The sequence below is a fragment of the Saccostrea echinata genome, unplaced genomic scaffold (genome assembly GCF_033153115.1).
Source record: "Saccostrea echinata isolate AGI-Se365-2 ecotype Australia unplaced genomic scaffold, CSIRO_AGI_Sech_v1 ptg000001l, whole genome shotgun sequence".
Lineage (NCBI taxonomy): Eukaryota > Metazoa > Mollusca > Bivalvia > Ostreida > Ostreidae > Saccostrea > Saccostrea echinata.
Window position 1 is genome coordinate 47213708 of NW_026889750.1, and position 60948 is coordinate 47274655.

At 32.9% G+C, this 60948-nt stretch overlaps 2 protein-coding genes and 1 pseudogene across 4 annotated transcripts; all 3 read right to left on the reverse strand.

The window, feature by feature from the left end:
- Positions 1–7845: 7845 nt before the first annotated feature.
- Positions 7846–14890, reverse strand: LOC133197958 (uncharacterized; annotated as a pseudogene).
- Positions 14891–27583: 12693 nt separating this feature from the next.
- LOC133193078 (uncharacterized) lies at positions 27584–39687 on the reverse strand. 3 transcript variants are annotated; one of them, XM_061329062.1, is made up of 4 exons: positions 39626–39687; positions 30458–31343; positions 29728–29895; positions 27584–28888 (listed from the first exon to the last, which is right to left on the reverse strand). In XM_061329062.1, the coding sequence occupies exons 2-4, from the start codon at positions 31297–31299 to the stop codon at positions 28729–28731; spliced, it is 1170 nt and encodes a 389-aa protein (XP_061185046.1). In that variant the 5' UTR covers positions 31300–31343; positions 39626–39687; the 3' UTR covers positions 27584–28728. The 3 variants fall into 3 exon arrangements, with proteins under 3 accessions (XP_061185046.1, XP_061185050.1, XP_061185042.1); XM_061329066.1 differs by lacking the exon at positions 39626–39687 and adding an exon at positions 33596–33619; XM_061329058.1 differs by lacking the exon at positions 39626–39687 and adding an exon at positions 33137–33234.
- A 12978-nt stretch (positions 39688–52665) lies between these two features.
- Positions 52666–58083, reverse strand: LOC133197968 (uncharacterized). Its single transcript, XM_061334131.1, has 3 exons — positions 57904–58083; positions 55973–56123; positions 52666–55708 (listed from the first exon to the last, which is right to left on the reverse strand). Exons 1-3 carry the CDS (start codon positions 58081–58083, stop codon positions 53670–53672), a joined length of 2370 nt encoding a protein of 789 aa, XP_061190115.1. The 3' UTR covers positions 52666–53669.
- Between the last annotated feature and the right edge of the window lie 2865 nt (positions 58084–60948).

The window sequence follows — 60948 nt, forward strand, 5'->3', positions numbered from 1 at the left end:
CTTATGTAAATAAGGTCTCTATCACATTCGCACCAAACTTTGATCTGTCCCTTTGAAAGTTCTATATAGTTTATTTGAAAAAGTCAAGAAAATTCCATACTTGGATTTTTCAACACCAGAATACAGGCTTGGATCTGTGATTATGGATATTGCAAATCATAGGCTTTTTAAACCGCCACGTTTTACGGAATAATGCTGCTCAAACAACCCGTTTGTTCCTTAAATTTCAATTTGCAAACAAAAGAATCGACGCAGTTAATATTAGTAATATTCTTAATCACAAAAGGGTCCAGTCTTATATTCCACCATATTTCAAGTTGAAGTCCACACCTTGTATTTCTTATAAATATACATCGACTATTGCTTCCAAACTTTTTAATTACTAAAGAATTTTACAGTGCCTAGATATCGAACATCTGATACATAATCCTCCTACGTGTTCATGTTTTTCTTCAGCCTAAAACTATATTCCTGCTGGACACGTCATTACTGGTGATGTAAACATAGTTAATAATGAAAACCTTAAATCCCTTTTAAAAGGGCCAAAATTTAGGGAACCCCGTTCTTTCAACTGGCGTCATAATTTTATAAATATTATGAATTCTGTGGAAGATTACGCCATGCGATGCGCCAAACACGAAAAAGAAGACATTGACACTTTGTCAGAATGGATCAAGAACATCAGATGGATGTTGAAATCTTGCATTAAGCGATTGAGGGGCTGTATGAAAACTATTTATTCTTCTGTCTTTAATAATTCAGAAGTGAAAAAGGAATTAGATAGATTACACTATCAGTATGTACTGCTTCTAGCTGACAAAGCTGGTATCAACATGATCTTTGTTTGTAAGGCTCAAATTTTGAATTGTATTTTAGAGGAACTAGGATTTAATTCTACTTGTGGAAATCCAACTTACACCCATACCTCCCTTTCTAAGGAGGAAATTCTTCAAAATCATATGTCCGCTTTAGATATTTTTAATATTCCCAACAATCAAAATGAATTTAAATTACCATACCTTTACTGGATTCCTAAACTTCATAAAAATCCTTACAAACAAAGATACATGGCGGGTTCCAGAAAATGTTCCACCAAGCCTCTTTCTTTACTCCTCACTAAAATATTTACTGCAATGAAGGAGAAACTTCAGGAGTACTGTACAACAGTGTACTCAAGAAGTGGTGTAAATCAGATGTGGATACTCAAAAACTCCAAAGAACTTTTAAAGAATTTGAGATCATAAAATTTTACTAAATCAATAGTATCAAAACGTACGACTTTTTAACACCTATACAACCATTCCACACGGCAAATTGAAGTCCAGACTTTTTGACATCATAGACAGCTGCTTTTTTCAATAAAAATGGAACTCGTTAATATACTTACCTTGTCACTGGTCATTTACAAAACTATTTTGTTAAAAAGCACTCTGATTGTACACACAAGTACTCTGAAGTTGAGAAGAAGAAAACACTTGCTGTGGCATTTCGATATATCAATGACGTATTATCAATTAACAATAGTTACTTTCATTCATATGTCGACTCAATATATCCCAGTGAGCTTGAAATAAAAGATTCCACAGATTCTGACACACCTGTTTCATATTTAGATCTTTTACTAGAAAAAGACGTTAATGGTAACGTAACAACAAATTTATGATAAACGTGATGACTTCAACTCTTCAATCATCAACCCTTACTTATGTTTGTTTGTACGTTGTTTAACGTCCCTCTCGAGAATTTTTCACTCATATGGAGACGCCACCACTAGCCGATGGAGAGCTGCAAATTTTGTCCTATACTTGGCACTTACGGCCATTGAGCAGTGAGGGATCTTTTTCGTGCCAGCACCTACTGCGACACGGGACCTCGGTTTATACGGTCTCATCCGGCCCTTACTTATGTAGCAATATACCCTTATCACCTGCATATGGGGTTTATGTCTCTCAGTTGATTCAATACACAAGAGCATGCTCTACGAGTGAACAATTTCTAAAACGAGGCAAGCTACTGACAAACAGGTTGATGAAACAAGGATATCAACAGTCTCATTTGAAATTATCTTTTCGCAAGTTTTAAGGTCGATACAATGACTTTGTCAGCACATACAACCTATCATTGAGTCATATGCTAACTGACGTTTTTCATACTAATTGTTAGGCCATCATTTATACACTGAACTGTCTACAGATTTTTCCGTTATTACCCGATCATGACAAGGAGCACACGGCGGGTGTGACCGGTCGGCAGGGGATGCTCACTCCTCCATGGCACCTGATCTCACCTCTGATGTTTTGGAGGTCCGTGTTTGCTCTGCTCCAAATCTGTACCGTTTCATTGGACTTTAGAGATTGAATACTGTTCGTTATCTTCATGTTTCATTTCATGATCATGTACATTTTCCTGTCAAAATACGTGAAATGTATATAATCATAAATTACTAAAACTTGCAATTAAGCAGTATATCTTTAGTACTAAATAACGAAAGAATCTCTTTTGACTGCAAAGTTCTGAAGCAAATATTCTCGAAATAACTTTTCATATAAAAAGCTCCTTTTGGATTATAAATACATAAGGATAATAAATACGCAGACCTAGAAAAGTGTTGACAACAAAAGTGTGACAAACAATCCCAGTCACTCATTATCATCTCCTCTGAAGGAATACACATATTTGTACTGCCTATTTTACCATTGTTTCCATTTCTGTTTTTTAATTTTATTTTTTATTCATATTTATTGTATAATTCTGTTAAAGATAACATATTTCTGAAGGTAAATTTGTCATACACGATATAAGTGCATCTCAAATATATTTTCCAGGAATAAAAAAATATGTTGATTAATGCTGGTATGAAAAATATTGTTGCATTCCGATTTACATCTGTTGAACACTTTGAATGTTTATATTCCTGTTTTAATATATGTACGCTGATCAACAAAAGAATTATATATATATATATATATATATATATATATATATATATATATATATATATATATATATATATATATATATATATATATATATATATATATATATATATATATATAACAAAAAAAAAAAACAACCCAGAAATAATATCAATTTTTCAAAATTATCAAAAGCCATTATTTTAATTTGTCCAATCATATATTTCTTATGCAAGTTGTATTTGATATATCAGACATATGATGTGTACGTGTTGTGATAGAAAAAATTGTTGTAAAGTTTTCTTTTTTATGCTTGTCTCCATGTAGATTTCGTCGATAAGTGTCTGTGGAATACTTGGACTCTCTGCTGATATCACAACAATTACCATGTCCACGGCAAATTTTTCCTTTTTGTTCCGACCCTTTAATTATTTTCCTGCTCTAAGCTTTTTACCCACATCCAGTAGATCACAATTCTCTGGTAGTTTCCCGTTTATGATTAGGTTCATCAACATACTGTTAACGGTTTCCTCGTCCTCATCAGATGTTGAGCTCCAGTCCGATTATATCGATGAATGTTGGGAGACAGAGCATTTTATCTGCCTCACCTGCGGGGTCCCAATATTCATCTCGACTGCTTCTGTACAAATTATTCATGATTCATACAGCAATGTTACTTAAAAATGATTTCTTAAAAGCATACTTTATTTTCATTTCATTGTAAAGTTTCGGATGTCTCCTAGCACCACAACAACATTGTCTATTTAGATTATTTCTCATCGGTTTAGGCGGATTTGTATGTATCATATCGGTAAATAGTCTGTCAACTATTTCAATTTCTATTCATTTCGGTGGCAATAGTTCTAAGATAAGATTACCAAGTTGTACAGTAGGTTTTAGAAAATGTAGATATATACACCTGCAAAACGTGGTAGTGATGTGCTTGCTACCACTGCCAATATCTGCATAATAGTCGTATTTCCCCGTTAAAGATGTTATGGTGGTATTTATGAATGATGATTTCCTACTCCAAGTGATCCCACTAAGAGAACATTCTTTGGTTCATTCAGAGCTCTCAGATTCTTTTTCAGTTGCTCCCAGATTCTCTCCTTTTCATTGAGTCTTTTTGTTATCTCATCTTTTAAGTAAAAAAGTGAGCATTTTTTATTTAATAAGAAAAGTATAACACAAACACTAAGAAGTTTAATAAAAGTCATATCTCCTACTGTGATTTCTGCCTTTATAATTTCTAAGAAAGATTTTGATTAGGTTAAACCGATTTTTCTTTATTTAGGCAAAAAAAAAAAACCCAATTAATTGTATTATCTTTTTTTTTTCTTTTTCCATAATTTAGGTGGAAAATGTACACTAGTATTTTTGCTTTCAATCAAACGATATATGAGTGTAGAATATTAATTTGAGAAAGAAATAGTGAAGTAAATGTGAAGTGAAATGATACAGTTTGTAAAATATCAAACCGCTCCTCTCTCTCTCTCTCTCTCTCTCTCTCTCTCTCTGTGATGGAATCACTCCAAAAGGCTTTTTTTTTCAAAATAAAGGAACCTCTAATAAATGGCAGGACTAAACCTTCTCTCTTATTGTGTAATTGTCACATTTTTACTAACTACGATGTAATACAAAAGAGAATTTAGAACACTTTTAATCAAAAAATAAATTTAATTTACATTTCATGAATTAATAACCAATCTCTTCACTGGAACCAATGAAGCTCTGGATGTTTCTTTAAGAAAGGAGTCAATATAGAACTCAACTCTTTGAAATGAGGAGACTTAATCTTGACATGCAATTTATAATACATATGATTCCGTTCATTATCAGGATCCAGGTAAGTGTGGTACCACAAGTCTGGTTGTTTCTTGCTTAGTATCACTGAATAACATGGAGAAAAATGAGAACCTTAGGTTGACAAAGATATGTACATTCAAAGAAGGTATCATGCAGGTAAAAAGGAATAAAGTAATATAAAAGTTGCCATTTTAATTAGAAATATAGCGAGTCAATAATATCCTTTTGTAATGAAGTAATATTTGCTCGATAGAGGATAGCTCAAACCAGAAAAAGTCAAATACTAGTATGTGATTGTCTTTCATAGGCTTGATAGGATTAATGGCATGATGTCACATTAAAACGGGAGAAATATGTAGTGTAAGGCTCACTAGTTTTCCTAACTAGAATACGTCCAGTCGCAAACATGATGTACAATTCAAAGGAAGTATTTAGAAAAAACATCCAACTGAAAGTTTGACAAATTAGGTAACAGTATTTTTATTAGGCGGAAAAAGCTTACCCCGGCCAGTCCTTCTATTGAGTCACTAAAAGGTAAAAAAAAAAAGTCTTCAACGCATATTAAGTCTGCAACAGGGTTGGCAAAAAAACGGGAAATGCTCATATTTCCCAGAACAGTGAGAAATATTGCTAATTCCCGGGAATTACTGGTATTTCCCGGGAAAATACTGGGAAATAAGAAATAGCTACATATATACCTACATAATTATTAATTTTAATCATATTTTGGGGGTAAAGGCATTTAGAACACCTTATTGGCTAAGAAATCTACCTGTTATCACTGTCTCTGATTTAAAAATTTCTAGTTTCTTAGTAATTCATTCTAAATAATCATAACACAGTATATCATTATACCAGTCATGAGTGTCATCTGTTTCATGCTTGAGTCAGATGTAGTCTATAAAGGTCCATGAAATGAACCCAAAGATCCCATTTGGGTGTATTTATGTAATTTAAGAAGGATATAAGAAAATCGTTAAATGTCCAGTGAGGTAGAAATATCAAACCTGAGAAGAAGCCTTTCAGTTCTACTCAAGGTCATTATCTATAAAACTAGACCTCAAAACTGTTCAGAGCAATTTGTTAAAACAAAATGATTAATTGTAATAGCTACAATGTTTATAGAAGGATTAAAACAAGTTTATTTTGTTCTTGGGATTATAATTTGAAATTAACTTAATAATTTTACAAAACTGAAAAAAAGCTTGAATTAGAAAAACTTCAGTTTTGTTCTTAAAATACAGTCAGGGAAACATGTATGCTACAAAATGCATATGGGTAGGGGACCTGGAAAAGTGATACACTCTCAACATATTTAAATGCAGCTTGAGACATATTCACTATTATACAATTATGGACTCTTTCGATGGTGAATACGGTTTGTTATTCACCAGAAATATATCAATATTGACCGAGGCGAAGCCGGAAAATCCCTGGTATTATACCCGGAAAATCCTGGTCTGCAATGGTCAAAGTGAAACATTCCATCATGTATTGTTTCAGGATTTGAATATCAATATCCCATTAAGAGTTACACAAGTGCACATTGTGTACCAAGGACAGTCCTTGACTTGCAACCAATTTAACATTTAATTAGGACAATGTCATTGTGAACGTTAGACTTGTACATAGGACTTAATCATGGTTTCTTCAGTATATAAAAATAGAGTTAGACAGCATCCAATTCTTGTGTCAGACGAAACATGTGCACAGGCTATTTCGGTGGAGTTAGGCTACTCAAACATAGTGTGAGTCATGCTTATATTTGTAGTTATTTAAAGCATTTTTCACTAGACTGTTACATGAAATACTTCTGGATTATCTGTTCCTCACTATTTATTTAACCCTTGACTAAACTTAAGCGCCTAATTCCGTCGATGTATAGTTTTGTTTACTAAATATAATATTTAACTCACGCACCTTTACAGATGTTGAAGTCACCCAACATGATAATTTCGCTGTCAGTGCGGAATTTATAGAGATCTTCTTCCCAGTGGTCGACAAAAGACATTTGGTTGGGAGGACAATAGCAAACTCCAATATAATATGTACAGTTTTTGTTAAATAGAGTTCAAACCATAGTGACTCCAAATTGTCGTCGTCTATGTCATTTTTTCTGGCAAAATTAGTTTGCATATTGATATACTATAGTATGCCCTTGTTAATCTTGAAAAAGATTTGTTCCTACATATTTCCTTGTAGTATTTCCTGAGGTTGATATTAAAAAGATGAAACCCTCCGTATTGATCGGGCCTTTAATTATGGTCTTTCATCGTAAGTTTATTTAAAACACATGTAAACTATAAGAGAGTAATGAAACTATTAAAAACGTTGTTGTAAATAACCATTATTAGAACATTTGAAGGACATTAGAATAAAATTAATATTCATTACGAATGTGTAAAATAAAAGACAGGAGATTTTTAAAGATTTGATATAATCCAATAAAACGTAGTATAATTAATAAAATTTCCTCCAATTGAAAGGTAATATCAGGCCATTTCATGAGAAAACTTTTATATTTCCAATTCATGTAAACAATAAATAATGAGTCAAAAAATATTTATAATGATCTTTAATGGTAAAGTTGATATAAACAACATCGATTATAGCTATAGCTAATACTAGTAAGAAGTAAATACATTTATTACATTCTGAACAGTGAAATACTGAATAAAAGTGATATCTGTCACAGTGTGAAATAATATTGCAGTAATATTCTGTCACAGTATGAAAGAATATTAGAAGTGCGGCAAAACTCTTGATTTTCCTTCCCTTCATGATGATTGTTGTAAAAAATACTACATAGCCTGTTATACGATAGAGAGGGAGTAAATAAACCATCATGACAGGGACTAAAACTGCCAACGTTTCTCCAAATATGGCGTTGAAATTATTGTACACAATGTTATCAATCTCACAGCTGCTCAACTATGTTGTCACAGCCTATAACAATGTGTTACGAAAAGACAGAGGAAAAGAGAAAATCAAAGAATATGTAATAAACAAAAAATTCAATATTCTGTAGTTGAATATGGAATTTATTTCACTCGTAAGACATGATTTTTTTTTATATCTTCACGAGTGCAAAGCAAGAGTGAAAATAAAAAAAAAACATGTCCAACTCGTGAAATAAATTCCATATCCAACTAAAGTACATTGAATATCCTATATGTACACGTCAATCGAAAACATTTTTTGATTAACTTAATATAAATATCCGTTTCCTTTTCAATAATTTACAATTGATACTTAGTATATAAAGTAATCCATTTCTTAGACAAAGCATTCATATCATTGAATAAAAAATACATTCAAATGAATGATGGAGCGTGGAAAAAAGTAACATTTCTAAAGAATTTAGGAATCTCTTCTATTTGACACTTTTAGCAACACGAATGAAACCTGAACCTAACAAATATAATTCTTTCACAGAGGACAGTTTGTATTGGAATACGATGTGAATCGAAGTTAAAAAATATCACTATGGAAACATTAACAAAACTCTTCTTACATACACATATTGCCAATAAATGCATAATTTATTTTACAGCAACATCAGACAACTCATGTGTTTCTCTGATTCATTGTGCTTTGTACATATCTATTATCTTTGGACAAAATCTGTTGTATTAGATACGAGAAGAAAGCAACGACAGCCGCCACAAAAGCCCACTGTAATGCAGTTTTCCAGGAAAAATCTCTTTCTGGGGGAGGAGGAGGAGGAACTGGTGTCGGTTGTGGGGGTGGAGGGTCGGGTTCCTCAAATACAACTTTCTCCATAGTGACTGCCTTAAAACGCGGGTTACACAGCTGAAATGATGCAAAAGAACTCTAGAAGCTTCAAAAGGCATTGTAATAAAACAAAAATAATATCAAATAAGATTAACTTTAAAAAGCACTTACGCTTAACGTCAAAGCACCATACATTTATACACTAGTTTTTTATTAAATACATACTAGTATGCATTCAAATGTGATTATGTAAACACAACTAAATTAAAGACTAGGTGTATCAACTTTTTTATATAAAAATTTACTTCAAAATAGAAGAAAGGGAGTGTGGGAAAATAGAGGATCACGTTATACCTCAATTGTTTTGCAAAATTATCATTTTTTATATAAAGCGTTAATTCATAATTAAGTCATACAGTCATGTATTTTAAGTTATTAAGCGCAATAAACACTTATGTAAGCCTTTCACCACCACCAATCACCATCTCTCTGCTTCTACATCCAAATGCTTTTAAAGAGAGCTTCGCAATGTTCTGTAGCAATTATAATGGAGACAATGTGGTTTATTTGATTCGGGCAAATCAGTCACTGTAAGGATAGAGGCAAAAAACCAAAATATATTTCAATAGGATATTGCTCTACTCATCCCTTACCCCCCCCCCCCCCCCCCAAATCATCATCAACAAACACTAACTGTTGATTAAGTATTACACAGAACATGTTAAAAACATGTATATATTTTAGAAAATCAGTTCAACCTTCGTAAGTTTTAAGCATTTAAACACGTGTTTTAAAGTCTAAGACATCTGGATGTGTTTAAAAATTAAAAATGTTTGTTTATTATTGATTGCAATTTTGTGCTGATTTGTTAAATCTTATTTTTTACAGTGGTAAATGTGAAAAGTATCGATAATGTTTTATCAATTTATAATATTAATTTTCATTCATACGTTGATCTGATATATTCCATTGAATTCGAAATAAAACAAAAACACATCAATGTCTGACACAACTGCTTCGTATTTGGATATTTGACTAGAAAAGACTTTGTCAGATGGCAAACTAACAACTAACCTTTATGATAAACGTGATGACTTGAACTTCGTCAACTTCTCTTACTTATGTAGTAATATATCATTATCCCCTGCATATGGTGTTTATGTCTCATATTTGATTCGATAGTCAAGAATATTTCAACATACAAACATTTTCTTAAACGAGACAGGCTACTGGAAAAACAAGTTGACGATACAAGGATATCTACAATCTCGTTTGAAGTCACCATTTTGCAAATTCTATAGTCGACACAATGGCTTGTTTGTAGACACAAATCTGTCTTTAGGTGGAATATTAACTGACACCTTTCATACAAATTGTCACGTCATTTCTTTTCATACTGAACTGACTATGGATTTCTCAGTTTCCCCGATCATGACAAAAACACACGGCTGGTGTTATCAGTCAACAGAAGATGCTTATTCCTCCATGGCACATGATCCCACCTCTGACGTTTTGAAAGGTCTATTTCTGTTCTGTTCACAATTTGTATTTTTTCAATGGACTTTTGAGCATGATGACTGCTTGTTACATTTATATATCATTTAAGAATCTAAGTTGCACATTATGACATACCGTTATCATAAACTCCAGTATTCTGATGTCAGTCTCAATGTTTGGTGCGTCTCCGGGTTGATAATTTCTACACAGCAGCAGCTTGTCTGGAGTAATACCAATGCCTTCACAAATTTCAGTTTTCTTATCCTCTAGTTCCTGTTCAGACATACTACAATTGTCCACTTTTGTCATCACAGCAAACACAGGTATTTCTGGGGGGAAAAAACTATAAGGTTTTTTTAATGTCATCACACGTACTAATTCAAAACTTATAGATAGGATAAAACTTAGAATATATTAATTTAACTCATAGATTAAGTACACTTGCAGTTAAGCAGCATTTCTGTGCTATTAAATTGCAAAATAATCATTTTCTAACTTTAAAGATTTGAAGCAAATAGTCAGAGAAATTTTTCATTAAAAATGCTCATTACGGACAATCGAAGACTATAAAGGGCAATGACATCAAATTTGTGACAAATAATCCCAACCATTTGTTATCATCTCCTCTGATGGAATACATTGTACTGTCTACATAGTCAGTGCTTCCTTTCCTGTCTTTTGTTTAAATCTTAATTTTATTTCACATCAAATGTATAATTTTGTTATAGATAACATATTTATGAAAGTAAATTTGTCAGATACGACATGTTGCATCTAAAATAAACTTTCTAGGAATATAAATATTAATTAATGCTAGTAGGAGAGAAAAAATTGCATAATGATTTTTATCTGTTTAACATTTGGAACATTTATAGTTGTGTATTAATGTGAAAACGCTGATCAACAAAAGAATTATAAAAAAAATATATCTTTTTCTTTCAAAAAGATCAGCAAGAACTATGCTTTTACTTTGTACAATTATATATGTTCATTTATCATGCACGTTGTATTTGAGATTTTATCGGACCTTGGGTGTGCGTGGTAATAAATAAAATTGTTGTTAACTTTACTTTTCTTTTTTATATTTGCCTCCGTGTAAATTTCGTCAATAAGTGTCTGTGGAATACTTGGACTCTCTGCTGATATCACAACAATTAACATGTCCACGGCAAAGTTTTCCTTTTCGTTCCGATCCTTTAATTCTTTTCCTGCTTTAAGCTTTTTACTCACATCCAGTAGATCACAATTCTCCGGTAGTATCCCGTGTATGATTAGATTCATCAACATACTATTAACCGTGTCCTCGTCCTCATCAGATGTCGACAGTTGAGCGTCCAGTCCGATGATATCAATGAATGTAGGGAGGCACAGGAATTTATCTTCCTCATCTACGGGGTCCCAATAATCATCTCGACTGATCCTGTACAAATTATTTCTTATTCATATATCAATTTTAATCTAAAATGATTTCTTTGAAAAAAAAAAGAGTTTTTATTTAATTGCAAAAATTTGGTTGTCGACTTGCACAATGAATAGTCAATCTTAAATGCTAGTGTCTATATTATTTCTCTTCTTTTTAAGCTCATTGGTATTTATACCGTTCACGGTAGCTCAGTCGGTAGAGCGTTCGCTCCGTGATCGGGAGGTCGTGAGTTCGAATCTCGGCCGCGACTGACCTAAGTCGATAAAAAATGGGTAGCAACTGTTCCTTCGCCATGTGCTCGGCACCTTGAAGTGAAAGTTGCGGGCCTTCGAATGAGACCTTAAAAACCGAAGCCCCGTGTCACGGCTGGCGTTGGCACGATAAAGATCCCTCACTGCTCAATGGCCCTGAGTGCCGAGTAAAGGTCAAACTTTGAAGCCCTTCACCTGTATATGGTGACGTCTCTATATGAGTGAAAAATTCTCGGATGGGACGTCAAACAACATACAATCAATCAATCATTGGTATTTATCAGTAAATAGTTTATCAATCATTTTTTCTACTCCTTTCAGTGGCAGTTGTTCTTACAAATGATCATGGTGTCTATGTATCCAAAGTGATTCTATACGCAAAAGCATGTTCTGAGTACGTTCAATTTTTAAACCGAGGCATACGCAGGCTACTGACAAATAAGTTACCATTACAAGGATTTGTACATCCTCGTTCAAAGTCAGCTTTTCGCAAATTTTATTGTCGTTATAATGACCTTGTTGACCTATCGTTGTGTCGTATTTTGTCTGACATGTTTATTACTAATTGTTAGATCATTGTTTTTTATATATTAAATTTGACTACAGATTATTTTGTCTACCTGATCAATACGTAGGGCTTGGAACGGTTGACAGAGGATGTTCATATTTTAGGCACCTGATCCTACCGCTGGAATTTCCAGTGGTCCTGTTTTTGCTCTGTTTACGATTTTTAATCTTTATATGATTAATGAGACTGATCACTGTTTGTTATCTTCACTTTATACATTTACAACATAGCTGATTTACAATATACGAGGGTTGTTCGAAAAGTTCGTGGACGATGTCAACCTTTTTTATACTACTTCCAAGAAATATAAAATAAGCACAATATCATGTGTAAAAATATTTGTTTTGTTGATCTGTGAAATTTCACTCCATTCGATTTGATAGAAATTAATTTAATTCATTTTAAAGTCAACATGTTTTGTAACCACGGCGCACACTTAAAAGCAATGTAACGTCAAAAACATAGCGTCAAGAGTTTCTTAAAAATTCTATCCTTATACATTCACACAGTATAGTCCAATACCCACGTATTAAAAACCTTTTTCAATCACTTGACATTTATTTTTCTAACAATTGTTCTCGTTTTATAATTTCCTTTGTTAATGTTTAATTTCTTTTACCGCTTAACTGAGCTTTCACAAGATCAGCAACTCTGAAGCGCCTACGTCTTTCCATGACGTCCCAACTTTTAAAAGTTTTCGTTCAGATTTTTACAGTTAAACCGTTTCTTTACAGATTGTCCTCGTCCGATACAGAGTCTCTGTCACTCAAATACCGCCTCTACCATTTACACACACATGCACTACTCGCTTGTGGCATATTTTCTGAGTCCTCCAACATTTTTAGCGTTTATTCAGGATTTTCCCCGAGTATAACACAAAACTGCACCGTTATCTGCTGCTCCGTGAGGTTCTACCTCATCGTTTTTGTCTATCTTCTCAAATTGATTTCTTTTTACCGAAGCAAAATATTAAGCCAAAATTTGGAATAAGAATCGATGTAACAGTTCTTAATTTAACCGTCTAGGATTTTTTCGTTTTTGCTCCATTTTACAGAGAAGATGACTACAGACATTATTTAGTGTATTGTTTGTAAATTACTAAATTTTGACATGCGCCGCGATCCGATTTTTGCAGTTTTTAATTCTGGATAAGTTTTAAATAAATCATGATATTTTTGAAAAGTTCAATACAAATCATTTAAATTTATTGTTAAAATATTTCTACCAAATTTGGATGACATGACGTTAAATAAAAAAGATATGACAGAAGTCCACGAACTTTCCGAACAACCCTCGTACACCTACCTTCCACTCTGTTAGAGGTGCTGAGTGCGTTCTAGAAAAGGTAGATATTACAAACCTGGAAAACGTGGTTGTGATGTGCTTATTTCCACTGCCAATGTCGGCATAATAGTCGTATTTCCCCGTTAAAGCTGTTATGGCTGAATTTATGAATGATGATTTTCCTACTCCAAGTGATCCCACTAAGAGAACATTCTTTGGTTCAGAGCTCTCAGATTCTTTTTCAGTTGCTTCCAGAGTTTTTCTTTTTCACTTAATCTTCTTGTGGTCTCCTCTTGGTATCAAAAACGTAAGTAAAATTTGTATTATTTTCAGTTACTTTTTTAAATTGATTATAAACCGTATCATGTTTTTTTTTAATTAAACATACTTTTTTTTTTTTTTTTTTACTGTGTCTTTACAATTTCGAGCAGCTAAACACACAAAAAATACAATGTGCATTTAGGAAGACAGAAAATATTAATACATTGTATCTTAGTTTTTTCTTAAAATAACATAGCAAATTATAAAAGAAATGATAATTATAATAGAAATGATTAAATTATATACTGAGAGGAAAAAGAAACGCAGGTAAACTTTTTAGGTGAAATAAGGTTATATATTTCAGACGCATTTTCCAGTTATCCTATCTAACATTTAAAGTCGTCGTTAATAAAAATGTAACCAAAATCACATTTTTTAGCATTTCGATTATTTTAAGACAATAAGAAACCTGCTAAGAAATCAGAAGGTAATTAAAATTTTGAATATTTTCCATACATTACGAAGATTTGCAAAACAGATATTTGAGGAACGTATCGTCTGACCTTAATTCATGAGTTATTGAAACTCATATGACGGTACCCCCCAAAAGTGAAAAATGAAAATTCTCATTATCTCACACGTCTCCCTCGTGCATCTGTCACAGCCTTGATTCTCCTTTGTATGGAGTCCATCAGTGTGTTTATCCTTCTAATGGGGATATTATTCAACCCTTCCGAGAAGGCAGTCCTTAGTTGATTGAGACCAGCTTGGACATTTTAAACCCTATCGTCCACGTAGTCCCATAGACGTTTGATGCGAAAAAGATGGACTTGACAGAGACCAGTAAAGTGGATAAAGTGATTGTTTGAGAGATAACAAACAAACCCTGGCAGCATTGGGAGAGGGGTTAACATGCCCAAAAAAATAGGCAAACGACGCATGCATGCGCGAGTTAGAGGAACACTTACGTACAGTTGACGAGCTCACAAACCAAAATCGTGCTATTGATTTCCTTCAGTTTTGGGGTGAATGTACTGATTATGATGGCCTGCTGTATTAATAGCAGTTTTAGGGCAATGTGATGGTGATTATACAAGTGTGAGGATGAATAGCCCGATCTTGACGTGGCGCTGTTACGCGCAAACGTCATCGGCACGGTTGGTGAAAACCTTTCTACGCCCTCTCTGAGGACGGGTAAGACGTTCTATTGTGGAAAAATTCACAATAAACTGCACAGAAACATGTCGTTGCCTTTGTCCTTTCTTAGGAAATACAATAGCCAGACCCCATGGTATTCCGTCAACCGTACCTTGATTTCAAGAAATGCAAATAGACTGTTAATATCGAAAAACGATGTGTATAACTTAAGTGCAGCAAATGGTACTACGAGATGTGTTGAAAAACATGTCGTCATCGATATGCACGTGTTTTCGGCTTTTTACCACTTTCCTTATGTGACGTCATACATTTCACGGTTGAGTAGTTCTTAACACTGATTTTGATGCACAGTAACCAAGATATCCCTCGGGCCAATTTTCATAATTTTCGGTTATACAGTTTTAAAAAAATCGCATATTATGTTACCCTGCGTTTCTTTTTTTTTTTCAGTATATTTTCACAATCTTGCTCTTCTGTTTTTTGAAAACCTTTGATGTATTCTGCTTTTTTCAAATGATATTATGTCAGAATTTAGAAACTGAGCATATAGTTAAGAAATGAACTAACATTTGTTAAAATCCAACCTTTTGCTGTCCTTACAATGATAATACTCCTACTGATTAGTTTATAATGTCAACTTAAGAAACATAGCAAAATAATCGTAAAAGGACAAGCATTATTCTTTATATTTCTCCATAGGTAATTCGGGCCGCCGAATGACAATGAAGGTTTATTTATGTTTTGTCCCATTCTTTCTCCACCAAACATGTATTCAAAATGTTTTGAGATTATTTTTATTCAATACATCCTGCAGAATAATGAAAACAATGCAAAATCTAGAACTTTAACATATATTTATATAAAAATTAAACATCTTGTACAATTAATTTTGAATAAATCCAATCACCTACCCTTCTCTCATGCTTTAAACTGAATTAAACAAAGTAGCGTTGGGGTTTTTCTTTTTATAAAGAAATCTAAGATAATATTCTCAAAACATGACGAGACCTACCTTTGTTATGAATGTCTAGGTAACATACATGTATATTACCTATCAAGGGGAGTTAATTAAGAATAAATACATTTAGTAGTATATTTTAAAAATACTCTTCTCGAGAACTAAGTATTTGTAACAATATCGTCTATGTTTGTAAGGCTCATTATTGAATGAACTTTAATTCTACATCTTGAAGTCCAATTTATACTCACAACTCACTTTCCTAGTGTCGCCTGCGTGGCGCAGTGGTAAGAGCGTCTGCTCTAGAGACGCCAAGTAAGGAGTTGATCCTTACGTCGCGAGTTCGATTCCACTGCGGGACGTGGAAACCGATCATTCGGATGAGACCGTATAAACCGAATCCCGCGTCGCATGTTGGTGTTGGCACAAAAAAGATCCCTCACTGCTCAATGGCCCTGAGTGCCGAGTATAGGTATAAATTTGCAGCCCTCCACCGGCAAGTGGTGGCGTATCCATACGAGTGAAAAATTGTCGAGAGGGACGTTAAACAATAAACAAACACTTTCTGAGAAAAAAAAAACTCTGTAAAATCACAGAATTGAATACTTTTAACATTCCATTCAACAACGGTGAGTTCGATCTAGCCTACCCTACTGGATTCCTAAACTTCATAATAATCCTGACAAACGTACATTGCAATGTCCAGCAAATGTTCTACCAAGCCCATTCTTCACTCCTCACAAATATATTAACTGCTGTAAACTGTTGTAAATAAAACTGGATTCTCAAAAACTCCAAAGAACTTTAAGAAAATTTCAGGTGATAACAACCGTCAATTTTAACATTCTTTATTCGTTTAAATTTTATTTTTTTCAAAACTAAGAAACATCAAAATGTATGACTTTTCTATATTTTTACAACCATTCCTCGCAATAGACTAAAAGGCAATGACCTTTCTAGCAAAACTAGCCCATCAATAGGTCGTATTTTTCATATAATTGCTAGGCCTTTGTTTAATACTAAGATTTACATCAATAAAAGTAACTTTCAATAATACATGTAGGTCAACTTGATACATCTTATTGAACTCGAAATGAAAAGATACCACAGAGTTTGTCACAACTGTTTCATATTTGGACTATTTTACTGACTATAGACAATAATGGCCAAACTCTATAACACACGAGATGATTTCAGCTCCTCCATAGTCAATTTTCCCTATTTATGTAGTAATAATCCACTATCACCTTCGTTTTTGTCTCCTAACTTATTCAATACACAAGGGTATGCTCTGAATACGATCAAGTTTTAAACCTAGGCGGGCTACTGACAAATAAGTTGATTTTGCTATTTTCAGGAAACTCGTCTAAAATCAACATTTCGCATATTCTATGGTCGTTATAATGACCTTGTTTGCAAACATAACCTACCATTGGGTCGGTTTTTGACTGGTATATTTTATACCAATTGTTAGGCCATTGTTTCATACTAAATTTGACTACGAACTATTCTACATGAAAAATACTAAGGGTTCAACGCTGGTGTGATCGGTTGACAGAGTCTGCTTTCTCCTCCTTGGCACCTGATCCCAACTCTGGAATTTCCAGAGGTCTGTGCCCTGTTCACATATTATTTTAGGTTTTTTTAAGATCAATCACTGTTCGTTTTCTTCGTCTTTTTCATTCAGGTATATATGCGTCCGTTCATTCGATTGATTGATTGATTGTTTGTTTGTTGTTTAACGTCCCTCTCGAGAATTTTTCACTCATAGGGAGACGCCACCACTTGTCGGTGGAGGGCTACAAATTTTGACCTATACTCGGCACTTAAGGTCAGACGACACGTTCCTCAAATATATGTTTTGTATACCTTGGTTTTATATAAAAAATTATTCATAATTGTCATTTATTTGTGATTTCTAAATTATTTTCAGAATGTTTTTAAAAAAATAAGTACACAAAAAATGGTTACATTGGCAATTCAAGAGATTACCCATAAGGATTATATAAGAAATGTCACCTCTGGTATCTTGCCCAAATGCCTGGTAAGGTACCTCAATTTTTGGCGAAGAAACTTCTTTAAGTAACAATACTTCAATGACAAATTCTTGGGAAAAATTATATATTTTCGAGGAACGTGTCGTCTGACCTTAAGGCCATTGAGCAGTGAGGGATATTTTTCGTGCCAGCACCTACTGCGACATGGGACCTCGATTTATGCGGTCTCATCCGAAGGACCGGTCTCCACGTCCCGCAGTGGGATTCGAACCAGCGACGTAAGGATCAACTCCTTACTCCGCCACTCTAGAGCAGACGCTTTAACCACTGCGCCACGCGGGCGACCCGTTCATTCGACAATAAGTAAGAAATATTATAAAAAATAGGATTGAAAAAGAATTATTGTAAAATTATATAAAGGATTGTTGCACACATATTTAAATTGTGCATAATTTTTTAACACTCTAGGGCGGTAGCCTTTTTTCTGGAATGTTCATCCTCGAATTCACGGTAGGGCCATCTGTAGGTATCCATTAATTCTACTGATTTCCTAAAATTACTGTATTTTCCATCAACATTGAAATTACAGTGCAACACAATGCTTAATGCACTTAGAAAGAAAAGTTTACAGGGTTGATTGGTTGTATAAAATTTTTAGGTCACCTGAGTCACTCAGGTGACCTATTGCTATCTGTTTTTGTCCGTCGTCGTGCGTCGTCCGTCGTGCGTTAACTTTTGAACATTTTTAACTTCTTCTCTAAAACCGCTCAACCAATTTCAACCAAATTTGGTATATAACATCTATGGGTAAAGGGGAACATAAATTGTGAATTTCATGATCCCTGCCCCCCTGGGGCCTGAGGGGTGGGGCTAAAACCACCAAAATTAATGCAATCTTTAAAAATCTTCTTCTTTACTCCTGGACATCAAGCAGTCAAACTGTTGGCATCATTGTAATAAGCATGGAGCCCTCTACCAAAATTGTGAAATTCATGGCCCCAGGGTCAGGGGTTCTGGCCCCAGGGTGGGGCTATATAGATCATATAGTGAAAGTGCAATATTTCTTTGAAAATCTTCTTCTCTGCTCCTGGGTATTAAATAAAGGAACTAAGTACATAGTTATGATGAGCAAGAGTGCCTTTTCAAAAATTGTGAAATTCATGGCCCCAGGGTCAGGGGTTCTGGTGTTAGGGCGGGGCTCTATAGATTATATAGTGAAAATGCATTATTTCTTTGAAAATCTTCTTCTCTGCTCCTGGGTATTAAATAAAGGAACTAAGTACATAGTTATGATGAGCAAGAGTGCCTCTTCCAAAATTGTGAAATTCATGGCCCCAGGGTCAGGGGTTCTGGTGTTAGGGCGGGGCTCTATAGATTATATAGTGAAAATGCATTATTTCTTTGAAAATCTTCTTCTCTGCTCCTGGGTATTAAATAAAGGAACTAAGTACATAGTTATGATGAGCAAGAGTGCCTTTTCAAAAATTGTGAAATTCATGGCCCCTGGGTCAGGAGTTCTGGTGTTAGGGCGGGGCTCTATAGATTATATAGTGAAAATGCATTAATTCTTTGAAAATCTTCTTCTCTGCTTCTGGATATTAAATAAAGTAACTAAGTACATAGTTATGATGAGCAAGAGTACCTCTTCCAAAATTGTGAATTTCATGGCCCCAGGGTCAGGGTTCTGGTGTTAGGGAGGGGCTCTATCGACTATATGGTGAAAATGCATTAATTCTTTGAAAATCTTCTCCTCTGCTCCTGGGCAATAAGGTGATAAACTAATTACATAGTTAAGATGAGGAGGTGGGCCTCTGCCAGAATTGTGAAAGCCATGGCCCCTGGGACAGGGGTTCTGGTGTTAGGGCAGGGCTCTATTGATTATATAGTGAAAATGCTTTAATTCTTTGAAAATCTTCTTCTCTGTTCCTGGGTATTATTTAAACAAACTAAGTACATGGTTATAATGCATAAGGATGCCTTTTCAAAAATTGTGAATTTCTTGGCCCCAGGGTCAGGGGTTCTGGTGTTAGGGCGGGGCTCTATTGATTATATAGTGAAAATGCATTGATTCTTTGAGAATCTTCTTCTCTGCTACTGGAGATTATATAAACAAACTAAGTGCATGATTATGATAGACAAGGATGCCTCTTCCAAAATTTTTAAATATATGGCCTCAGTTTTTGGGGTTCTTGAGGAGGTGGGGGGGGGGGGCTCTATTGATTATATAGTGAAAAAGCATTAATTCTATTAATCATTAATTAATCCTGTCTGCTCCTTAGTGTTGAGCTGATAAATAAATTGCTTAGCTATAATGAAAATGGGAGCTTTGAAAAGAGTTTTTAAATCTTGTGGTCCTAGGGTCAGGGGTTCTGGCATAACGAGGGGGGGGGGGGGGGCTTTTGATAATATAGTGGAAAAGTGTTAATTCTTTGAAGTCCATAGTTATGATGATGAGGGTAACTCTTCCAAATTTGTAAATTTCTTGACCCTTGGTCTTGGGTTCTGGTGTGAGGGTAAGGCTTTGTTGAATCTGTAGAAAATGCATTGTACCTGTGAAATTCTTCTCTGCTTCTGGGCATATCAAAAGCAAACTGAGTAAAAGTTTAAATGATATAAGTAAGCGTATTTCTACCAGATTTTTGAACATCTGGACAATTTGTCTAAGCATTCTGGTCCTGGACAGGGCTCTATTAATTTGTATTCTACTGAGAAAAGTTATTCCCCTTTTCCATTCACCTTTGATAATTAATCACTGTAAATAATGTATTTGAAAGGTTAATAGAATAAGATAATTATGCAAGAATGTTTATCGTATAATTAAAAAAGTACTTTCTTAGTTTTAATAAACAGATAGACATGTAAGTAATAGATAAATAAAAATGAGACAAAAACAACTTATCTTATTAAAAGTTCTTCAAGGACCATAAGAGAAGTCAATGCTAGAGGTCTTAATATGGGTTTAAAAATAGTACAGAAGCACTAATAGTTTGTTAATAGTCTGCATAGTGTTAAGTGGGGGACAGATTAGAACTTAATTTATGAGTTGATACTGAATACTAGACTAATTATTTTGTTGATCCTGATCTTCCTACTTCTCTTGCTTTAGGGCAACAAAGCTTCAACTATCAGTGTATTTAACTTCTAAATTGTTGTATTATACTCAGGTGACCGTTAAGACCCTTGGGCCTCTTGTTTGTTTTCATTTTCCTTTTTTGTGTTACATGATTGAAGAACTTACGAAGCATTGTTTCTTGTACATTTTGTGACTAATTTTAATTAACTGTATAATTTAAATCGATTTTTGTTAAAAAAAAATAATAAAAAAAAAGTGAAACTGTACATGTACTTCGATATTAATTTTTTCTCTTTATATTTTTGAAGAGTTTTACTCCCAGGAGTACATTCTGTACTTTGATTTTATAAGCTTGGAACAAGTAGGGTTACTGAAGTGTAAAATAAAATGCCATCATCTCATGCGTGCCTGCAATAGGCCAAGTAAAACTTGAGCAACATGAAATGTCGATCTTCATCTGCACTTATTTGGAAACCACTTGTTATATAAGCTTGGAACAAAATTTTAATGAAGAACTAAAGTCAATAGAGCAATAATTATTAGTCAGAGGCTGCATGCACTTATCTGCAAGTTTGGTTAGAAGAACCCTTTGGATAACTTTAAGTGGACATGCAGTGATCTAATCTCGTGTCTGGACGAACACGGAGGGTTCCCGCAGGATATTAAATGTCAATCGGAAATTATTTGAAATATTTTTTCATCTATCTAGACTATTGCATAATATACTTCCGGATTATTTATGTATATGTCACATATTAATCTTTTGTTATTAATAGTTTACTCACCCATTTTTAAGACTTGAGCTCCTTGTAAATTTATGTCTTCATGTATATTCATCGAAAATGAAAGTAGATGAAACAGGAAAAACTGGATCGATCCGCTGCACTGCGTTACAGGTGCAATAAACCAAAACATGTGCGGCGAAGAAAATGTGACAGCAGACACGATTGGTCATTGTCAGAAAAGTCTGTAAATATTTATATAAAGCTGATAAAAATTAGACATAGACTAAGTATTTTGAAATAGTATATATATGTAACAGGTTAAGTTTTAAAGAGAGTACTTTCAATAGATCCAGAGTGCAACTTGAACTGAAAAGTGAAAGTGCAACGATAAAAAAACTTTTCCGGGCATGCTTTGTTGAGTGGGATTTCGAACGTTTATGACAAGATAAGTTAAATTCAGAAATTGAATAAGTGTCAGGGTCTTGAATTTGTATGGAAGTCTACTGGAAAAACGTTAGATGATGTCTGTCCAATTAAATAATTTGTTTTAATTTTAACCATTATAAAACTTCTTCTCTATTATCTCTTAATACTGATAAGCACTCGGATAATATATATTGCTGACTAACAAGATATATTTTGTACCCCCTTGCGACATTATGTTAAAAAGTTTTTTCATTAATAATTTATCATAATTAAACAGCTTTTAACAATTTTTTTTCAAAGAAATACATGTCGGTAGGATAAAATCTTGATGTTAAAGATATATTCTAAATAAAACAAAACCACCTGTCGGTGACATCAAAAAAAAATTTTCACAATTTTTTAATAGGGGAAATTCTTCGATACTTTTTATTATATATATAAATATCGTACTTTTTTCTCGATTGACCAGATAATTTAATCAATAATGCTGACATCAGCTTATAAAAGAATTCATATACATGTATAAAGTACGTAGCCGTCTACGTAAGAATTCAAAAACATGTCTGCTAATAAAGGTGCACAATTAGTACCCATTGTAATTCCAACAAGGTTAATAAAAGATCTGGTATCCAAAGAATACATAGATACTGTCTATTTAATATCAACCTTGGAATACTTGTGTATATAGAATCAGACTGATTTTTAATAAAGTATGTTATTTAGTTATAACGAATTGCATTTTTTTAACTTTGTCAGAAATGAGCCTATCCAGCTTTCGTATCATTGAGAATTGTTGTTATATCTAGGATGAGACAAGTATTCATTATATTCTAAATAATATAAATGCATAAAAATATTTTTCATAGTTACAATTGTTTTTTAAAGAAATTTAAAAATAATTATTTTCTATAATTAATCATTTATTCTGACATGGTGCAATAGGCAATAATTCTCACTTTTGTTTCTTCTTCTTCCTTTTTATTGGTCATGTAAGGCCATTCTAAGTTTTTTTTCTCTGTTTAGCGTCCACGATTCATTGAAACATCTATTTACCTATTTACAAAAACACACAAATTAAAAATAAAACACTCATGCGCTCTATTGTCATAAAAACGATGTCATTCAGATGAAATGTTTTCATCATTTTAGCTTTCTCAGAGAAATATATACATGTGGGTGAATTAAAAAAAATGACCAAACGCATATTTATCAACCCACACTAAATACTAAAATTGTCAGGAGTGCAACCTTTTTGTGACATTTTAAAATTTCAATATTTTTTTTTTGAGATCTGTGAAATAAATAATAATGCTTTATGTTGAAAATAAAGATTTTGCTGGTAATATTCAAAGTATTGAGCTTTAGAATGTGGACTGTAGTAACTTTTGTTTAATCAAGTTGTGGTCATGGCTGATGTTTAAAAAAATGTTATACCATGTCAGGAGTGCACCAGAAAAAATGTAGTGTTGCAAAAAAAACATCAGTTGTAAAATTCTGAAAGAAAATTAAGACGAAAAAGAATTTTCGAAGTGTAAAACAATAACCGATATACATTTTAAAACTTAAAAATGTTATATAAATCACAAGCAGCATTAATGAGAGTCAAGTATATGTGCATACCCAATAATGTCAGGAGTGCAACATTTGATGTTTTGCTCCCAAGCATGAAAAAAACTATTATCTCTAAACTCTGTTACTGTTTGCTCTGCTCCTATTTTGTAATGTTTAATGGACTTTTGAGCTTGAATACTGTTCGTTATCTCCATTATAATATTTCATTATCATTATATGATTTTCTGATTTTGATTTTGGAAAATAAAGACACAAAAAACATTTTTACCAAATAGAAAAGAAAAATTTACAGGGTCTGGATATCGAATATCTGAAACATAATCCTCCATTGTGTTCATGTTCTTCTTCACCCTATAACTTTAGTCCTGCTGGACACGTTATTACTGGTGACGTAAATATAGTTAATAATGAGGACCTTAGATCATTAATTCTAAAAGGCCCTAAATATAGGGAACCCCGATCCTTCAACTGGCCTCGGAATTTCATAAATATTATGGATTCTGTATAGGATTACGCCAGGCGATGGGCTAGACATGAAAAAGAAACCTTGATACTTTGTCAAAATGGAATAAATGTATCAGATGTATGTTAAAATCGCACATTAAAAGATTGAGGGACAATTTGAGAACCATCTATCCTTCTGTATTCAATAATCCAGAGGTGGAAAAAAGAATTAGATAGATTACATGATCAGTATGTACTGGTCCCTGCTGACAAAGCAGGTAACAACATTGTCTTTGTTTGTAAGGCTCATTATATGAAATGTATTTAAGAGGAACTTGGATTTAATTCTACAAGTGGTAATCCAACTTATACTCATAGTTCTCTTTCTAAGGAAGAAATTCTTCAAAATCATATGTCAATTGGGAATATTTTTAATATTCCAAACAACCAAAATGAATTTGAATTACCATATCTATATTGGATTCCGAAACTTCATAAAAATCCTTACAAACAAAGATACATAGCGGGTTCCAGTAAATGTTCAACCAAGCCTCTTTCTTTACTCCTCACTAAGATATTAACAGTAGTGAAGGAGAAACTTCAAGAGTACTGTGCAACAATATATGTTTTTGCTTCAGATCTATATTTCTATGGTCAGGAGTGCAACACATTTTTTTTTAAAGATTCAAGTTGTGTGACAAAAACACTTCTATTCATGCTTAGAAGTATTCATTAATTAATAATGATCTTTTTGTATAATATAATACTAAATCATTGACAGTTTTATTATTAAAATCCTTCCTTTTTCAATTTTATCAATTCAGATGTGTTTTTATCTTTTGTGATTTTTTTTAATGAATGTTAAAACTAAACACACTAAACAATTGTCATAAAATTCAAGTAATTCCTCCTCAACTTCATTGAAACAACAGAACAAGTTCTTATATAATTTTCACTTCATAACTCTACTTTGAAGGCCCCAATGCTTTTGGTCAGGAGTGCAACAAATATGTTAGAATTATAAATTATCCAATAAGAATAAAATTAAAGAAAAATGATGAGTAGAATTTTTCTGGTGGGTTACTGTGTTTGTCCTCTAAAGGAAAATATGCTATAAAATATATTTTATCTTATAAATATACATTTAAGCTAATTTTTTGGCATAAATAGGGAATAATTCCAGAAAAAACGCGAATTTTAATACTTCAATCTGTTTTAATTATGAAGTATTGGACTATAAGCATTGCACAATTTCATTACCACTTGATGTTTCCAACACTTTATTAATTTTTTGTGTTCTATGGTTTCAATTTTAAATTTTACTGCAGTCAGGAGTGCAACAAAACTGCTATATAATTACCAAAGCTTTTTAACTATCTTCACTAAAACATAAGTTGAAAAAAAATGTTTGATACTATTTGATGTTCAAAACACTATGTCTATTAACAAATTACAGAAATTTTACAGTCAATTCAGGGAATAGTTTTCATCATTTCACATATATTTTTAAATACAATTTATATATATTACACTTTGCAAATAATCATGTTTTAAGGTCTTCAAATTATGAAAAACCTGTCGTAAATGATGAAAAATATCAAAACGACAAATTGATTTACAAAGTAAGAATGGGTTATTGTGTTATTATTTTTAAAACAATGTTAAATAAAATACATATCAGATGTCAGGAGTGTAACACAATAATGTAACATACGTTCACTTCAAAATCTAGTATTTTTTATAAGAGAACTCGTATATAAATATTCTTTTTTGGCTTAGATTTAAAGAATTGACTTGGACGGACAAAAAAAATGAATTTTGGGGAATTTTATTGCTTAATATTTTTATCATATTAAAACTTTTTCAAACCAGAATTGAAAAAATAATGTAAAATAACAATCAAATAGCCAATTTTTCGTTATGTATACAAGAGAAGATACTCAATCAAGGTCTAGATTTAATCATTTATACCCCTTTTACCATTTTGAAGCATAAAAACTATAATTTCTTATGATTATGTATTTTAAAAAGTCTTTTAAGATGTAATGATATTTTCTTATTTCAAAAGAAATTTTACTAATAAAAATTCTGAAACTTTTTAATCCAATTGTCTATTCTATTAACACTTCAGGATTTTAAACTAGAATGCATGTGCAATATGATGATATAAGTGAAAAATATGTTATAAGTAGTTGAATTTTTCCAAAAAATATCAGTTTGGTGGTCTTTTTTTTATTCACCCCTATGTACTCCTATGTAAAACTTTGATCATGTATTATCGCCCCATCCTATCCCCCAGGGTCATTATTTGAAGAAACTTGAATCTACACTACCTGTGGATGCTTCCATTTAATAAGACTGATCATAAATTTCCATTTTAGAGCAGATTTTTTTCCCCAAGTATAACTTTGATTGCCCATTGTGGCCCCCGCCCTACCCCTGGGAGGCATGATTTAAAACTTGAATCTACACTACCTGAGGATGATTCCATATAGATATGACCAATCATAGCTTTGTTCTTGAGATTTTTCCTATGTAAAACTTTGATCACCCATTGTGGTCTCACCCTACTACTGGAGGTCATGATATGAACCACTTGAATCCACACTATGTGATGAAGCTTTAAAATAAGTTTCATCTTTTTCTGACCCAGTGATTCTTTTTTTAAAAGATGCCACTAAATTTTCACAAATTCTTGATTATCTCCCCTTAAAAGAGGGTGTGGCCCTTCACTGAAAACATCTTCATCCAACGATGCTTTGTGCTAAGTTTGATTTAAATTGGCTGAGTGATTCTTGATAAGAAGTCATGTTTAAAAACTTAACTGACTACAGACGGATGCCTGACACCAATTAGAAAAGCTCACTTGAACCTTTGACTTGGTTCAGTTGTTCCAGCAAAGAAGCTGAAAATGTTCACAAGTTACAGCTGACAGATGATGGACAACGAAATAATATAGGTCATTTCAAGTCATTCAGCTGACCTAAAAATAGAAACATCTTTCTATCAATAAATATATACATCTAGGGAAATCATGTATATAATAATAAATTATAGATGCATATAACAACCAGTATTTTAAAAATCTTCATTACACAGTAACATATGCTAAACTGTTTTCATTCTAACAAAATCAACCATGATTCTTTTACCTAAATTTCTGTCTCTTCCATTAAAATTTCTATAATCCTTAAGGCTGTAAATGCTGTATATTTTATTATATAAATCTATCAATAGCTTGGACTTTCAGAAGGCAGTGATGTGCCTATATTTACATCACATCAAATCTCCAAATGGTGACATGGTGTATATATTGCATACCAGAACAAGCATTCACAGAGGAAAATCAGGTAATTTCAACCAATTTAGACAGAGCAAATGTTTTCCATGATCAAAAGGTTGAGCTTGTGTCATCTTGCTGTTTGTCATCAACACCAGAAAGTCCCATTATTGGTAGTAATGTTTTTTCAAAGATAACAAGAAGCAAATGTGTTGTCTTTTTTTTTATGCTATTACAAAATGATGCAGATTCATGTGTTAATGCAAACAATTCTGTATTTAAACCTTTTTGTAAATAATGGCAAATCCAGCATAGATACTTCCATCAAACTGACTGTAAAATATTCATCAATAAACACAGCATCATATCACAAAAATATACAAGAACCAAACAAACAAGTGCTTCATGATGTTCATTTTAAAATACTCGAGGTAAAAATTAAAATTAAAAAAAATATACAAAAGTATAATCTTTCGTTTGAGAAACCACTAAAATTGAACTGCTTTCAATAGTTCTTGATAAAATAAGAGATCACATTCCTATGTTTAACAATGAAACTGCAAGAGGCACTTGCAAATTTAATATTTATATATAAATATATAAAGATAAATTGATGATGAATTTCTTACTGAATTCATTCAGTAATTTTCTGAGTTTAATTTCTGTGAAAAATAAAATTTTGCATAGTTTAAAAAATAAGAATTCTCAAATGTTTTAAAACACAACCTAATGAACACACATGTGAATTTTTTTCTTAAGTCCTTAAATCTTACATATAATGTACATGTATGTAATAAATTAATTTCTTTTTTCTTAAAATTATCAGTTGATATACGTATTATAGCACCATTAAGACAATCTTCAAAGTTAAAAAAAATCACAACCAAAGTGGAGTATTCAATCATGAACACACATTTTTTCCCAACAACAACTTGACATATGCAACTGATATTAAATTCTAACATTAATCCTACCAATAATTGGCCTCCATCCTAGATTCTAATTTCTACCATACAGGAACAGTCTAGTTTAAAAGTTTACTTGATATGTAAAGTGTAAATATTATTTTCCCTACAGAACAGCAAAAATTTAAAATTACTTTTCTAAAATTTTTGGAAAAGGTATAATGTTAAGCTTAAATCATATCAAGTAGGTATGCATTTGTATGATAAGATGGTTATGAACGAAACAATGACCTTTAATATATATTAAAAAATGGCTAAAATATAAAAATTATAAACAGCAACAAAAGTTCAAAAGGCAAAAAATAAAGAGACTGGATATGACATACAACTTGAGATTACGGGCTCTGTCACTGTTGACAAGGGCAGATAACTGTTTCCTGGTGACTAGATTTACCAGTTTTCTGATCTCTGCATCATTCGATTTATTTTACGTGGTGTTGACACTTGGTTGGTCTCCCCTTTCATAATGGAAAACATCTCTGATGACTGATTTTTCTGATAGGAAAATCTACCTTCAGGACGCATGCGCGGTGGTGAAGTCCTGGGTCGCCTGAAATCAAACATTCATCTTCATGTATTGCTAAACTTAAACAGGATTTTATTTTTTTTGGTATTGGTTACACTTGATTGGTGTGAACTTTGACTTCAACAACTTGCATCCACACCATATAAAGAAGCTTCAGATTTTTTTCTCATTTTGTTTTTCACCAATGAGAGCTTGGAATTTTTAACCATTTTTTTCTTCCCCTTGTTGCCATTTGTCTCGATCAACATTTTCAACCAAGGATGCTTTGCATTAAATCTGGTTAAAATGGTCTCAAGACTCTGGAGAAAATGAAAATGTCAAAACACTAACTAAAACCTTGGATCAGAAAAGCTCACTTGTGCCACTACTTCTGATGAAATTTATAGGTTTGGCTCATCAATAATACAAATTAAAGGGTCTCTGATTCCATATAATACAGACTTATGGTGTCTCCAACTCCAGCAGTCATGGGGGAACTGATTACTCTATAGAATACAAACTTATGTGTCTCTGATTTCTGCAGTTGTGGGGGAACTAATTACTCTATAGAATACAGACTTATGATGTCTCTGACTCCTGCAGTTGTGGGGGAACTTACAACTCTCTATAATTCAGAAACTAATAGTGATTCTGACTCCTGCAGTTTTGGGGGAACTAACAACTCTCTCTAATTCAGAAACTAATAGTGATTCTGACTCCTTCAGTTGTGGGGGAACTACAGTAACAACTCTCTATAATTCAGAAACTAAAAGTGACTCTGACTCCTGCAGTTGTGGGGGTACTAATAACTGTAAAATTCACACTTAGAGTGTCATTGTCTTTGATTCATGCAGACTTACAGTGTAATGCTAATTTAGACTTACGGTGTTTCTGACTCCTGCAGTTGTGGGGGTACCTTAGGGGTGCGGACAGACGGTGGGGGTGCCTCCATGTCCATGACTTGGAGATTTTTAACATGCTGTTCATGATATTTATCTGCTACTCGATCACCTTCTGGTCTTGACCTTACAACAGGTGGAGTCTCATCCCATCTATATTAAAAAAAAATTAATCTCTCTTCTAACATACATCCACAAAACCTGCCTGCACTAGCATATGACATGAGTGATATTATGACTGCAATTTGCTGTATTTTCATATAGTAGAACCTTGATATCTCAAACTGACTGGACTTTTTTTTTTTAATATATATAGGCCTATTCAAATTGAAACTAGAATTCACATTAGAGTCAGGACAGGATTCACTTTGACGTATCCTTGGTAACTGACAATCAAGAGTTTGAGATACCAAAATTCAGCTGTATAACAGAGTACAAATCATCAACATGTGTCACAGTCAATATCCTTTACATCAATTAGCAGATAAATAAAATTTAGACCAAACAATCACTGTATGTGCAGCTTTAAAGTCTATCCAAGTTTTCCTATTCATTTTATCACATATATTTAATATTTTTTCAGTCCTTCAATTATGTCATGAAGGTAAATATTAAATTTCAATGCTGATATTTAAATATCCTGGAGCAGGTAATTTGATTTCTATTGAACATTTCACTCAGTAACTACTGGCCATTAAAAATCTGCCATAATTACCCTGGTCCCTGGGACTCCTGGTGGAGTTTGCTGATCTTGGGTTCATGTTCAGGTAGGCGTCCCTCCATCCTAAGCATTGGTCCCATATCCTTCCCTTGGTATTTCTCCTGCACCTCCTCCCCTCCAAAGTAAACCTTGGGGGCAGGCTGCTCAGGTAACGGGACATCAGCGTAATTGTTCATCAGCTTACTTACAGTCCCTTTGTTTCTCTCTGCATATTCCTCTGCATCCATCCCTTTAACTTTTGGCCCTTGTCTCCCATCATCAACGCGGAGATTACCGTAATTCACCATCAAATCTTTCATGGCTCCCCCTTTCCCTTTGTCTGCCATTTCTGCAGCTTCTGCCTTAACAGTTCTTGGATGTACAGCTTTCTTCACGGGAGGATCAGCATATCCCCCCATACACTCACCCATCACCCCCTTATTGACCTCAGCCACCCTTTTAGCTTCCTCTGTCCTCAGTCTCTCCCCTGGGCGAGGAGATTCATATTTTTGATTCTGGCTATAATCAAACCATTTTTCCATGGCCCCTCGATTCCTGTTGGCATACTCCTCAGCCTCTGGTTTTACGCGGTGGTGGACCTCAAAATCTGGAGTGTTACTGCTCTTTCCAGACATCAGGTCTCCAAGGGACCCTTTATTGTGTTGAGCATTCCTCCGAGCCTCAGCGGACATGATCCTCTCTCTTGGAAGTGGAGAATGATAATCTTGTCCATTATCATGACTGAACCAGTTCCCAGCATCCTTCTGTCTGTTAGCATTCTCAGCAGCCTCAGGTCTAACCCGGGGGTGAGGCTTGGGTGTAGGGCTTGGTGTGTATACCCCGTTATGAGTCGACATTTTGTTTCCTCTTCACTCACTCTCACATTGGTCTGTGTTGAGGTCTATAAATAAAATAAATACATTGATTTCAGAGAAAATACATCTCAGTATCAAAAACCTGAAAATCAGGAATAAGTGCTACAAAGTACTTTTCTTCAAATTTGCACAGTAGAAGAAAAACTCTGATTTTATACATGCACCAGTAACAAGCTTAAACCCAACAGTTAACAAAATTTACATAAACATATTTACATGTAGGCATGATAGTTACATGGGAATTCAAAGAAACAAACATTACCAGCTAGATTCAATGTCATATGATTGTACATGTATTCCCCCAACACGTGTACTACTGTCTCACAGAGTAACCACTTATGTTTTTGGAACCCTGCACTGCCTTTATCAAGGCCACCTGACCTGTATAAATCTACTACATGTCATTATCTCACACTTTATACTAACATTACACAACATATCTCTATCAAGCTACCTCTTAACTTTTGGCATTTAATTTTTATTCCTTCACAATTACACGGCAAACTGCTTTCCCATTGGAACAATTCTCTTATTACATATATATAAAGTGTATTTTAATGGTAAACAGTTTTTCACAAGTATACTGTAATAACCAATTGAGTTTATCCTCAGAATGACATCCTGATGTTTTATTCTTGTAAGATGTGGGGGTGTCACTAGATTTTAGTCAATATAAAGGTCCTGAAATGCACCGAGACAATACCTGGTCCTCAGGGGGTTAAAACACCAATGTCTGATCAGCTGTGGACGTGACAATACATCACCCCAGGGGAGATAACAGAAGTACAGAGATTGTCTGAAGGAGATCAGACAATGAGTGACCAATATCTATTTTATGAAGTATTGAAGTACGGAGGATTTATACAGTTACATATAATGTATCCATACCTTATTTAACAATAAACATTATGTACAATTGATATCCACACAGAAGTGTGCAAGATTTTTTTTTTATAGAAATTACATGGAAATGGGGGTATGAAACTGTTATGTCAAGCACATCTAGTGCATGTATAATCAACATGTATTTTCTGCACAAAATTACTTAACATTTAGTTCAATTATAAACTTGAATAATTTGTATGAAGTCTGAATGAAAATATTTGTAGTGCCTGTATCTACGACAAGATTCGTAGTTCAGTTGTGTTTTAGCATAATTTTGAATCAATCAAGCAGACATAATTCCTATCCTGAACATGATTGTGAATCATCTTTTTTGGTGTTTATGCCTTGTGGACAGCATTGTACAGTGATATCATAGCTATAATACCTCAGAGTTTATCACCTGTCTGACTGTACACACCTTTGTTAAGATCTTCTCTTGTCTAATACAACAGAAAAAGGAATGTGTGTAAATACAGCACTCCATTAATCTTTATCTTGAAAACTAACTGTCATTCCTGACATAGACTTTGAAATTTAATTAAAGCATTCCTTCCATATATATATATATATATATATATATATATATATATATATATATATATATATATATATATATATATATATATATATAGCAGCTACATGTACATGGAATATTTTACCTCAGACAAGTTAAATAACAAACATAGACCCACTGACACCTCTTCTACAAAAAGATTTATATACATGTAGTACATGTATATATCTGTTGATGTAATTATACAAATCACACCATGCATCTCCTATAGTGATCATTATAGGATCAAAATCACAATGAACATGACAAACTTCACCTTCTCTGATATAAGTCTCAGGGCAGACTTAGTTCCAATTAAAGCATTTTCTAAAAATCATAGCATTTGTCAATGAACAGAATTGAAAATAAAAGTACACTTACAAATCTAATGAAATATCCCTTTTTAGACTATTGGTACTTGCATCTAATTTACATGAGACAAACACATTTAAAATCAGGCATTATCAGACCACAGACCCTCGCTCTACTTTAGGTTTTTATTATAACATCATTTTCACTCAACCATGAAGTCACTTAAGCTGTTATAGACTTTTACCTATCTATATCATGTACACCTTGACAAAAGGACAATTACATGAATGGAAAATTTAAATGACATCAACACCAACCTTAGCCTTCACAATACATGAATAATAAATCCATTTTTAGAAAGATGTGAAATTTAATACCTTTAGAATCTATACAAAATAATTTTAAAAGTGTAACAGATATGATACATGTTTCACTCAATGTAAAATACACTGTGATTTTTATCTTCTAGAGCATACATAATTAATCTAACCTATCTATTGATTACACATTTTACATGTATTTACTTACATTTAAGAGCGTTGATACTTAATCATACAACAGCTAACACAGAATCAACTTTAATCTTGTTCAGTAGAAAACAAATCAATTCGCATGTCGACACAAAACTAATTGATTCAATTTAAATTCCGATTAAAACTAAACAAAGAAACTGTTGCAACAGTCTAGTGTACACAAAGTGCACTCATGCCCATCAACCAAAATATGTAAAAGACTGAAACAAATGTGTCACAGACTAACAGTCTTACAGTCATTTCTTTTAGCACTCTAAAATTCAAACCAGGTCATAGCCACACAGATAAGTGACTTTCAATATAACTTACAAGTTTTAACAGATTGTGGTGGGGGAAGGGTGGATTAAGAGTATTTTATCTTCTCCTGAAACAAGAACTGTTTAAATACATGCATACTGTTCTATATGTATATCTTTTTTTTTTCCTTTCCTGAACAAATGTTTGACTGATTAATAAAACAAGAGGCCCATTGGCCATAATGCTATCCTGAGTCAATATGGCCCTGCTGTTCATCATCTGATTCAGCAGATTTTTTTTCAATTATGTATTCCTATGTAAAACTTTGATCCCCCATGCTTGCCCCATCCTACTACAGGGGTCAAGATTTGAACAAACTTGGATCTATATTACCTGATGCTTCCATAACAATATGGCCAACCATTGCTTTGCTGTTAATGAGATGAGGATTTTTAAAGATTTATTCCTATATATATTCCTATGCAAAACTTTGATCACCCATTGTACTGGCCCAACCCTGTCCCCTAGGGTTATGATTTGAACAAACTTGAATCTTCACTACCTGATGATGCTTCCATATCAATATGACAAAACATGGCTTTGCTTTTTTGAGAAGAAGGGTTTTTAAAAATATATATATATTCCTGACAGTGTAAACCATTGATCCCAAATTGTGGCCCCACCCAATTTCTGGGGGTCATTATTTGAACAAATTTGAATCTACACTACCTAAGGATGCTTCCATATCAATATGACTAAACATGGCATTGCTGTTCTTGAGAAGAAGGTTTTTTTTTAAAATAATTATATATATATATATTCCTATATTAAACTCTGATTGACCAATGTGCCCCCCTTTTTGTTGTAGTATAATCAAATCAGGGTAATATGGTAAAAGTATGAATAAAAATAAATTTGGTTACCTACCTCAACCCTGAAATAGGATTTTTGACTTTTGGAAATCAATTTTTTTTTCCTTTGCTTGTCAAAGAAGATTTTCAGGTAAATTGTGCTTGAAAAATCTGGGTCGATCAATTCACCTTATTTAAGTATAATAGTCTGTACTTTTGGAGAAGTTGTACATATGTATACATCTATTGCTTTAATGTAGAATGTCTGTTGATAGCTTGTAAAGTTAAGATCAAAGAGTTAAATACTGATTTGCTTATAACAGAATTTAATGAAGGTACCATAAAATGGTTACAACCTGATTCCACTACAACAAAAAGGGGGGCACATTGGTCAATCAGAGTTTAATATAGGAATATATATATATTAAAAAAAAAAAACCTTGATGAAGATCTGGAAGAGCCATTTTGCAATTGAGAATTGATTTTGCAATGAAAAATAGAATACATATTTCTGAATATAAAAAAACTGCATGTATGCACCCCAAAATGCCAGCTTTTTAATTTGGGTTGTCTTGACCAATGTACAGCTATTAAGTGAGGCACTAACTTTGACTCATGCAGATAATTTGTGAAATCATGTCAATGCATTTAGCTCTCCTGGAGTGGAGTATGGAGGAAAACAAGGAGAGATGACCTGGGGGATTCAAGGGGAAACAAAGGAAAATTACTCGGAGGAATGTGTTTAAGTTATTGTATTTGTACTAACCAGATCAACCTATATTACCCCATGACTTGGTAAACCATGCATACAAATCCCAGAGAAGGAACGTTAATGAAGAACTAAAAATGTTTCTGTGTTACTGTTTCCATATGCTTCTCATCACACAGACATCATCATGTTGAGTCTGCATTTTGAAAGCTATAAACCTCTTCAGAAGGATTAGACTCTACTGGTATGATATTAAGAGACACCAATATATTCCAGCATAACAAATTAAAAAAGTGTGTAAACATATAAAGCAAGAGTAAAATGTGGAGAATTCAGGTTGTGGCTTAGATAACAAAGGATGTTGAATGATAAAGTATATTTGCTAAAAAAAATATGAATAATATATCTGTTCATTAACGATGACTGAAGTGATTCCTTGTAATAAAATGATTGTTTTAATAAAGCTCCTTCTCCATGCATGGTTTTGTTTGTGTGCATAGTACATTGTGATACTACCAGTAAAGCCTAGTGAAAAAGTTTGTTTCTGCTTTCAGGCTGAAAAAAAAAATTAGGAAGAAAGATAGGCAGTTTTTCTTTAATTCTTTCACTTCTTTAAATCAAAACATCTAAGTAACATTGCTGAGTGATGACAAAAGAAATAGCATTTCTGTTACTTAAATCTTTAGTAGAAATTGTTATTCATTGGACAAAAAAGGAAAATTCAGATCTTCTCTGAAAAAGCATTAAAAAAAAATAAGGTCAGCACTTTTAAATTAGGGCTGGTCAGGAAAGCAAAAACATACATATTTTTTTGGTAGGCCTATATAAGTGGAGAAGTACAGGAAGTTTATTGTAGTGAATCTGTCTCAATTAGAAACATGAAATAAAATGTATTATTCACAAAGTTCTTCATTATGATGAATGATATATGTACACTGACAAATGATATTCATTAATTAGTGCATTAATGAAGCAATATACAATCCCAAGGAGTACTGTGTACTAATTTATGCTAATTTTTGCCTGATTTTGACAGTACAATCACATTCACAACAACGGATTTTTAAAATTATGTCATCGTTTATCATTGTAAATTTCTAATTTGTGCTTATAAAAATTCTGAAGACAATTGGATGTAGGCATGGACTAATCCAAGCTTTATTTGATACTCCAATTGGTTGTTCATTTGTTTTTTCTCTCTCGTTTTTTTTTTCTTTTTTTTTTTTTTTGGCGAAAACTCTAACAAAGTTTCCTCATCTCATTTCCCCCTGATACTGAATGAAAAATTCACCTATGCCCTTTAAAAAAAAAAAGGGGGATCAAACTGTAGTAGTTTTGTGTTCTTTCATTAATCATTATGCAATATAGAATCCAATAGAAGCCTTATTTCCAATTTTTTTGGCTGAATTCCATTACCGAAAAAATGTAAACTGGTTGGTTACCACTGTCAAATATTTTTTTTCATTCCTGAAAGAATATAAGTTATCATTACCAAAAATTCAAAATAAGATTGGCCTACAAGTGTGGCACAAAAAATTTCACGTTTGAATCCAGAAATACAGTGACTGTATCTTGAGCCATTTGTCATGCCAGCATTTCTTTTTCACTTTGGGTTAATGGGAAAGGTTAATCAGGGATTTATCAGTACCCTCTCTGGGACCGAAATTCGGCCCCATTTCCAATTGAAAATGAGTTCAGTTTTTCCCATTTTGGCAGTACTTTTTCCCAATTGGTGAACAATGCTTTTATATTTAATCATCTTGGAAAAAACACAAAGTAAAATTGTCGGATTGTCTGTAATTTTCATCTATTTAACTCATTTAGGAAAGCTAGTCATGACACGTTTAAAAACACTGTAAATTACAGGGCTCTCACACCAGTTTTTGGGACTGGGGCCGGGGCTTTGAAAATTGGGAAAATTAGCGACCTTTTGAGGAAATTTGGGAAAATCATAACTAGACAATATCCATTAAATTCATTATATATTGAGTTTCTGGTGGTTGTTATCAACTAAATTTCTGTTTTGTAATACAGAGAAATATGAATAACAAGTTTAGGAACTACATATTTTACTAAATGTTCTTTAATATTTGGGGAAGTGACCAATTGGGAAAATTAAAACATTAAATTGGGAAAAAAGATACCTTTTTTGAATTGGGAATGGGGCCTTTAAACGGCCCCAATTATAGAGAATCGAGAGCACTGTAAAAACATCGCCAACTTTTAATCCGAATTTCCTCCGTTTTTCTGAAAATGGTGATATTGTGTAATTATATATATTTATTAAGTTATTTCCACCTCCTCAATTGATCTACAAGTGAATGGTAAAGACTGAAGGTACTATCTCAGATAGAAAAATATATCTTCAATGCATGCACTTATACATATTAAAAGAGGACTTTGAGAAAATGTGTACTTAGTATAATTTTTTGCAGGAGGTTTATAATCTCCAGAAACAGATTCTATAATGACCTAAATTGGAATCTCATACACACATGTTCTACCCTAAGTTGTATAAATACTTTATACTCATTGAAGTAAATTTTACTTTTATTAGTCTATTATTCATAATTGATCTTGTATGATGAAGTTGGATCATATTTAATTGTCTGATTGCCCAAATTAGAGTTCATGCTGAAATCTTAAATTAATTACACCTTACATATGCATGATTTAAGCAACATTTTTAATTTTTCCCAATTTCATCAAATAGCCGATAATTTTTTCCCAATCCCCCAAACATGGCGTTTCCCAAAATAGGCTGATAAATCCCTGTTAATTAACTAATTAAAAGATAAATAAATTTCAGAAATCCTATACTTTGTTCAGAAATTAAGTAATAAAGTTTTTGGTAATGATGTTTTTGTTATTATATATTAAGATATTTTTTGGTATTAATAAGAAAAATTTTCATTAATCCAAGACTGATTTTTGCTAATGCAATTAAACTGCAACTTACTCATATTTTAAATTTCAGGTGCTTGTAATAGGCTTTTCAAAATCTGCTGGTACCCGATACTTTTACTCAGCTGAAATCATGATTGTGGCGCCAAAAATATTTATGAGAGAAAATTACTATAACATATAAATTATTTAAAATTGCTTCCACAAGGTACCTTCCATTTTTGTTAAAGTACCACCTGTTTCTAATCTTTTTGGAAGCCCTGCTGTATGCGCATCTTACAGAAGCACTAAAAATGAAGTTTAATTCAAGCAATTCTCTTTGGATCAAATCTATATATCTTTAAGTTCAGGTTCAAAGACTCCATTATTTTGTTAAAGTTACATGGTTTAACATAGATGCAGAACTGTAGATAGAACATTCTATCGTTAAAATGATATTGTCCTACGGACCCGGTTTAACAATAGAATTCGTTCCGTGTATTAGCAATGTAGCAAAATAAACATGGGCAATAACTCGAACTCTGTGCATTTCCTATGAACAATCCAGAGAGTTCCAAATTTCAACATGGTGTTAAATTTGAAGCGAGGAAAAAATGTTAAGAAAATGAGTTGAATTTTCGTACTTATATGGATTATTTTTTAGGTTAAAAGGCATATACAATCTCAAAAAGGTTTGTTATGATTAATTTGGTAGTTATTTTCAGTGCAACCCCTTTTGTATTCTTCTAAATCATTTCGGAGTGGATCCACTCTGATTTGCAACATTGCAAGTATATTGGATGTATTCTAACTGTGGTGAGGGCTTGTCCTGAGACACAGTTACATTATTCTAACTAACTGTAGCGTTATGGTTTTATATTTAAGCCTTTGACCATAATGGTCAGAGGCTAAAATATAAAACCATAATACTACAGTTTTGCAGCTAGGTTTAATAGATTTTTGATACATAAGTCTGTTTAGTATATATACATATGCATCAACCGTTATTTTCTATGCAGGGCTTCTTAAAATGCGGATGCTAATGCACAGTCAAAAAAATATACATGTGCATGTTCTCTGCAACACCTGTAAGGATAAGAACAGTTCTATCTTCACCAGGTAAACCGAAACTGAAAAGTAGTATGCCAAATAAAAATGTACAATCGTCAGGTAAAGGAAGTTCTAAACAAGTCTCTACAACAAACTTTACACTGTTCAGAGCATGATCCATATCAACAATGCTTTTTGGTGTCTAATCGTGGCAATTTTTTGAGAATATCGTTATATTTAGTAGAATATTTACACAGCAATCATCTTATCTGGCTATTAATTGTTATATACATACCGTATGTTTTACAGTCCGAAAATCAAAACAAACCGGCGGCAAAACGGAAAACGGAAGTTCACTCTACAGGGTATGCCTAAAGTCAGTAAAAGTCGAAGCACCGCGCATAAAAGAAGACAAATAAATAAATAAATCTTTTTTTTTAATTGCTAATCTTTACATTATGATTGACCTAGAAATTTTCACTAATTTCAGCTTTCTTGCCAAAAATGAATTCACAACTAATAGCAGGCCAAAAAAAAAAAAAGAAGATTTTATTTTCGTATGCATGCATGTAACACTCTCCGATTTTTTTACCCCCCCCCCCAAAAAAAAGGAAAGTGCTGCATTATTTCAGCTATATGCATACATGTACATAAATGGCGTATAATGCAAAAAATTCCATTTAACCAAATTTATAATATACATTGGTTTTAAGCTTAGAACACGAAATATACATGAAATGGGGATCTTTATACTATTCAGCGGTTTCAAAGGTGGGGGGTATGGGGTGTGGGGCAACTTCCCAAAAAATCCTACAAGCAAAAAAAAAGCTAATTTACAAATACAAATACAAATATTTATTGTCGCAAACACAATAACAATAATTGGCAAAGGCACAACACATTATAAGAATCATCAATTGTTCACACATAAATATATACAATATTTTAGTGTAGAATGTGTGGCTATACATAATTATAAATCATACCATCATTTGTATAATAATTATGTAATGCAATCATTTCTAGATACAAGACATTTAATTTTTAATAAGTGAGTGTTATTTTCAGTATTTCTGGACAATGGCTATTAAAACAAAGCTTGACATTTTGAGTATGACATATTTGATATATTTTTCCTTAAAAAAAAATCATCAAGTTCCTTTCAAAAGTTAATCTATGATTATTGTATTTATGGCAGCTGAAAAGAAAATGAAATTCATCTTCAATCTCCCCTGTGTTGCAAATATTACGAGGGTTGTTCGAAAAGTTCGTGGACGACGTCAATCTTTGTTATACTACTTCCAAGAAATATAAAATAAGCACAATATCATGTGTAAAAATATTTGTTTTGTTGATCTGTGAAATTTCATTTCATTCGATTTGATAGAAATTAATTTACTTCATTTTAAAATCAACATGTTTTGTAACCAAGGAGCACACTTAAAAGCAATGTAACGTCAAAAACATAGCGTCAAGAGTTTCTTAAAAATTCTTTCCCTATATACATTCACACAGTCCAATACCCACGTATTAAAAACCTTTTTCAATTACTTGACATTTATATTTCTAACAATTGTTCTCGTTTTATAATTTCCTTTGTTGATTCTTTTACCGCTTAACTGTGCTTTCACAAGATAAGCAACTCTGAAGCGCCTACGTCTTTCCATGACGTCCCAACTTTTAAAAGTTTTCGTTCAGATTTTTACAGTTAAACCGTTTCTTCACAGATTGTCCTCGTCCGATACAGAGTCTCCGTGACTCAAATACCGCCTCTACCATTTACACACACATGCACTACTCGCCTTTTTCATAGTTTCTGATTCCTCCAACATTCTTAGCGTTTATTCAGGATTATCCCCAAGTATAACACAAAACTGCTTCGTTATCTGCTGCTCCGTGACGTTCTACAACGTCGTCGTTTTTGTCGTTTTCAATGAGGACTACCTATCTTCTCAGATTGATTTCTTTTTACCGAAGCAAAATATTAAGCCATAATTTGGAATTCGAATCGATGTAAACAGTTCTTAATTTAACCGTCTAGGATTTTTTCGTTTTTGCTCCATTTTACAGAGAAGATGCCTACAGGCATTATTTAGTGTATTGTTTGTAAACTACTAAAGTTTGACCTGCGCCGCGATTCAATTTTTGCAGTTTTTAATTCTGGATAAGTTTTAAATAAATCATGATATTTTTGAAAAATTTAATACAAATCATTTAAATTTATTGTTAAAATATTTCTACTAAATTTGGATAACATATGACGTTTAATAAAAAAAAAATATGACAGAAGTCCACGAACTTTCCGAACAACCCTCGTACAAAATCTTTTATCTGTGGGTATAGACAAATGTCTCCCTTTTTCTATGGCAAGGTTATGTGCACTAAGTCTCAACCTGCTAATAATTGATCTCTCCGTTTTCTTTTTTAATATATCAGTGTATCCACAGCGTTTGAAATTATTAAAAACAACTTGATAATATTTTAGTTTGATGAATTATGAATCTTTGCATATTCCTCTTGTAAGCATTGATCTGATATTCTTTGTTTTTATGTTTCTCAGAAGTGATTTTATTGAATTTTCTTTTTTGGTAATGAATGAAAATCCTAACTTATTGAAAATTGAAAAAAATATTTTTATAGTCCATGAGTTTGTTTTTACTGTCGCTTTATAGATTTTAAATACTAAAGTATTCTTGGAAGTAATAAGATGGTTCCAAAATTTTATACTTGAAAAATGTATTCTTGTCCACAGGGGATGTCTACCTAAATTTGCTCTAATTTAATTTAATCAGTATTTTATTATGTAAAGTCAGTTTACATAATTGGATTGGACATCAGGCATGGCCTATGTAAGTCCTCTCCAAGAAGGTCAAGGTTACAAATGTTAAGAAGTGACAATGACTTACAATCATGATGAAATAATTCATAATAAGTTACATTAATTTCTTCTTCTTTTTTTTTTACCAGAAATGGGGAAAAAAGAGAGATAAATTAATAAATTCACAAGAGTTATTACTTAGCATGTATACTCACTATACAATATAATGAAAAAATAAAAGAGTGCAAAGAATAAGTAAACAAATGAAGTGCAAAAGACAAATATGCAAGGAAATTTAAAAAAGAAAAAAAAAGCAAAGAAAATAATATTAATAATAACAAATAAATAAATCTGGAACAAGCAAAAACACTGGATAATAATAAAGAAAAAAAAATGAAAATGCAAAAGACAAATATCCAAGAAAAAATACAATATATATACATGGAAATGCTGAGATTTGAAATAAGTATAAATATCAAAAATATTAGGAAATTAATATTAAAACTTAAATATGAAATAATATCAAAATCGCTTTGAAAACTTGATGTATAATTGGAAAATTTGCTCTGCAGGGAGCATTAGTAGTTTTACAATGTACAATGTAATTTACAGTCGAAATCCTGAAATTTGCCAGTGATCGACCTTAAAACATCAAAAAGTGAGGGGGGGGGGGGGCAACCAGCATCTAAAGGCAAATTTACTATAGCAAAATACTATACTCAGAAAAAAAGCGGGGGACGGGCCTGTTATTTTAACTTGGCGCTATTCATAATCACCGTAAAAAATGGACCCATGTGAAAAATAATATGAAAGCCCTAGCTCAAACCAATCAAAATTTATCCGGCGGTTAAAGTTTTTTTTTCCGGACGAAAAAAAAAAAACAGGCAGCTAGACAGACAGACATCCGAACAGGCAAAGCAAAAACTATATGCCCCTGAATTACGGGAGCATAAAAATTAATTATGTTACCTGTAAAGGACATTGAAGGGATTCCACAAAACATAATTACCGAACTAAAGACCACATAGGTTTGATGAAATTACCAAAGCACAGCACGTAATCGCTGTCATGTAAAACAGGAGAATCCAGAGCAGAAGAGTTCAAATATTAACCGACAAACAATAAATTACAAATCGTTAAAGGTGCAGAAAATGCAAAGCAGCTGTACACAGCTTTAGTATACTAAATAATTTGTATATGACAATAAATAAGTCTTTACAACAAAATTTATTTTTACTGGGAAATAAGTTAATTCGTGGAAAGATATAGAGTTGATGATTTACCGAGAATGAAGATTTAGTCCAACTTTCAGCATACCTATCTTAGATCAGAAGAAACGGTGCATAACTTTTGTTCCACAAAATTAAGGTGGATGAGATAGTTGTCAAAAATTACGTTATATATTGCAATATTTACATTTCACATGTATTTTGCTTGTGTGGAAAGCTTCGGAATTCAATACACTATAATACGGACGGGGAGGTTAAGTTATGTTATGAAATTTGGAGATAACGAACAGTATTCTAGCTCATAATCCATTTAAACAATACAAATCGGGAGCAGAGTAAAAGTGGACCTCCAAAAACATTAGAGGCGGGATCAGGTGCCATGGAGGAGTACAAAGGAGTAAGCATCCCCTGTCGACCGATCACACCACCCGTGTTCTCCTTGTCATGATCGGGTAAATGGAAAAATCCGTAGAAATATCAGTGTGTAAATAATAGCCTAACAATTAGTATAATTAGAAGTCAGCATTTGACACAATGATAGATTGTGTTTGCTGGTGTCATTGTATAAAACTTGCGAAATGATGACTTCAAATGAGACGATTGATATCCTTGTTTCATCAACTTGTTGGTTAATAGCTTGCCTCGTTTTAAAGAGAATGATCGTACGTAGAGCCAATCTCTACCCAGAGTTATCGTTCCCGCTACACTCCACTAATACCTCTGCCAACGTCTAAAAAGTAGTACGAAAAAAGGAGACACGTGGCCTTTATCACAGGAAGATTACCAAGCGTATTACCTTCACGTTTCTGCGTATGTGTCAATGCTGCAAGTTATTTGTCTTTAAAAGAACTAATCTGTCGGCGATGTGTTTTAAATTTTCCACGTTTTCCATATCTGTCTACAATTATAGTGATGCAATATCCCGTCGAAAAATATAATCCCTTGTAAGATGCGGTGAAACAGACATATCTTTTCCTATTTTTTCATAAATAAAATTTTCTTTAAAATTTAAAGCTAAAATATATCACTTTTAAATTTATCATTTATGATGCAATATATCAAAGTAAGTTTTGCCAAGAATCTTGACATTTATTAGACGTTGACAGAGGTGTAGTACCGTAGCGTTATACCGTCCTCTGGTGAGAAGTTGGCGTAGAGTGTGCTCTTGCGTATCGAATCAACCGGGAGACATAAACCCCATATGCAGGTGATGAGAGTATATTGCTACATAAGTAAGGGAAGTTGATGATAGAAAATTTGAAGTCATCACGTTTATCATAAAGTTTTTGTTTAGGTTATCATTAACGTCTTTTTCTAGTAAAATATCCAAATATGAAATAGATATATCAGACTCCCTGGTGTCTTTTATTTCAATCTCATTGGGATATATCGAATCGTCATGTGAATGGAAGTATCTATTGTTAATTGATAATACGTCGTCGATATATCGAAATGTCGAGTTGAAAGCCCCAACAAGCTATTTTTCCTTCTCATGTAGAAGGTTTTGAATAAATTCTGCTTCATATGAATACAAAAATAGGTGTGCTAACAACGGGGCGCAATTGGTACCTATGGGAATTCCAACAGATTGTTGGAAGATCTGATCTTCAAATATACATAGATATTCTTAATCAGAAACTCAAGCATCTCTTAAATATCAACTTCAGAGTACTTGTGTGTACAAGCAGGGACCCACTTTTACAAAACAACTTACGACTAAGATCAAAAACTTAAGTTGATTGTAAAATTTTGCAGAAATGACAATTCTGCTTGAAATTGCTAGCATAAAAATATCTTGTTAAATTCTTTTTAAAAAGATTTTAAACCATATTTAGATAAATGTAAAATAGAAAGTAATAACAAAAATTAAATTTTTGGTCTTAGTCGTAAGTTTTTTTTTTTTTTTTTTTTTTTTTTTTTTTTTTTTTTTTTTTTTTTTTTGTAAAACGGGCCCCATAATGTTTTCTATCAAAATAATTTTGCAAATGACGAATGACCAGGTGAGTATACTTGTATTTACTAGTTCCATTTTTATTGAAAAATCAGCTGTCAATAATATCAAAAAGCCTGGACTTTAATTTATCGTAGGGAATGGTTGTATAAAATGTTGAAAAGTTGTACGTTTGATGTTATTGATTTTGGTAAAATTTTGTGATTTCAAAGAATGAAACGTTTAAATCCAAATCTGCCCCCCCCCCCTTCCCGATAAATTACTAAAAATCAAATTAAAGATTTTCTACATATTTTTGCCTCAATCTTTCAATCAAACATTGTAGTCTATTGATTTCAATTTCATTTTTTACTTTCTTACACTGTAATTAGGTATTTATCTGATTAACACATCAGGGGTACCTTGTTTACATCGATTTCTCATAGACTTTAGGCCACACCCCCATTTTGCAAGCCCATTTTTTATATGAGCGCATGAATGTTTCAAGTTTCGTAAATACGGTCAATGTAAAGAGTTATACTAGTCATTTGCATTCATGAAAGAAACTGAAACAGTCGTGCGCTCATATGTTATTTTCCAAAAAGGTGCAATTTAATCACGTGTACTTGTCTCTATAATAAAGGCACCTTGTTTACAAATTTTAACCCGTCTTTGACCTCATGAATATCAAAGCACTGAACACGTGACTCAAATCTATTCACTTTCATGCTTTAAGCACACCGATGCGATATCGTGTCTAGTGTCTGCGAGCTAGCTATCGATGGTCAAATCATTTTCAAATGGGTAATTAGAATTCTGGGAGAAAAACTTTTTTAATGGTTAAGGTGTGTTAAGATTTTTGATTTACTCGTTATTAAACGCTATTTCAGTCGATTTTTTTTCGGTATCTATGACTTTATATTAGAGGCCTGTAGCATATATCTTGCACTTACTGCTTGTGTCTTATTAATACAGAATTTTAAAATTTAAATTACTGAGGGTATATATTATACATTTACCTTTGTTCCTAGATATACATCAGCGCTACTTTCATTGACTCATGGAAGATATTAAAGTTTTTTTTTTAAGTTAAAACTGTCATTAATTTTTTCGATCGTTATTTGAAAAACGCCAATTCATCTTATCTTTAGAAAACTAAACTGTTTAATTGTTACAAGTGCAAATACGCATATTTCCAATTGAAGAAACCTTAAGGGAACGAAATTGAAGTACGGAGCGCTAAAAAGACCTGAATATCGGATGAAAAGACTGTCATGTTCTGAATTTTGAATTTACCTGGTGTGAGTAAATGCAAAATTTCTAAATTTTGTATTTACTCCCACCCGGTAAATTCAAAATTTTGAACATGACAAGTCACTGGATGAATACATTGAATTTGCACAAAATGCACCCCTAATTTGAACAGAGGGAAGCTTCAGGTTTCTTCTGACGACACTGCAAATGCTATAACACATAGTGAAGTTTTATATCATAATTCAACTGCCTACGTGTATTTGTTGTAGCATTCGGATTTTGCAAAATTATATATATGCTCTGAAATAAATTCTAATTATACACGTAAATGTAATAAGCTTTAATGGATTAATTGTCTCTTTAAAAATAAGCCGGATTTCTTTAAAGTATGAAAAAGGTGTATCCTGCGTTATAGGTTCTGTTTACAAATTCCATTGTGTATTTAATGTATAAATAATTTAACGAATTTCTAATAAATCATTTCAAATATAACTCGTAAGTTAAGCAGAAAAAAAGAAAAACAAAGTAAAGCCTGCCAAATTAAAAATTTATGTTTATATTTGGTCTGTCTCTAAAGAGGGGTTTTAGGTGTCAGTTAATCATAAAATTTAGTACACCTCGAACACAATCTAATGTATTCATACTAACAGACTGATAGACGCTCCGCCTTCTCATTCAAATAATACAATGACCTACATACACATGTAGTTGTAATGGCGAAACCGCGATTTTACAGTGAAGTATACGATTTTATTTAATCGATATTGTAAATCTCTTTCCCAAAGAATATTTTACGGGTATCTATACAGACTATGCTTGAAGACTTTAGCTATAATTAACAATTTTCAGACTTGAAAAGGTGAAATTCTGCGTTTAAAAAGGGGCGAGAGAGCAGTGTTATGAAGATTCATTCTTTTCTAAAGTTCCTTGGAGTTTTTAAGTATCCACATCTGATTACACCACTTCTGGAATATACTGTTGTACAGTACTCCTGAAGTTTTCCATTTACTGCTGTAAATATTTTAGTGAGAAGTAAGTTAAAGAAAGAGCTTGGTAGAACATACTGGAATAAGCTTTGTATCTTTGTAAGGAATTTTATGGAGTTTTGGAATCCAGTATAGGTATGGTAATTCAAATTCATTTTGATTGTTGGGAATATTAAAAATATTCATAACTGACAAATGGTTTTGAAGAATTTCATCCATAGAAAGGGAGCTATTCATATAATTTGGATTACCACTTGCAGAATTAAATCCTAGTTCCTCTAAAATACAATTCAAATAATGAGCCTTACAAACAAAGACAATGATGTTACCTGCTTTGAGCTGGGACCAGTACATACTGATAGTGAGAGGGTATTTATAGGCATTGTATGCCTGTTGCCCAATCTATTCAGTATTCTGAATAAATATTGTTTAAAATCATTTAAAAATTTGAGATTTTAATCTATCGTTTGTTCAGAAAGTTTACGTTTAAAAATCTAAAATTCAGTATCACTTCATGTCTTTTGATATTTTAAAATTAACCTCAAACTTCTATAAATTTTAACTTTCAAAAACTCCGAATACCTATACTCAATTTAATTTAATCTTAAAGAAGGGACTAAGAACATACAAATTAATTACCGCTTTGCACCTAAAGAAGATGGGCGTGTTTGGCGTGTGATCTGCAGGAATAAGGCGTACGAAACATTTATAGTTTAAATGTCTACGATTTGGTCGGCTGACCACAGCTGGACGCACTTTACAAAGTTACGCACATGGGAAAATGTTACATTTAGTTTGAAATACTGTGTCGAATTTAATATATCAGTCCGCTTATTTTAATAATTACTACATGTAAGACTTAGTAACGCTTCACATAAGTAATAAACACCTATGGGGTATTGTTAAATGCAATTACATGTATATATATTAAAGTTTCAGTAGGTTGGAAAAATTGCTTTGAAATTCGCTTTCGGTGCAACAGAACCAGAATTTATCTATTTGAAAATAAATCAGTACATAAAATTAAACTGACAGAAAAAATGATTGTTTGTACAAAAAAAAAAATATTAACGCTCCATGCGAGGATCGAACCAAATATATTAACTTTTCATTGCACTGGACGGGTTACGCATACTACTGAGCTATCACCGCTCCACACACTTTAAGTTTTTTTTTAAAGCGACAATGAAGCACCGCAATTACACGTTGGAATTTTTTTTGGAAAAAGTTCATTTTTTATTGTCTCTGGGTCTTCTCTCCATTTTTTACAAATGTTTGTTCCTTTCTTTGAATTAAAATTCACACATATAAGGTTTCAAAATCATGGAGAGATGGCCCAGAGGTAGCAAATTTTTAGAAAAACGTGTTTGAAAATGTAACATTTTGTTCCAAATGACTCATCTGGCCAATTTTCAAGTTATTTTTTAGCAAATCAAAATACAATATCGGGAAAATATTTCCATTTCCTATTTCACAGGAACCCAATACAGCAAAAGAATGCTAAAATTTTATGTGACAGATCAATGAAATTTTCACTTTTCAAGTGCGCCCAGATTCCTGCCGAATGCCAATCAAAAGCACCCTCGTTCTTTACGAGAGTGTATTGCTTTTTCTGCAGGTAAAAATGATACTAATGATGTGTTTAGCTATTTTAAAACACTTATGTGTTTAGAGTTCATGTTTTTAGATATGTTTAATTTCTAAGCATTTCTAAGTTTAAGTTAAAATCACTTTCTCATACATGTTTAGAAATTTTACAAGTTTAGGAGTTTTATATATATATATATATATATATATATATATATATATATATATATATATATATATATATATATATATATATATATATATATATATATATATATATATATATATAAAGGAGGTGACAACAAAGTGTAAAGAAAAGTGTTTAGATTCTAAACACATATTTACAGTGTACCATATATCCTTCCGTTTCCACTAAATCAGAGGTGATAAATTTTTTTTTAAAAACTATATGAACAATATGTAATGGTTCCAGCAGATAAGGCTTGTAACAACAGCGTCTTTGTAAGGCTCATTATTACAACTGTATTAAGAAGAACATTATTTTAAGGACATACGCAACGCAGTTTGAACTTTATTGTCTTTTTCCCTGGAATTGAAGAGTTTCAATACTTAAAGGAACTGTGTGCTACATTTTATTGTCTATATATGCTGTTGCGCACTTCTTCTAGAACAAGTTTGGATAAACAAAACATCTATCATATATATTTAGTATTTTTTTAAATTTTTGTAAATTTTTCTTTGAATTATACAAGAATTTTCATCATTTGATACCTTTTTCAAAACCCCTGGTAGTGCATGCTGATTTTTTGTCTACGAACATCTGATGGCACTATAATCTTAAATTAAGAATATCTTGAAAAATTATCAATAAGTAAGGTACGTTGCGTATGTCCTTAATTCTACGTCTGGAACAGGCCCGTAGAACGCGCGCGCGGGGGGGGGGGGGGGCACTTAAATTTCTGAGTATAGTATTTTGCTATAATAAATTTTCCTTTAGATGGTGGTTGCCCCCCCCCTTTTTTTTGATGTTGTAAGATTGAACACTGGCAAATTACAGGATTTGGTCAGTAAATTAGTACTTTTTTTTTGCTTGTCAGATTTTTTTTTGGGGAAGTTGCCCCCTCCCCCGCACCACCACCACTTTTAAAACCGTTGCTACGGGTCTGTGGAAATCCAACTTTAATTATACTCACAGTTCACTTTCTTGAGATGTCGACTTGCTATATATATCCTCGTTAATTCGTTAGCAAAATTAACTTATATTTGGGTCGTATTTTGGCTGACGTTTCTCATACTAATTGTAAGGTCTTTGTTTTTATAAATAACCTGGGTCATTCTAATGGAAAATAACAGGTCGTGTGTTCGAATCATGGCCGCGACTGACCTAAGTCGATAAAAAATAGGTAGCAGCTCTGTTCTTTCGCCAAGCTCTCGGCACTTTGAAGTGAAAGTTGCTGGACCTTCGGATGAGACTTTAAAAACCGAGGCCCCGTGTCACGGTAGGCGTTGGCACAATAAAGAATCCTCACTGCTCAATGGCCCTGAGTGCCGAGTAAAGGTCTAAATTTGAAACCCTTCACCGGTATATGGTGACGTTTCTATATGAGTGAAAAATTCTCGAATGGGACGTAAAACAACATACAATCAATCGATCTATAGTAAAGTATAGATAAGTATAGTACTTTTTGTAAGAAATGCATTATCACCTGCATATAGAGTTTATATTTCCCAGTTGATTTGATACACAATAGCATGTTCTACGTACGAACAACTTCTAAAACGAGGCAAGCTATAGCCAAAATAAGTTGATGATACAAGGATATCAACAGTCTCTTTTAAAGCCAACATTTCGCAAATTCTATGGTCGATACAATACATTGCTATTGTTAAGTCGAATGTTGACTGACTTTTTCCATAAAAAGTGTTAGGCCATTTTTTTCACACTGAATTGTCTTCTGATCACTCCGTTTGCTCGATCATGACAAGGAGTACACAGTGAGCGTGGCCGGTCGACAAGGGATGTTTAATCCTGCCTGGCACCTGATTCCACCTCTGATGTTTTTAGAGATCCATGTTTGCTCTACAAGAAAAAAAAAACAAGCTAACAAAACCCAATAAAACATATCCAAATACGACTTAGCCATCAATATATTAAAATGATATCAGTGGAAACTGCTTTAATAACTAGCTTACACAATTGGGAGATGGTAAAGATAAACAAGTTCACTTCCTCTTGTATGAGCATAGGAAGGGAAGTCTATTCAGTTTTTGACTTAAAAATCTATTAAATAATGGTTTTCCCCCTAATAATGTCTATTCAGTTTCGTCTTCAGCTAGCCTTTAATTAAGCTTTGAAAATATCAAGCCCGATAAAAGGTTTAGCACACAAGAAAATACGTAGAGTTTCTGCATTAGCGGAGCAAACTGAATATAACTGACTTTAAAGTAAATATTCTGTCAATTTCTCTGCAATTAAACCATAAGTGTCTTGAATTTTTCGTGTTAAGTGATATTTTAGTTGAAAACTCTAATCAGTCACAAATTTAATTTTACATGTAGGCTTATTTCTTTAAGAAATTAGATATGCTTCAAAATAGATTTCCTTTCATAACCTTTAGAGATGCTATAATAAATTAGAGCTACAAGTAATATGTTATCGTATATAACATTTACCGAATTTTTTGGACATGAACTTAACATTGCTTTTTTGAGAGAAACCGAAGTACTTCCATCATCTAAAATCCATCCTGTTCTTAAAGCAAATTGTTTATATACCTGTTTCACGTAAAGGTTTACAAAAATATATATGTTCTGTGCCTTTTTGTAACACATACCACAGTGGTTCAGTTCACTTCATGCAGTTTTATGTCTGGTCTGGCCCACAAAACCATTGAACCAGTTTTCCTTTGCATCTAACTAATTTTGATCTAATTTCCAAGCGAAAGTTCACTTTGATCTTGAGTCTCTTTTTTTCATAAAATATTCCTCCAAAATTTCAATTTTGCTTACTGCCAAACTTAAGGCTTGTAAACAATGCGGAGTCGTATACATGCTAAGCGCATGCATTGGATAGCACAGACTCTTCGCCTGACTGACTGCCAAACTTAAGGCTTGTAAACAATGCGGAGTCGTATACATGCTAAGCGCATGCATTGGATAGCACAGACTCTTCGCCTGACTGATTGGAGTTCGTCCATTCTATAAAGAGTGTTGATTTCAAGTTTTAACTGGTATTACCATTTATACATTATACATTGTGATAATGGAATTTTCATACCAAAATACATGAATACTAAATGCATGGCCCATCTCAAGTTCAAAATGTTCGAAGATCAATAAAACACGAGTTATTTATCTGAAGGTTTTTGCCCCAGTCTGACATGAATCGATCTGCTCGAATATCAGGTCGCGAAAATCATTCAGATTGATATAAACAATGATGATTGTAATTATACCTGATTTCTTCATATTTAGCCAGCATCTGATGGTAACAAGATTTTACTGTTCTTGGTTTACCACTACATGTACCTCTTCATAGTACATAATCTTTTCTAGTTAACAAAAATACGCATTTCTACCGACAATTTTAATTCAGCTATTCAATGTATAACGACCATTTTTTGTACCTAATAAATGAATGGTCCGATATTTTTAATCATGGAAGCATTCTGAAGGTGTTCTTAAATAAAAATACTCCACCAAAGGAATTTACAAAATTTTGATTGTTATTAAATACATTTCACCTTGAATTTTACATTGAAATCTATGGGCAGCGCAGGTTTTATCAAGATATTGTAAAAAGTAATTTGAATTCCATACAGATTTCTTGGTGAAAATATGCATAAACTCTCTCTTTATTAAAATATGAAATAAAATAAATCATTTACCACAGATATTTTGACAAAATTAAAATTTTCTTTTTTTCGTCAAGGGCAGATAACTCTTCAGAAACTTTTAATGTGCAAAATGACCAGCTTTTCTCATGTTATCAGTCATATGAATTTGGTTCATTTCCCTTTCATCGTTATCTAGCAATGCATTTTTAACTAGTTTAAAATAATTAAAAATTGTTCAGAATCCATTCATTATACATCGAATACCTTAAGGGATATATATTTACAACGAAAGGCATATACCAGAATTTTGTACTAAAAATCGAAAATTCATGAAAATCATCTTACAAATCAGGTTTCTACAGAACAGTACAAAATATCAGGTTTCTATACAACAGTTCGAATTATCAGGTTTCTACAGAACAGAACAAAAAAATCAGGTTCAAATGCCTTTCATAAGCCTCCTACTCGAAATATTATTCTGTGAAATAAAATTTATCCCAATCATACAAAATATTCTTTATTCTACTTGACTCCTACCGGACTAAACTAGTAAATAAGAAATAAAAAGGATCAATAACAACTGCATGAAAACACATTCTTTGCATTCAACAAAATCACAATTGACATCAAAACTAAGGTCAAATGCATATCAAAGCTATCATTCAGCAACATATTCTATTTTCGACTTCAGATACAAAGGGTTTCCTCCCTGAACATATTCTGTCTCAAGAATAAAATTCATGTATTTTCATGGTATGACAAGTAGTGATAAACTCTGAGAGTGTCCGAAGAGTCCTGAACAACCCATAAATTATTATCATTATCAACGCTAACGTCTCGGGGAGCCTTTATGTCCAGCGTTTTGATGAAGGAGATGAATTGTCCGTTTTTGTCGATGACGTGAATTGTCGGTTCATACTGATCACACACAATGATGTGTCCCATGACATCAGTACACAGCCCCAAAGGCGAGATTCTTCTCGCAAACAATCTCCATGCTGAGGGCTGTCCATAGTATGAGAAACGATGGACTCCTGTCTTATCTACCACCACTACAGCGCCGTATTTATCCGATACACAGATGTCTCCATTGACATTCTCAGCAATATAATGCGGAGAGCTGTAGAGAGGCTTTTCAAAATTATCAAACTGGATGCCCTGAGTTGTCTTCCCATCTTCATTGATCCGCACAATTTTCGACTCCTTTGACATTTTCAATCCAACCAGTATATCATTGGTAAGTCTTGAGGCGCAGATGGCATCTGGTCTCCAGGGCTTTGTTTCAACGAAGAGATGTACCTCAGCGTGTTTCAGATTCATCACACGATTGTTTTTAGAATCTGTGTAAAAGACTTCTCCACAATTTGCAATTGCCAATTGTTGAACATGATCGACTTCAATGCTATCCTTTGCCCCCCATTGTCTGTCAAGCCGTACAAGCATGCTTTCTGATTTTTTCATCCAAACGTTGTTTTCAAATACATCTATGCTGTCGCAATTCTTTAAACCATGAATATAGAAAGTAGCTTCAGATCTTACTGGAGATATCTTTAAGATATTTTCCTTACTCGAATCCTGCACACTTTTGTCAACCTCCCGAAATCTGCCTGTGTGTCGAGAACTTGAGACAGTACTTAGTAATTTGGAGACATCTTCGTAAAAAATCAGTCTCTCATTTACAAAAGGGGATGAGAATAGAGGAAGGACTGGCATGTCTTTAATCTTTTCTGATTGGATCTTGCTATGGTACTCAAGAAGACCAGCGAATTCTTTTGAGTACAGTTTTTTCTCGTACTCACTTGAAATTCCTTTGAGGTATGTAATGAAACAAGATAATTCACGTTTTTGCGAGTTCAGTGTTTCCATAAACCATTCCTCGCTGGAATTAAACTCCTCTATCCTTTTCTTTAGTGCAATGTCTAAAAGTTGTTTGATGAGCTCCACCTCAGCTTTTACTTTTTCTTTAAACGCAGAGGTTCGGGCTTCAGAATTCTTTATATCGGTGTCAATGCCCTCACACAATGACATGCATTTTGCTAAAAGATTCTCTCTGATGTGTTTTAAATTTTCAAAGCTTTCTACTCGTGTTCTTTCATAAACAGAGTGAGAATCTTCGAAGGTATGACCTCTGTGTTTGACATCTGTGACACATCTTATGCAAACGGGTACCTTGCACTCTTCACAATAAGCGTTGTAATTATGAAATGGATGAAACTGACAGGTCTCTGCCATATAATCAATCTTTGAGTATTCTCCATATGGTACAATTATATGCTTCTCCGTTCTTTGATCATGTTCATGTTCCTTCTTGCATTTCTCGCAAAGAGGTAACCCACATGACTTGCAGCAAAACTCGGCATTGCTCTTGCAATTCAAACACTCGACAAAGTGTTGGGCAAAAGAAATATCTGATGTCGATTTATCTTTATGACTGACCTTGCAATTCTGACAAATGAGATGATTACATGTTTCACATTTATAGTCTGTATTCGCTTTGCAAATAAAGCATTTTAAACTCTCTTTGGTTTTATGTTCACTTAAATGTTCAACGTGTTGGTCTTTGGCTTTACAATTATTACATATTTGCATTCGGCATGTTTTGCAGGAAAAATTTGCCGTGCTTTTGCATCTACAACATTCAGTGTTAAGTTGAGTATTTTTCGTGTCCGATCTCTCCCTGCCCTCTTTCGTTTTGCATTTTTTACACAGTGAAAGAAGACATGTTTCACAACAAGATTCCGTTTTGACATGGCATGCAGAGCATTGAGAGTCAGTGTCTAAGAGGAGAAATGAGAGCTGTTATTATTAACTCATGTAACTTACATGTACTATATGTATTTGATTTATTAAGATTCTACATGATGTTTCTAATGTTAACTCAAAAGCAGAGTCGTGGTTTCATTAAAGACAACTTGACAAGAACAATTTTATATTGCATGATATAAAATATTTTATCAAGTATACATGTATTTTGATATAAGATATATCATGTTATTCCATACTGTTGCTTCTTAGTTGTTTATTCACGTCTGCATACTTACTAAGATAGTTTACACTACGTTGTAACTGGTCTACTGTTAGAGCAAATTCCGCAACAGGTTTAGACACTATCATCTTTAGGGTACCTCTTGAGGAATTAAGAATTCTACTGGCCTCATCTTTTGTAATATTCCTGACATCTGTGTCATTAACCTGTAAACAGATCTTATATACTTTACTTATTTTTTTAAATTTATTTATTAATTATACAGACAGACTTTGTAATTAGAATTGATAAAGTCTGTTATTTTGAGAAAAAAAATCCATTTTTGACGATTGATGCACTGGAGTACAGATATGGTTAAAGTTCGTTAAAAAAGCTTTCAACTAATTTTAACAGACGTTTACAACCAGATACATACATTGTAAAAGCATGTTGGTAAGGAAAAATGCTAAGATCATTTATAATTGGATGGACTTGAATGACCAAAGGTGATACCATTTTGACGAAAAGGCGAATCTTGATTTTGCTGACAAACACACTATTGATGCATGAGACATGTTTTCAATTCCCTCCCAGAACGGTGTTCTTTTCACACTCATACAGTGTTTTGATTCTGTAGAAAACTAAAGTTGTCGACGTTTCCAAATTCCAAAAACTATTTTAATATCCGTCTTCCTAAGAGTTTCTAGGTTTTCAATTTTGCAAATTTCAGAATCTCATTTTTCTTTTCGGAAATAGACAAAAAGGGCCATATCGGTAATTAGTTGATGTTACAATGTCTATCAGTTGATGTAACAAAGACTTTTTGTTGACATTACAAGGATTTAAACCTCCCCGTTTAAAGTCTTCTTTTCGCAAATTCTACGGTCGTTATAGTGACCTTGTTTGTAAATACAACGTATTTTGTCAGACATGTTTCATATCATTTGTTAGGTCATTATTTTTATACTAAATTTGACTACGGAAAACTCCGTCTACCTGATCAAAACATAGGGCTCACGGCGGGTGTGACCGGCCAACAGGGGATGCTTATTCCTTCTAGGCACCTGATCCCACATCTGGTTTTTCCAGGAGTCCGTGTTTTTACCCCGTACACGATTCTTGTTGTCTAATGTATTTCTGAGATTAATCATTGTTCTCTATTACATTTTCAACAGTGAAATACTGTGATTTATTTATTGAATAAAAGTGATATTCTCTCACAGTGTGAAAGGATACCAAAGTGATATTCTCTCACAGTCTGAAAGGATATCAAAGTAAGTAAAAAAATAATTTCTGGCCTGTCATAAGGTAGAGATAGTAACGAACCCGTCTTGATAGATACTAAAACTGTCAATTATGTTGATAAAATCCATGTTACAATGTTTTCAATCACAACTGCTAAGCTATGACGTCTCAACGGCTCAACTCTGACGTAACATCCTATGAGACTGTGTTAAGAAAAGACATCTAGGCAAAGGGAAAATCAAAGAAAATGTAATGAACAGAAAATTCAATGTTTTTTGTAGTTGGATATGGAATTTATTTCACTCGTGAGACAGGATTTTTTTTTATATTTTCACTCGTGCTTCGCACTCGTAAAAATATAAAAAATCCTGCCCCACTCGTGAAATAAATTCCATATCCAACTACAAAACATGCATTAAATATTTTCTATTTATCTTGACCTTTACATTTAAAATATCCATGAATTCAACAATATTAAAAACTGAATGCTGTTCATACTGTCAACAGTATGATTACAGTGATTAGCAAATGTGTTGTGTTCATACTGTTCTCCCTACGATTTGGGATATGGCTACATTTCCAGTTGTAGCAGTAGTTTTAGGGAGACATGTGTATTGCAAGAGAATATGTCCTCCTACCCCTTTCTCCTTTATCTCAAACTTCCCACTCCAAGTCTTTTCCTACTCCTTTCTCCCCGTCTCCTCTTCTGCCTCCTTCTTACCCTACCAACCCAATCATGATGTACATTGTACGTAGTTTTACCTTAATGATCCTATCTCCTACGGCCAATCTTCCATCCTCTTCAGCTGTGCCTCCCTTCAGGATCCGTGTGATAAATATTCCATTGTCTCCTGGGATGTGCTGATCTTCTGACCCTCCTGCTACTTCTATCCCTAAATCTACGGAAGATAATTTAAGTATTTCAAAGTATTTACATTCCATAGTAATTTTTCTTATAAAGTATGTTGAAAGCTTTGACATTCAAAACACCATTTAACAGACGGGGTGTTAAAAAGTTAATGATTTTTATTTTGACGTCACAAACGTTGAAGCAATGTAAGTGCAACGTCATATGTCAGTAATATAATTTTTAAATAAAATGGAGCTCGTAAATTTACAAACCTTGTAACCGTAATCTGCAAACTAATTTTGTTATAAAAAACAGTTTGATTCTACGCACAAGTACTCTGATGTGGATGTTAAAAAGATATTTGAGTTTCTGATTGATAATATAGACGTAGTTTTTGGAGACCGGGTCTTCCAATTATCTTTTGAAATTTTACATTCGTTCTAATTTGTCCCGTTATTAGCAGACATGTTTTAATATTCATATGAACCAAAATTCATTCAGAAAAAAGACGGTTTTTGCTGTGGCCTTCAATTCGACATTTAGATGCATAGACGAAATTTTATTGATTGACAATATCCATTTTCACTCCTAAGTTGATTTGATATATCCATTTGAACTCGAAATAAAAGATACCACAGAGTCTCACACATTTGTTTCATATTTGAATATTATAGTAGAGAAAGCCCATGGAGGGTGTGGCCGGTCGACAGAGAATGCTTAGTACGTAATACTTAAATCAGCCTTTTTTTTTTAAATCAATCTTCCATAAAATCAATAAATGTATATATAAACATTGAATTACAAAAATTTTGTCATGACACGAATGGCTGTGCAGAAAAAAACTTTCATGTCGCGTTAACACCCGTTATTCAATTATCAGTACAGCTGTCTGTGTTATGACACGTACGATGAACGTCTAAAATTTAGAATTCAATACATATATATATTTCTTTTTTTTTTTTTTGTTCATTTTCAAAGGATCAATTTTGATGAGAGAGAGGGAGAGGCAAAATGAATAAGTACATGTAATATACAATTGTACCTTTGTTTTCTATGGTTATGTCAAAGGATGTTGTAGTTTCTCCATATAACCGCTGATATAGCTGTGGAGAAATAAGAACGTTTTTTTATTCACCATTGTTCTATTAATACTTGTAAATGCAAACGAGAACAAATGACTTTAAAAGGTATGACTATTTAAATGAGGAAGAGTAAAACTTGTGAAAAATTGTTGCTTTCTTTGGTTTCCATGGAGATAGTAACCAACTTGAATTACAACTTGAATAAAAAATGAAAAATAGTAAACAAAGATTGAAATTATATGCCTATGAAAAAGCATACACAATAAAGAGCGCAAAAAGAATCATTTACTCAAACATACTATAACACAATTTTTCGATAAGAGTGGGTCTTCGCTCCTTTTTTTTTTTTTTTTTTTGAAAGTTTACCCTCAAAGTTTGCGTTAAAATCTACATTATTTGCTTAACAAACGTGGTGCAAAGACCCACTATACATGTACTTTAAAAATACACTTTTATGACACAACATTCGCATCTTTCCAAGAAAAACTTGAAGTCCATATAGTCAAATATCATATCACAAACATGATTTAAGGTGGTACACAATAGATAGGCCAAATTTTTCTGCAAATTCAATTTTTTTGAAACTTTAAAATTTTGTTCTAAGATACGAAATTCAACCTCACGTTTTTTGCCAACATAGTTTGAAATATGGCCTATCGGAGCCCTGTAAGAAGATAGTGAAATCAAACATTAGACCTGAGTTTGTGCATTATTTAAAAATTACCAATCGATCTATTGCAAATTTGTGTGATGCTTTTTATAAATAATTACAACCTTTCTGTTTATAAATCTTCCAGTAAATTATATTAATACCAGTACATGTATATATGAGTAGAATGTGATGAAAAAATGGAGCATACATAGCCCAGGAATTGAAAATTCACATATAAGTATGCTACACCTTAAGTTCTCTTAAGAGAAAATGTATAATTCAATTTTTACAAAAATTAACAGAATGATTGAAATAGAACCTAGATCAAACTGTGTCAAAATGAGGAAAACTGAACCAACAGTTTCACATATTATGGCGATTTAAAAAAAAATAAATGCAAAAAATTAAAAACAATCACTAGATGACGTCACAGTATTTGACCACTGACCTCTTAATATGACCTTGACCTTTATTGTGTATAAAGGATGGAGACTCCTTAAAAATATGTTCAAATATTTGGTCTCTAATGATATATATTGGATCAAAAGTTACTTTACATTTTATAACAGACTGTCATATCGCATGTAGATGACATAAACACATCCTAAAATGTAGGCTCCCGAATGACCAATGTATAGGATGTCTCTTTTTATTTTTTTTATTTATTTTTTTTTTTTTTTACAAAAATGGCAAAAACATATCACAGCTTATTATTTTTCTTACAAAGATCATTGGTTATTGATATCATACATTGTAGTGATATTATTCTTTTTTCTAGTGTACTTAATAAGAAATGAGTTAAACCAGATTTCAGGGGGTTTTGTACTACCTTAAATGCCACTATTTATCAGGAGTTGTGTACCGTAATGGTTAGCGTTTTAGTCTCAAAAGAAAATGTACCACATTATTTTTTTAATGACAGAATAATTTTTGCCGAGGAAATTTTCTTCATAAAAGTTTTGTTTATCAAAATTTCATAAAATTTAACAATGAGAACTTTAAATACTAAATTCACAAACTGAATATAATTTTTATATACATTGATCTAAAGCTATAGGCATTCTGCACGCCTTGTTCATTCCATCTCCTTTGCATTTACCTCTTATCAGTAAATTCAAAATTAATAACGTTTTAAAACAAAATTCCTTACAAGGACTATAAGTTTTGTTGTTCTTTAACAGGATATAATTAATTTCTATTGCATTGAAAGGTGCTTGTCATTG

Coding starts and splice junctions, on each gene's coding strand:
- LOC133197968 (XM_061334131.1), bottom strand. CDS start 58,083: ATGGAATGTAAATACTTTGAAATACTTAAATTATCTTCCGTAGATTTA. Junction 56,124..57,903: donor TAGGAGATAGGATCATTAAG/GTAAAACTACGT, acceptor ATCTGTTTACAG/GTTAATGACACAGATGTCAG. Junction 55,709..55,972: donor ACGTAGTGTAAACTATCTTA/GTAAGTATGCAG, acceptor TTCTCCTCTTAG/ACACTGACTCTCAATGCTCT.
- LOC133193078 (XM_061329062.1), bottom strand. CDS start 31,299: ATGTCGACTCATAACGGGGTATACACACCAAGCCCTACACCCAAGCCT. Junction 29,896..30,457: donor CAGGAGTCCCAGGGACCAGG/GTAATTATGGCA, acceptor TTTTTAATATAG/ATGGGATGAGACTCCACCTG. Junction 28,889..29,727: donor CTGCAGGAGTCAGAAACACC/GTAAGTCTAAAT, acceptor GTTTGATTTCAG/GCGACCCAGGACTTCACCAC.